The 72,089-nt window shown below is 40.0% G+C and overlaps 2 protein-coding genes across 2 annotated transcripts in view; one reads left to right on the top strand and one right to left on the bottom strand.

Annotated features, from left to right (window-relative positions):
* Positions 1-8,293: 8,293 nt before the first annotated feature.
* cs (citrate synthase) lies at positions 8,294-50,203 on the bottom strand. Its single transcript, XM_017487510.3, has 11 exons — positions 50,011-50,203; positions 42,169-42,216; positions 29,128-29,235; positions 24,603-24,668; positions 24,284-24,415; positions 21,272-21,460; positions 20,749-20,948; positions 12,013-12,142; positions 11,148-11,249; positions 10,457-10,666; positions 8,294-8,846 (listed from the first exon to the last, which is right to left on the bottom strand). The coding sequence occupies exons 1-11, from the start codon at positions 50,059-50,061 to the stop codon at positions 8,676-8,678; spliced, it is 1,407 nt and encodes a 468-aa protein (XP_017342999.1). The 5' UTR covers positions 50,062-50,203; the 3' UTR covers positions 8,294-8,675.
* A 12,794-nt stretch (positions 50,204-62,997) lies between these two features.
* The window catches only part of racgap1 (Rac GTPase activating protein 1), a 29,791-nt gene continuing 20,699 nt past the window's right edge, over positions 62,998-72,089 (top strand). Inside the window, exons 1-4 of the mRNA XM_017486575.2 lie at positions 62,998-63,213; positions 64,397-64,484; positions 64,948-65,150; positions 65,755-65,897. Coding sequence (XP_017342064.1) covers positions 64,400-64,484; positions 64,948-65,150; positions 65,755-65,897 — 431 coding nt within the window. The 5' untranslated portion in view covers positions 62,998-63,213; positions 64,397-64,399. The remainder of the gene's footprint in view (positions 63,214-64,396; positions 64,485-64,947; positions 65,151-65,754; positions 65,898-72,089) is intronic.

The following is a 72,089-nucleotide window of genomic DNA, read 5'->3' on the forward strand; positions in this document are numbered from 1 at the left end:
TAGTATCATGGTTTGGGACTGTTTTGCTACATATGGATTAGGATGACTCGCCATCACTGATGGAACAATGAATTCTGAATTATACCAGTGAATTCTGGTGTGCAGCAAGACAACGGCCTTAAGCACACAAGTCATTCTACCATAGAATAGTTAAAGAAGAAAAAAGTTTTAGAATGATCGTCAAAGTCCTGACCTTAATCCAACAGAAATGTTATGGAAGAGCCTGAAGCGAGCAGTTCATGTGAGGAAACCTCCCAGAGTTGAAGCTGTTCTGTACTGAGGAACGGCTAAAACTCCTCCGAGCCGATGTGCGGGACTGATCAACAGTTACTGCAAACGTTTATCTGCAGTTATTACTGCACAAGGAGCTCACACCACATACTGAAAACAAAGCTTCACATACTTTTACTTCTCACAGATATGTAATACTGGATCATTTCCCTCAATAAATAAATAACCAAGTGTAATATTTTTGTCTCATTTGTTTAACTGAGTTCTCTTTATCTGCTTTTAGGACTTGTGTGAAAATGTTATGATGTTTTAGGTCATACTTATGCAGAAACAGACAATTCTAAAGGGTTCACAAACTTTCAAGCACCACTGTACATAGAGAGATGTAATGTTTGTAAAGTGTTTTAGCTGTCATTTATGCAGATTCTCAAGCCACTGTGGGCATTTACTTTACCACTTTCTCTTTTTTGCACTGACAGAGACTGTCACTCTTATTTTTTGGCAAAAAAGATGGAGAAGTGTTTGAAGGGGAGAGAGACAGTCAGGTAGGCAGGATGGAAAAAAAAAAACATTTGGTAGGGGTGGGGTCACTAATGGTCCTTTTAAGTTGTTCCCAAATTTTTTTCCTTGGAGCGCCCTACTTGTACCTAAGAAAAGCAGAGCCCCCCTTTTACTTTGGACTTAACTGTGTGTATAATTAACTGTAGGCCAAAAGAACAATAAATCATAATTATTATCAGCGTAATAAGTGATTACCAGCACATATATAGCTCTGTCCTAGATCTCCCTCAGACCAATTAACTGAAATGGGGCAGTTTGTTGCATACACTTGGCACCTGAAAGTCAGTTGTGACGCATTCGACCCAAGTTTGAATCCACCTTTTATCAAACTCGCTCTTCTCCCTTTTCCATCACATATCAGATCAGAAAGGTATTTATTTTCAATAAAAATGAAGAAAATATTTGAAAAGTGGAAATAAAGTGCCTGACGACTGTTTAATGATAATGAGTTTATCGGTTAGGGGTAGGTGTAGGGAGGGCTTTATTGTCCCAATAAGGTGACATCCATTTAATAATTTTAATAAATATGGTCTTTTACACTGTTATTACTGCATCCTGTTACAACAATACAGATGCGGTGCGGGTGCAGGTGCGGTGAGGGTGCGGGTGCGGGTGCAGGTGCCGGTGCGGGTGCAGGTGCGGTGCAGGTGCCGGTGCGGGTGCGGTGCGGGTGCAGGTGCAGGTGCGGTGCCGGTGCGGTGCCGGTGCAGGTGGCGGTGCAGGTGGCGGTGCACCGATCGTTTCCGCACCATGTGTATTTTTGCTGTGCTGCAGGCGATGAATTAAAGTGATAGTGCATGATTCATGGTCAAAATGAACACGGATTGACACGAAAATGTAGTAATTTCACCATAAATGGATGTAATTAAAGTACACTACTGTTTTCACAGTCATCTTATTACTTTAAGCAAAGAAAACGAAAACACTTACCAGATGTGTATTGGTTTTTCATTAGATTCAGTGCAGTTCTCTGTAAATTGAAACAGAATGTTTGTGTAGACTTCTGAATTCACTCTGAAGCTACCATCATCAAATAACAAAAAAAAGATTAGTGAACCCGTTCTACAAACAGTCATTCTAGCCTAAGCCATGACAATTACCTCCTCATGAGCAGATCTTTCTTTCACCACACTCTGGTTTTTCTGTAGCTTTGTTGGGGGTTAATCTGGGTTCCAGGTTATTTTTTTTGGCTCATCTCTGTATTATTTTGTGAATTTCAAATTGGCCTACTGATTCCTGCATCTTGTGGTATGGCCTCTATATTTCTGCTCTCAAAATCTTTGAATGGTCCTACAAAACTAATCTGTCAACCGCTATTCCAGAAATTTGGAACCAGCTTGATGGAGAATATTGCTTTTCACTAGGGCTGCAACTAACGATTATTTTCATAATCGATTAGTTGGCAGATTATTTTTTTAGATTAATCGGATGGAGCGGGGCAAACTTTCAGTATGTTACAAACATAAACTTCAGACTAAAACTTCACACAACTGTTTGACCAAAACAGAAAAGAACACCCCCCCCCCCACACACACACACACACACATCCCAGAATATATATATATATTATTAATTTAGGACTGTAGTTTAATTCGGTGCTTTTTGTACATCCATAAAAATATTGCATAAATACTATAAAATATAATATCCGTATAATATCGGGTAACCGCCCCCTTTCTCTAATTGGCAGGATCAGTGTTGTCAAAATGAATATATTACCGAAGTTTCTTTTCTTGTTCCAGCAAGTGCCTCTTTCTTTGACAGAATCACTCTTCGATTCATTGGATAAGATAATTAGTACTTTTATTTGGGGTGGGAAGCCACCAAGGGTTCGTAAATCTTTATTGCAGAAATGTAGACTTAGTGGAGGACTTGCATTACCCAATTTTCAATTCTGTTACTGGGCTGCGCACATCCATAAACTCTGCTACTGGGTTAAATCTCCTGGATCTTCTTGGTGTAAATTGGAGCTATCTTCTTGTAGGGAATCCTCTTTACCTGCTTTACTTTATTCCTCTCTACCTACAAAACTCTCCCTATATACTGATAATCAAGTTGTCCTTAACACACTTAAGATTTGGTATCAATTTAGACAGCGCTTTAAATTTGTAGGTGCATCCTCTTTGGGTCCTTTAGACAACAACCACCTATTTCCTCCATCGTGTTTGGACTCATTTTCAGTGTGGTATGACAAGGGCATTAAACAAGTTAGAAATCTGTATCCCGATGGTGTGTTTGATAGCTTTGCCAATCTGTCATCTACTTATGACCTCCCTGTGACGCATCTCTTTCGATATTTTCAAATTCGGAATTTTGTTTCTAGATGTTTTCCTGATTTCCCCTCTGCGCCTCCTGAACAGGCTTGGGAAAGCTTGTTTTCAAACAATCCAGAGAGGAATTCCTCAGAGTGGAATGATTTCTAGGATTTATGATTTTATTCTGGCGCTAGGTAGTGAGTTGAGTAACAAAATTAAGAATGCGTGGGAAACTGAGTTAGGAGTACAGATGAGTGAAGAGTGTTGGGAAGGTGCTATAAGGAGGGTACAGTCTACCACTTCTTGTGCTCGTCTTGGACTTATACAGTTCAAAGTTTTAAATAGAGTCCATCTGTCCAAGTCGAGACTTTCTGTGATGTATCCGGACGTAGAGGACAAGTGTGATAAATGCCATGGCTCTTCCTGTCATCTTGGCCATATGTTTTTCTTCTGCCCTGATCTCCATGGTTTTTGGTCTGGTTTCTTTACCATCATGTCCACTATTCTCAGAATAGATTTAGACCATTAAAACCTTGCCCATTGATTGCTGTATTTGGGATTCCTGATGTCTCAGTTCCATTGAGCTCGATACAAAAGGATGTTATTTCTTTCACATCCCTTATAGCAAGACGTTCCCTACTGTTGCACTGGAAGTCTGCTAAATATCCATCTATCTCCCAGTGGCTAAAGGACGTGATGTTTTTCCTAAAACTCGAGAAAATAAGGTATATGATGAAGGGTTGCACGGACGAGTTTTTTTTTTTATATAACTGGCATCCCTTTATTGTATACTTTATGGAGTTACAGACACTTCCCACTTGAATTTTTGTGCCTGTTGTTGGGTCTCACAGTATCTATATAACCAGTGACAGTTATTGGGTAGCCATGATGAGCCGGGGGGGCAGAGGGCGGGTTTACTTTTAATTTTGTTTTCCTTTGTTAGTGTAAAAAGAAAAAAAACCTGTGAATGTTTACTGCTGTGTTGCTCAATTTGTTGTCTTTTTTCTTCTTAATGGAATATCTGTGAAAGGGAGGGGAGGAGAAAAGAGAAAAGGTGATGTTCAGCAGACGTTTGGTAGACGTGTTCAGCAGAAATGTTCAACAGAAATGCTCAATAAAAATTAAACTGGAAAAAAAAATCAAATATAATATCCGTATTATATATAAAATGTATTTTATAGTATTTATGCATTATTTTTTATGGATGCACAAAAAGCACAGAATTAAACTCCAGTCCTAAATGAATAATAAAACACTTTCACTGCACCGTGTGTCTCTGTGCCTCGCTGTCTTTAGACATATTTTATTTCTGATCATAGTGTTTTAATGAGACATTACAGATCTTACTCGCTACACTCTGTATCACTGCGTCTACACCGCGCGTGACCAGCAACGCGGCCTCGTTACTAACACGTCACTTCCGTTACAATAAACTACAGAATTTACACTGCAGGCGCGCAGATGCAACATATAATCACAATAAACTTAAATTAAACTAAACCTTTTAAGCAGCTTGCACCAGTTTCCCCTGACCCTTACACGCAGTGGAGTATTTTGGATATAAACACAAGTTTGTGCTCGTGCATCAGTTTGATTTCCAGAGTGTTTAAATGCCCCCCTGCCTTGGAGGACTTGGAGGTTACACACGTTCTTCCTCAGTCACGTGATGATTTCTCCTCCGTCTGATGGAGACTGGGGTCATGTTGGGAATAAAAGGTAACGCTGACAGAAAGTAAACTGAAGAAAGTCATTGTCGGTGGCTCTGGGTGTCTGCTAATGCTAGCGTGCGTATGACGTCATGTGCCGTCGTGGCTTATAGTTCCGATTAGTAAAAAAACACTAGTGTTCTATTTGAGATGATGTTACCTTTCTAAAATCCACACACTAGACGGGAGAATACACAGTGCACAGTGTAAGTGTACAGAACTTCATTTGGGACACAACTTTAGCATTTACTCTCCGAAGCGTGTTTTCTGAACAGAAGTAATATAATGAGTAAATCTCCCCCGTGCCCCGCAGACCAACTAATCTATAATGACATTCCTTACAACGATTTTCATCATCCATTATTATCCATTTTATCGATTAGTTGTTGCAGCTCTAGTTTTCATTATTGAAGTCCATGACTCAAAGAATTCAGGCCATCATAAAAGCCAGAGGAGAAGTACAAATCCTGATTTTTTTTTTATTCCATATTTTTTTCCTCAACATCAACTGATTCCATTTTTGCCAAATTGAACCAGAAGCCACACAGATATTGGAGAACCTCAGAAATACTCCATCATTCAGGCCTTAATGTAGAGCCAGGCAGAAACTACTCCTGAGTAATATCCATATTGACGGCACTTTAAAGTCCCCATGAAATCAAAAAGGAAGTATTGTGGCTTTTACTATGAATATGTTAGCCTTAAGTTTATCTTTAAGCTAGTGTGCTCCAAAACAATGATATACCATCTATACATACACATGCATACCTATATATATATATACATACACGATTCATTCAGAATTTACAGTCTCTACCATCAATATGTTTTTTTACAATACAGTACAATTTTGATTACTTTGATTACTTTTGATTGATCATTCTGCACTTCAGCTTGCTTAGCCCAGTTTGTGTTAAGTTAAACGCTATTTAAAAATGGTGAGGAGCCACTCGACGTGACCCGCCCTGACTTCTTGTTTCAGTGGAAATGACATCACACTGAGTGCTTCTCAATACTCAAATTGATGCTTCCTCGTTTCCTTGCTCCTCCGTCCTTCAGCCGTGACCCAGAAATCAATCGAAGTCAGCCATCTTGAAGGACATATCAATTCTCTCAGTGCACCCTGAGGAGACGAGGAATGGGGAGTGCAGAAGCTTCCAGAGGTGCTAAGATACACAGGTTTATACCATGCATAATTATTTCTTGTTGAAAATCCTGACACGCATATAAATTCCCCTCCTCCGTTACATCTGCCACAATCTCAAACAAAATGTCCTTTCAAGATGGGATGGAATTTTGTGTGAAATATACTTAAATAATAATATGCTTACAATGACATGGTAATTAATCGATCCTTGCATGTAATATCTGTATCCCATGTTTATATATTTCTGTAAAGCTGCTTTGAGACAATGTCTATTGTAAAAAGCGCTATACAAATAAAACTGAATTGAACTGAATGTTTGGATATGCAAAGCTACACACAAGATTTATTGCTGAATAACCCTGACATTTCACATAGTATCAGTGCATTTTGCTGTATTAAAATGCACCGATTTTATTAAAATGAAAATTAAGCAACCTCCACCAATATAACGGCAGGTCCCTGAAGTGCAGTGAGGTAATCCAGCTGAGCACAGTCATCATTAACTGACGTCGCTTTGGAGTGATGCTTGAGAGAGCGAGGATATTCCATTTGACATGCTTTGATTCCTCTCTCCTCACATCTCATCCTTGCATCGTTCCCTCGAATCTTAGATGCAAATCTAAGATGCAAAGAAAGGAAGCGAGGAAAGGAAACGAGGATGCACAAATAAAAAATGAGGCACGATGAGGCACTTTATGGGAACTTTAAGGACCGTGAGTGCATGAGGTCCTTGAGGAAAACCTGCTCCAGAGTGCCCACAAACTCAGACTGGCATAAAGGTTCACATTTCAGCATGAGAACGCCCCAAAACAATCAGCCAAGACAACACTGGAGTGGCTTGTCCTTGAGGAGACCAGCCAAAGCCCAGCCTTGAACCCCATAGAACATCTGTGGAGATACCGGATACCTGTGGAGATACCTGAAGATGGCAGTTCACAGACGCTCCCCATCCAACCTGATTGAACTTTCAGAGGTCTGTCAGAAAGAATGGGAGACACTACCCAAATCCAGATAAGCAAAGCTTGTAGACTTACCCAAGAAGACTCCATGGTGTAATTGCTGCCAATAGAACTTTTACCGAGTATTGAATAAAGGACCTGAATACTTCTCTAAACGAGAGATTTAAATATTGAATAAATTGTACAAAAAAAAAAAAAATTCTAAGAATATTTTTTCATTTGGTCATTATGGATTACTGCGTACAGACTGATGGCAAAAAAGTAGATTTACTTCTTTTTAAAATTAAATTAAATTAATTACATAACAAAAAAAAAACACAAAACTGAAGGGGTGAATACTTTCCCAACCTTCTGTGTGTATGAATATATATTTATACAGGAAATAATGCTCTGAAAACATTTTGATAAAAACATTTATTGCCCAACACCCCCGTCCCCACCTTTTTTTTTGTTTAACCAAGCAAATTTTCCATTCAACCAACATGTCCTCATTCTACATCTTAGTTACTTTGAGTCATGTCCTCGTCAATGTAGTAACCTAATAGGATACAGTGTTCAAGACAAAATCAAATACAACTATAGGAAAAAAGCATTGAAGACTTGTTCATAAAACCTCTGGATTTGTGAAAACCTATAAAGACAGGGAAAGTGACTGAATATAAGTCTTCCTGTAAGTATGTGGAGTGTTTACAGATCTGTCAGTTGACAGTGCAATAGAATTTAAACCATGATCACCTTCAAGCAAACATGAAGCAAACCAGTACCAGCCTGTGCCGTCCCAGAGAGCAAACTCAACCCAATGCACAGGAGAAGAGATGATGACTAACTATTTTTGTTTATAGGCTACAGCTTTTAATGCATGTATTTACATATATTTATATATATATGTATTTACAAAACATAAATAAAATCACAAATTATGCACTCACAGTAAATTATTTTTGTATAGAATTTAGAAATCCAATGAACTCAACACACAAGACAAGTGGTTTGCTAGACGTAAAAATGAAGGAGTCCAGACTAACAAATATTTCTTTTTATATTGAGAACTATTATTTTTGGGCCCAGCAAGGTGAACGCACTGGCTGCTCTGACTGCTGTTTCAGCATGCTCTTGGATAAATGAAACCTATTATCAAACTTTAAAGCTTTAAATCTGTACCATCACACTCAGCTTCTGACAGATCTGCCCAGCGTTCAGAGCTGAAGTGGTGAATGCTTGAATTTCTCTTAAATTTAGAAAACGGCATTTTGCAGTTTGGGTGTTATTATCAGGAGAAATGACTGATATTTAACCTGGAGGAAGGATATCTGGTCATACCATTTAGATGAATGAGGTTTTAGAAGGGTAATGTATGTGTTTCTTCCATTACCACACAGGCAAGGCATGAGAAATTATTTTAAAAGGGAAAATACTAAGGTTTTCTACAAAGGCTGTGGGGAAAAAAACTGTCTCTTTATTGGGGAAACTGTCTGTTTATTCCAATAAATGTTATATGTACACACAAATCAAGTGACTCACTAAACTGTAATTAACTAATTACTGTTAATCAGCACCTTTCCTTATTTTATGTACCATAACCTACTGGGGCAAAAATAAGTAATCAATCAGAATTGATGTAGGATATGTAAGAAGAGGAAAATCAATCACAAAGTACTTTGACATAATTTTGAAAATGTCTCAAGTTTTAACAATAACAGCATTGAGTAATAATGGCCCTTTTTAATTTAGGTGGCATTTCTCTTTAAACTCTTCAGTCTAAAGGCTTACTTCACAACTAAACCTTCTGCACCCATCTCCTCTCGGCCTGTTCTCTCTAGGCTGACGTGGCCCTTATTAGGGCCATGAGGCCATCCGTGCTCATGGACTTGGGACGCTCCAGAGGGAAGCCCAGCGCTCTGCTCCAAATCAGCTGAGCCAGCACACCTAGGGCCCGAGACACTCCAAACAGCACGGTGTAGTAGTTCATCTCAGTCATGCCGTAATACTACACACATGAACACAAATGTATTAGCAAACATGTCTGTTAATTAGCACAGATAAAATGCACAGTACATTATATCTTAATAAGAACAATCAATTAAAAATAGCAAGAAATAGTTTGTGATTATATTTGATACACCTTTCAAGAAAATGAAAAATAATATACCTCAGTATAACACATGTAATGTCTTGTAACTTACATACAATAACTACAAATATGAGTGGATTGTTCTCTAGAAGCAGTGCAAAACATAAATCTACATACTTGTTTAAAGCTGCAGTACGGAACTTTTTTTGGTTAAAAATGAACAAAAATATTTTTTTTTGGTGTTTCACTCCCAGTCCATAGCACTAGTTCATGTTTCTTGTTTTGTGTTGTGACCCTGTTTTCTGTGACACGACTCTGATTCCTGCTTTGCCCCGTTTATGCCTGTTTGCCGCTCGCCCGACCCTTCACCTGTTTTGACTACGTTTTTTGGATTATGATGTGGATGTAAACAATAAAGCCACACCCCCCAACAACAACCAATGACAAAACAGGTGGGAGACAGAACAGAAACAAAACAAACGCACGTGTCCACAGTAAACAGCGTCACGGTTGTCAACATCTGAAGAGCATGCGCTCGCTGAGCACTCGTGCACGTGTTCGCCCCGTCATCTCTCCGAGCGCGCTGCCGGAAGGGGAGGTCGTGACATTCGCGCGTCTCACTCTGGTTGCTAGGCTATCTGGTCGCGTCATCAAACACGTCATTGTTCGGTCAAATTTATTTGGCCTTTTCACTTTTTCAGCCGAACACCGAAAGTGCTTTTTTTTTGCTATTTTCGGCCGAATAATTTCAGTTGCGGAACATTCGGTGCATCCCTAAACATTAGTACACTTGTTTCCGCACGGTATGATGTTTCCCATGTTTTTTTGTTTTGCTATGGTCAGTGTGGTAAATTGCACTTATTTTCTGCGAGCTATGAGAGAGCGGGTTACGTCACTTAAGTGTTAAACTTTTCCGCTCACTGTGGTTGTAAAGAGTGGTTATTTGTTACGTATCCTTCCTGTCAGCTCAAACTGGTCAAGCCATTCTCCTCTGAGCTCTTCAACAACCAAGCATTTCCACCTGCAGAACTACTGCTCACTGCATGTTGTTTTGTTTTATTTACCATTCTGTGTACACTCTAGAGACTGTTGTGTATGAAATTCCCAGGAGATCAGCAGTTTCTGAAATACTCAAACCAGACCGGTCTGGCATGAACAACCCTCCCACGGTCAAACTCACTGAGATCACTTTCCCCACATTCTGATGTTTGAAGTGAACATTAACTGAAGCTCTTTTATGCGCATCATCATTACTGAAGACCTGTATCTGCATCATGATATGGAGTTTGCTGTTGTCACATGATTGGCTGATTAAATAATTGCATGAGTTCCTATTCCTACTGTATTTAATCTGCTTATATAAAATAGTTACATCAGCTCATTATGGTAATGTTAAATCAACTCTATGTTATTTTTAACTTGTAGATTACATACCACTTTTTAAATTACTGACTGAAGAAAAAACCCATTAAATTTCAATTGAAACATCTCACACCAGACTCCAGATAATGAGGTTAATGCCTCACCTGCAGTAGTACTCCACTGTGGGCATCAACATTGGGCCATGGGTTCTTGGCCTTACCCTGCTCCAGCAGCACGTTGGGCACAATCTTGTAGAGCTGAGCCACCAACTTGAACATGGGGTCATTGGGGAGGTGTTTCAGGGCAAACTCTCGCTGACATGTGTAGCGTGGGTCTGTCTTTCTCAGGACAGCATGCCCATAGCCAGGCACCACCTGGGATACATGAAAGAGAGGTTAGGCACAATAATGGGCTTCAGTCTATTATTAAAGTCTAAGAAGGGGGTTCAGTACCATTTTTTTTGTTTATTTAAAATAAAATCCACAAACTGAGTTTTACAAATATAAACTTCAGACTAAAACATTACACAACTGTTTGTGTCAGTGTTAATGTCAAATGCCTGTTGAAAGCTGATTGGCTGATGACGGCCATGTTTTTTAATTAAACAGGTCATCATCAAAAATACATGTACAGATTAGTCAGATGAGACCAAAAATTAGGGCATCACATTAAGTGGAAAAAGGAGGTGCCATAAATAAATGAATAATAAAATTATATATATATATATATATATATATATATATATATATATATATATATATATATATATATATATATATATATATATATTAAATGTATGAGTAAACCAAAATTTTCAAAATGTAAACTATTCACAACAGCTTTAGAAGTTCTCACCCTGCCAGATTTTAATGTATTCCAGATGTAATCTCTCATCTTTTCATCGGACACTTCACCACCAAGCTCCTTCTGGAGGGCTGTCAGCCACACAAGCACCTCCTGCAGGAAAAAGACAAAAAGCATCAAACGTATGCGGTTTCATATTCATGCAGATATAGCAGCATATTCTGGATTTTATTCAATGCTAATTAGAAAATGCTAATCCAAACATGTATTTACAATTGCATCTCCTGTGTGTGTGTGCACATAATTTAAGACATAATTCTAATTAAACTGTAAAACATATTTACAGCTACATTTTCATAAACAACAATGCCTGCCAAAACTAAACTTTAAAGGTGTGATATTTAATTTTTATTATCTAAACTGGTCTAATTGTTCCATGTTGAGAAAGCAATCCGTCCCTGTTTGTGACTGCATTCTTGCATACTCAGGCTAAAACATTTTCACTGTCAGTGAGACGTACGTCTGTCAAACACTATGACAAAATTTGATCAACCTTGTAAAAGGTGTATTTTGCATTGCCTGCCATTAATTGCCCCCTCTTGTGAAAACTGCTAAGCTATGTGTAGATCTAAAGAATATACATTTAAACATGTTTAGTGTGGGACCTGATACATTATGGATGTATTATTAATTATGTAATATTATTATTGTTATTATTTAAACAATGGACAATCATGGGTTTGCCCTACTGTTACCCTAGTGTCTGGAGATCACAAGTTCGAATCCCGGCGTTACCATAGTTACCCGTGGCTGGGAGTTCAGAAGAGCAAAAATGGCCAACAACAAAAAAACACTGGATGATCAAAGAACCATTTTGAACACTTCTGGAATAATAGTTTTTTACTCAGACTTGTACCTGGTTAGCGAGTCCATGCAGGGGTCCGGCCAAGCCATTCATGGCTGCACCAAAGGAAAGATAAGGGTCAGAGAGGGCACTGCCCACCAGGTGACTTGTGTGGGCACTGACATTACCACCTTCATGGTCACTAAATCAGGAGAGAAATATACACATGTAGTTTCCATTCTTATATAGTTATCCCAAATTTTCCATGATCACCAATGACAGACTGGTCTTTTAGGAGAGCTACAGGGTACAGTGGCTTCATGTTCATTCTTTCAACATTAAAAATGAAAAAATAATTATTAGGAGGCAACCACACTCACGTCCCGTAATTACCAACGTTTTTAAAATCGGATTTAAGGCTAAACGTCCAATGCACGCGGTGCAATTATCTCCCTCCACTATATTGGCTAGTGCCTCGCCATTTGAGGCGAATGTGTGTCTACAGTGCACGAGGTGAATGAGCCTGGCAGTTATGAAAGGATGGATTTCAAATAAATGATCTTATTTACATAGGAGTGAAATATTTTTATGAGGTATGACAGACCTGTGATAAGTATAGAAATGAAGTGATCAAAATGAGCTGCAACATGCAACTGAAGAAAGAAGGTGGTTGTGGTAGTTAATTAATTAAGGAAAGGATAATTCCTGGCTGAAACCAATCAATACAATCAAACAATACATTAAACAGACTGCATAATAAAGTTGAGAATTCATTAATTAGTTATTTAGATGCAATAAAAATGAATTAACTAAATAATTAATTAATTCACTAACTAACTAACATCAGATAGTCTGTCACAGCATGAGAATATTATCAAGTGCTTATGTCAACCAAATGAGAGACCTGGATTCATGCAAGGTGAGGGTATTCTGTACATTTTTACACTAGGCCTGCACATTTTTTGGACCTACATGTCTTATCTGTATTTCACACCCTGGTTTGTTCTGTTCTCACCAGACATATTCAAGCTAAAGGCAAAATAAATAGCCCCTGGCTGTCTCACTAACTGTGACACTCCAATACTAAATTCATTTTTGCTTGTAGTCCAGCCGGACTCAGTACCCAGGCTAGACGGGCCTTGGTCAGGGAAGTGACCAAGAACCCAATGGCAACGCAGAGATGGGAGAACCAGAAGGACAACCAGTTTAGAAATACCCCAACAATCAGGCCTTTATGGTACAGTTGCTATATGGAAACCATTCCTGAATAAAAGACATATAGAAGGCACTTACAGGACCCTAAGGGAATCAGGAAAAAGATTCTCTGGTCTGAAGAGGCAAACATTTAACACAATGGGCAGAACTCTGAACACTACATCTAGTGGACTGCTCATCAATGCTAATATACTAGTACTACCTCCACAATGGAGCATGATTGTGACAGCATTATGCTATGGAGTGCTTCTTAGTGGCAGGGACAGGGGGAATGGTCAGAATTGAGGGAAAAATAATTTGCAGCCAAATACAAAGATTCTTGAAAAAAACCTACTCGAGAGTGCCGACAACCACAGGCTGGTGGAAAGGTTCACACGTCAGCATCGGGCTGCACAGTTAATCGTTTTTAATCCAGAATCGCGATTTGAAAGGTACGATTTTCAAATCGCAAGAGCTGTGATTATTCTGGACTATAAAATATGGTAACAAGCATCCACGTAGTTAATGACTGTTTGCTTCCTGAGCATTTTACGTTTGACGCAGAGTTTAACCAATAGGGGGCATTAACACTGTACATGCTGAGTGAATGAGCAAAGAACATCATTTGGAAAGATGAGCGGGAGCAGTTCAACATAGTGTGTCCTTCTGAAGTCCTGCTGATGACTTGATAGCCAAGACAAAAAAATATCACAGGATATGTTTGGAATTATTTTGGATTTCGACATTCTGATGTACTTCAACGGCAAGCACTCTGTAAAACCTGCCAAATGTCCGAGGCAACACAATCAACCTGTATCACTACCTGCAGAAGTATCACTGACACATCTATGATGAACGCATGGCCAAAACACGGATTTGTCTCAATCACCATGACCGACATCCAAGCAAATTTCAACTGCTCAAGCATTAGAAAGTTCCACACCTTATAACAAATCTTTACGAAGGTACTGCGAAATAACAGACGCCATAACAAGCTACCTGGCTAAAGATATGGTGCCGATTAACACTGTCCCAAAAGATGGTTTTAAGAATCTTATCCTAATGCTCGATAAAAGATATTGCATTCCCTCTCGTATGTTCTTTACTCAAACCATTCAAAAACTGTACGATACGTGCAGGAAGAAGGTTGAACCTGAGCTGAAAGATGTGGAAAATTACGCGACAACAACTGACACATATGGTCCAGCAGCACGACTGAACCATATCACTGACTGTCTCACTGTTCATTACATACGTGAGGATTGTAAATGAAAGCGTTTTAACAAACGCCATACTTTCCCATTGTCCATATATGAGAAAGCATCGCTTCTGTATTGACAGATGTGCTAGCTGGCTGGGGTCTGAACCAAGAAGGCCAGTAGTGCATCACCACAGACAATGCAGCTAACATAATACGGGCAGAGGAAATGTATGATGTACCAAGCTTCAGTGTTTTGGTCAGACTCCATCTTGCTACTGCTGTTCATAAGTGTTCATATACAATATAAATTTTATAATCGGAAATTATTCATATAGAATACATAATCATGTACGTGTCAAAAAGACATTAAAATTGTAACCATAAAATATATTGGTAACACTTTATAGTAAAATTCAAACTGTTAACATGTTGAGTATTTTAATGAGTGTTAATGTTGAGTATTTAATGTATTTAAACTAACATTAACTTAAATAAATAAATGCTGCAGTTATTTGCTTGATTTGTCATGACAGATATTTGCATCATGACAGTTACATCTGAAAAAAAATGCTACAATGTTGAAGTGTTTTTAAAAACAGTAGCACTAGAAATTTTGTTGTTTTGTTTGTTTATTGTAGTGTTAGAAGATAAATTTGTGATTATGCTTGGTCTTTCTTTGATGCTGTGCAAACCACCACAACAAACCTGCAGCTCTTTTTACAAATAACAGTAAATCGCATTTTAAATCGCAAATTGCAATTTTTATCAGAAAAATCGTGCAGGCCTACTTCAACATGGGAATGACTCGAAGCATATATTCAAGACAATGCAAGAGTAGCTTCAGCAGAAGTGTCTGAATGTCGTTGAATGGCCCAGCCAAAGCCCAGATTTGAACCCCATAGAACATTTGTGGAGACAACTCAAGATGGCAGTTCACAGATGCTCCCCATCTGATTTAACTCTAGAGGTTCTGCTAGGACCAATGTGAGAAACTGAAACTGTTTGTAAAGTTTGTAGAGACTTACACAAGAACACTTGAAGCTGTACCTGCTGTCTGTTTTGGTGGGAGAGTGGTCGAGCATGGGTTTGTAAATGGAGGGCAGACTCGGGGGAAGTTGTAGTAGGGATGAGCATGCACCTGTGGGTAGTTCATTAAGTGCAGGGCAAAAGATGGTCCCCGAAATGGTCACCAGCACACCTGATTTTTTAAAAATTTGCAACTAGTTTTGATCCTGACAGTTACCAGTGATACTTCTGAAACTAGTCCAGTGCCATGCTAACTAACATGCATGATATAGCTTAACTAGCTAGCCAACGTTAGCTAGTGGTAGACAAGGATCTTTGACAATTGACAAGAAACTAAATGGCCATACAAAACCACACAGCTTTTTCTCACTCCCTGCCCGTCTAAACCCTACATCACATGCCATCAACACAAAGACTGACTTGATCAGGTGTTGTCATCCCAAACAGGTTTAGTCAGTATTCAGTCACTGCCAGATGATAACCGGGAAGCATAGCTAATAGCTAGAGTCTTATGGGCCTGTGTCTCCCTTGCCTGCAAGGCAGTTTAATTCAGCGTGGCTACAGGGGTTTGCCTAGTTACGTTAAGACAAGGGAAAAATGAAAAAGATTCAGTGAAAAAGATTCAGTGAAGAAGCATGGTGAGAGTAAAACATAACAACAAGGACTGTTATCGCTAGAAGTGCTCCTTGTGCCACCCCAATAGCGAAAGCTATGAAATGTGACAGAGAAATAAAGATCTAAGAATTTAAATAAAATTCAATGCAGCTGAATAAATACTGTTCACAACGTTAAACCTTCAAGTGGCATAGATGGGTCAGAAGTTTGATAATGACACAGCATGTGCAGAGTTTGTAGATTGCACTGCTGATGAATTGAAACTGTGTGCTGTAAGAGCTTTAAAGGCAAATTACATGTTATAACCAATTACAGAACAGACATCAAAGGAAAAGACATCACGTACTGTAGGCACGTATCTGATGAATGCCTGTGACTCATCTAATGTTGGCCGAGTTTGATCATCATGCTGAAGAAACCTTAAACACCATCATGCTGCTGCTTGAAAATGCTGACCCAACCACTCCAAACTGGTAGGTACACATAATGAGTGCTAATGGAGAAGAAGGTGCAAGCATTAACATGGGCAGAACTGGGGGCACTTTTCAAACATGAGATAGGTGAACATGTTCTGCCCTTCCTCTGTCTACCCCATCAGCTGGTGATCCTGAGAACCTAAAAGTCCCAAAAGCAAGCGGGAGCTGAAAGCAAAAGGTGCAGAGTTAGGCTGCACAGTACAAAACCCATCGGCTGTTAAAACTCAGCGCTGGCATTCCACACATCTCAGTTTTCCTTCAGTCAAATTATACAATAGGGCAGGGGCAATATATTGCTGTGCATCATCACATGGAGAGCCTTGCTCTCTAAAAACACTGACATAAAGGGAAGCTCATTGTGTAGCAACTGGAAAACCTATCGTTTGTTGCCTTCAGTCACTTTTTCCCCGACCTTATATCAGAGGTCTCAAAACTCAGCCTCAGTCTTTTGAAGAATTCTATGATTCTACAAGACGTTGCTGCAAGTGCTGTGTGAATTGTGTGGGGACAGGGTTTAAGGAAAAGACACTGAGGGTAGGGAAGCTGAAGGAATTCTTACTGGACATGGCTCGAGATTCTAAGAGTGAAGGTACAGAGCAGCAGTACAGAACCAAATCAAGTCAAAAGTGTGCAGTTCCATGAGTGTAGCAACACTGGAAGCCCTTCGCTTGAGCTGTTTGATCCAGAACCCAGTGTGAAGACCCTGTCCCTGTCTTCACACTGGGTTCTGGATCAAACAGCTCAAGCGAAGGGCTTCCAGTGTTGCTACACTCATGACTGGTTGACAGCAAGCAAAAGGAAGTGCAGGAAGCACAGACCAGACTATATTGGTTATAGTGGATGTGACATGACATGATAATGGTTGGTGACACTGACTCTAAGACTGAGGAATAATCAACAAACAACTACCAGTACATGGTTTACCAGCAGAACAGATCAGACAAGGACAGTAGTGGAGGCAGTGAAATGAAAAAAAAAATTTTTTAAGCCATAATTGTGAATTGTTTAGAATTTATAGATATTACACGACTGTAGTATTCATGTTTATGTTATTTATTCTAGTGTTATTATTATGTATAAGACCGTGTGGAAGACATCACAGACAATGGAAGGCAGAGCAGACAGCACAGACTGAGGAGAAAAAAGGCTCTTAGTGTCCAACATCATTTGTTGATTTCATGCTTGATATGTAAAGCAAATTTTGGCTCCTAAATATTTTTGGTTTAGGAGTGAAAGGCTGCTTAAGATTTTTGTTTGTCTGGAGTCCTGAAGTGTTCTGTGTTTTAGTGAACGGTGGCAAGGAGATAAAAGAAGGAAGTGGAACATAAGCCGGAGACCAAGAGCTGAACTTCGTGTTTGTCTCTGTGTGAGACCACAAGTTATAAAATGCTGAAAATCACTCACCAAAAAGGGGGAAAGAGCTCTTTTAAGTTGATCCATGACTGCCTGAAACTCAAATATCTTCAATGTATAACAAAAACAATAGAATTGGACTTGCTGTTCCAATACTTTTCATAGGGGACAGTATCCATTGACGAACTGCTCGATCAGTTAGGGGCCGCTCTCTTTTAGTCAACACTGGATTTGACTAAGAGATGTTGGCAGATTCCATTCACTGTAATATCCAATACTCCAAGAAAAGGCTCTTTACCACTCGGTTCAGAGCCCCAGACACATTTCAACGACTCATGGACAGAATCCTCTGCCCACACACTGCCCTTGCTGCGAGCCTATTTAGATGACATTATTTATAGTAATGAGTGCCAGCAGCAGCACCTTCAACATCATAAGGCTGTCCTGAGATCCTTCAGACTTAATTCCTTAAGTCTCAAGGGTTGTACTTAATTATTCAGATGTCACCAGCCTTCTGAATTATTTCAATAAAAAGGGAGCACCAGATACAACCAGTGGATGGAGCCGTGCCAATGGGCCTTTACTCAAGTAATAGCTGCACTTTGCGGCGGGCCGCTCTTACATTCTCCTGACTTCTCCCTTCCCTTTGTTTTACAGACAGACGTGTCGGACCGACGTGTTGACAGACGTGTTGTCCCTGGTGGTGGAGGGGGAAGAGTGTCCAGTGCTGTACATCAGCTGCAAGCTGTCAGTGACTGAGAACAAGTAGAGCCCAATCTGTTGGGATGAGACTACAACCTCTGTTCAGACCACTAACCACTCCAGACTCGTGTGTTTGTGTGCATGTCTGTGTGAGACCACGAGTTACAAAGGGCTGAAGAGCATGCACAAAAAGAAGGAAGGAAAAAGAGCCCTTTAAGATAACCCAAGCCTGCATCCAATGTGCTAATTTCCTTGCAACCCTTGAGTGTGTCACACTTCCAAGGAGCTTCTACAAAGTACTGAAGAAAGGATCTGAATACTTATATAAATGAAACCTTTCCAAAATGTCTAAAAATGCTTTTCACTTTGTCATGATGGGTTATTTTGCACAGATTGAAAAGGGGCAGTGGTGGCTTGGTGGTTAAGGCTCTGGGTTACTGATCGGAGGGTTGGGGGTTCAAGCCCCAGAACTGCCAAACTGTTGGGCCCTTGAGCAAGGCCCTTAACCCTCTCTACTCCAGGGGCGCTGTATCATGGCTGACCCTGCACTTGACCCCAGCTTCCTGACATGACACATCATTAATCCATTTAAACTAAATATATAAATACAAAAATTGTCAAAAAGCTAAGGGTACTGAATACTTTCTGAATCAACTGACACGACGCTATCCTGTATATTAAACATACGTATTGCTAACATTCAAATAGCTCTGCTACTCACTGCCCTACTTTGCATAATACACATGCTTCATGACAGGAGAAATAAGAGACTAATCATTCATTTGAGACTATGTTCATTTTTAACCCATCAAGATGATATACTCCCTCTCTCTCTCTCTCTCGCTGTCGAGTTACACATGATACTCCTGAGATACCAGTGATCCTGACCCCTTCTGTTCTCCAGACTTGCCTGGTCCATCCTGATGCCCTAATTCTGGTCGGAGTTCTCATCAATTGGAAGTCACATGCTGCTGCTGAGGATGTCCCACATGGTGCAGCCTAAAGATCACTGAGATTACTGAGGATGGTACCACTGTAAAACCATAAAGATGGCTTTGCACCTCAATTCATATGAACAGTTATGGTATGATGACTAGGACTGCAACTGCTATGATAGCTTTAGGGCTGCAATTACCACAAACAGTTCTGCACTCGAGTCTCCAACAGTGAACAGTGGAGAAGTTCAACAAAACACACTTCATGTAGAAACTGTAATGAATTTCCTGCTTACAGAAGTGCACTATTTGAGCATGTAGAATTAGCACATTTATAGAAGGGGTGTATTTATTTATAAGTGCACTATCCGGTGTCACCCAGATGGGGATGGGCTCTGTCTTGTGTCTGATTCCTCTCAAGGTTTCTTCCTCATATTGTCTGAGGGAGTTTTTCCATGCTACCGTCGCCTCTGGCTTGCTCATTAGTGATAAATTTATACATTTAAAATCAATACCCTGAATTTATATATTTCTGAAAGCTGCTGTGGGACAATGTCCGTTGTTAAAAGTGCTATACAAATAAAACTGAATTGAACTGCATTGCATATACCAACTACCAACATTTTGGCCAGCGATGGAGGGCAAAAATGTGACAGATCTGCTGAATATAAGTACAAGATTATACTGCAAACACATCTGACATGACCCTTGTGTGTCAGTCTCTAAAATTAGATGAAAACACCAAGATGAAAACGTTTTTAAGACAGCCTTTCGGTGCTGATTCAATTCGGGTTAAAGAGTGTGCAGAATTAAAAAATTCATCTAGCACTACAGAGACCTAATTCTCTGACAGCACAACTAAAAACTAACATCAGAATAAAAGCCCAGTACTTCAGACGCCCCTGTGAGTCACACCAGTGAACACTTAATCCAGTTTTTACATTTTATTATATTCTAATTCTGTACCAAAAATGTATAATATCAAATTTGAATTTTGAACATTAACCCCCAGTTAAAGATATGATTCGAGTCTGGCTAGAGTCTGGCTAGCGTCTTCATTTTCTGTCTATGTTTAACTGCAGGGTGACTCCATGTAGAAAGCAGAAGAATTATATGGCAGCTTGTGCTGCACTTTTACTGGAACGTGTCATATTGGTACGAAACGTCCATGCGGTTCCTTCGTGACAAAAACTTTTTACAGGACGTCTGGACGTCTGCTAGCCGTGCAAGTCCCAGCCCTGACATCTACCCTAGTTACATCTTTTAATCCTCCTGATGCACCAAACATATACAGATGAGTACCAACCTATGGATGGTGAGATAGAGTCTCATGAGCTCAGTGAACTGGGGATCATTGTAGCCCAACATGTTGGTGAAATTGTGAGACCAATCCAGGTTGGAATCGATGGCTCCAATGCTGCTGCCCTCACGGTACAGGTTGCGGTAGATCTTAGCCGCCACACAGGGAAGCTTGGAAATCAAGTCCATGGAGTCCTCATACACAAACTAAACCAGAAAAAAAAGTAATGAGAGACAGAGGGAATATTTAATTTAGGACACAACATATTAGCATAGTGAGACACACAATTGGATTGCACGTTACTATACTTTCCCCCAAATAAACTTGCCTCCCAGTACTTGCTCTTGTTGACTCCCTTGATTTGATTTTTAATTTCTACCCAATTTTAGCTTTGTCACATTAAAATGTAAATGTATTATCATTTATAGGGGTACATTCATAAATTTAACATTTATATCCTGAATTTATATATTGCTGTAAAGCTGTTTTGTGACAATGTCCATAAAATTGAATTGAATTGAATTATTACCTCCCAGTACTTGCTCTTATGGACTCCCTCGGAGTAGGCTCGGGCAAAGCTGCTTTCACTATTTAGAGCAGTGATAGCAGCACTAAACTGAGACATAGGGTGCAGGTTGGTTGGGAAGTTATCCAACATTGTGACCACATGAGAAGGCAGGGCTGCCCTCTTAGCCCACTCTTTCGACAACCAGTTCACCTGTGGAGACAATAAGGCAGGGTTAGGACTGCTGGAGGGTTGCTAAGCTACAGTAGCACAGACATGGTGATCTGTCCATCATTATTCTTTCAACAGAATGGTATTGTCTAAGACAGTGGTTTTCAAAGTGGGGGCCGCCAGGGGGCGCCCGTGGGCCTCAACAATTCTCACTCTCAGACAACCACACACACAATCAATTCCTAATATAATGTAATGTAAAGATGTAAGATGTAATTATTAATATAAAGGGGGATATATTCAGAAGTCTGCATTTTTAATGTGTTTTAAAGTCATCTTGCAAAAGGGGGCCTCTGTCAAATGTTACTGCCATTTGGGGGGGCCTTGCCCTGGAAAAGTTTGGGACCCCTGGTCTAAGATAATTCTCATTGTCTAAGATAAGCATTCATCCGTAAAAAAGAAAATGCAGTGCAGTATTATAACCCCTAAAATATGCCTTTTGCAGCCGAACCAAACCATAAAGAAAAATGCAGAGCAAGGAAAGATAATACTGTCTCTCCAGAAAAGCAATAGAATGGAAAATTATCCAAACCTCTGGTATTATTTCACCAAAACCCCCCCACCGCTTTCCTTTCAATTACATGAAATCAGAAATTCACTCAGAACACTCCTTAGTCATGTAGTGTGTTGGCTGTGTGATAATTACATGCTATATCAATGTGTAAATCCCTCTGATCTGCTTAAAGGTTTTGCTCGTGCATGACAATGTGTGTATATTTAGTTGATCTCTATTCTAGGACATTTATCCACGGGTACATGCCGAAGAGAAACTGGAGATGGTACTGGCATTTCCCAGCTATCTACGAGTCAAATAATGACGCATCTCACCTGCATTCATGTCATTCACACTACAATAGATTTCTAAACCAGCAGCGGAAAGGGCAGCAAAAACGGCATTGCACAGTTTCGAAGTATAAATGGGGCAACAGATTGCACACGTACTCATATAAACTTTATTTTTTAAATCTCATTTATTTATTTGACAAGCTACTTGTAGATATACCACATTAATTGATTTATGGTTTACTCTACTTCATTAGACCTTTTTAACACGGCTCACGTCATCCATATCAAGCAGCACCTCAAGCGGGCTACTGGACTTTTAAAGAGAAGTTGTTTTAGCATATATAAATGGTAAATGGTCTGCACTTATATATGGCACTGTGTCGTTGTTTCTTCATGCAAATGAGTGTGGCCATGCACAAGCACACCACGTTACACAGTGTGGGATACATCAGTGGCCTGTGCATACAGCTGGGCATACAAAGGTGTGATAACTACCAATTTTCTTGTGCGCATGTGAGGGTCTTATGTACAAATTTAAAACTTGTTCTATGCATGCAAAAAGGCCCAACAATGTCTTTACTGCTAAGGAGGATGAGGAGGGTCAACCTGCCCAATCAGCTACTCATTAAATTCTACAAGTCCATGGGGGAGTGTAGCTTTAGCTGATCGATATGGGTATTTGGAATCAATCTACTGTAATGGCTATAAAATTGGATGACTTAGATGGCAGAAAATGCATCTGCAACTTTAAAATGCCCAAGAAATGGCAAAGAAATCTGAAAGAAATCTGTTCTTTTGGTGCATTGGGTGATAAACACAACCCCAGGCAAAAAAAAATGCATCATCATCCTGAAAATGACTTCACCACCAAACCTATTTTCTATCGATGGAATGAGAAAAGTATCCAAAATTTCAACGTGTACACCTGTGCATTGACTGTTAAGGTGTCTCCTGGTCCTTTACCCGACGTGCAACCACATTTCATAAATGAGTGGGGAAATTTGACTGATTTCCTCAGGCATTCATCTTTATATGTTTCATTAGAACGGCACCAGACAAAAGTTCCAGCATCATCTCCTTGGCCAATGCAGATTCGTGATTCACTGAATATCACTTTCATCCAATCATCCACACTCCATGATTACTTCTCTTCAACCCACTGTAACCTTGTTTTCTTCTGTTTACCTGTTAATGCTGATATTCTTTTGGCTTTTCGATACATAAATCCTACTTCATTCAGCCGATCTCTTACAGTCCTGTCACAAACGTTGACTCCTGTTTCCATCCATTTGTTTTGTTGTGCATTTTGTATTTTCAAGGCATATTGCTTTGAGTTTTCCATCCTGACATTTATCTGTCTTCCATGATCTACCTGTATGTTTTCCTTTTAGAACCTTCCCATTTTGTTTATTCTTGCACTAAATTTTAGACACAGCTGACTGTTAACAACCGACATCTTTTGCCACACTCCGTGTTGGATTTCCTTCTCAAAGGATAATCCTTTCCATTCTTTCAAATGACAACTCTCATGTTGGAGTCATGTGTCCTTTCAAAAAGGTTAAGGTCTGTAAGCACTCTTTTGACTGTAGACCAATTTGCATTTTTAGACTTGTAGTGGTATTTGTTTTAGAAATGCAAATTACAAGGTGATTCCATAATTTGTTCCTCTACTTGATCTGGAAAAAATGCCATTAATTAAAATAATTCCATTTAAAATATTTGAGGTATGTTTCATGAAGCCAAAATGTTCAGCCATTAAACAAAAGTTGCTGTGTGTCATATCTGTGCATTGTATATTTGCTACGAAGCAAAAAACCCGGGTGAACATCCTCCAAGTGTGGTGATTCCATAATCTTTTGCCAGAGGTTGTATTATCATACTCTACTGTTAAAATTAGGTGTGGCTATGCAAAATTCATAATGGTTGGCAGATCTGCCAACCATTATATATTATATATATTATATATACACATTATATATATCTGCCAACCATTAGTAACCATTAATTAGCACTCCTCACCTGTTCCTCAGTGGGCACCTGGCCTGTGACCAGCAGCCAGAAGAGTCCCTCAGGCAGTGGTTCCTCACCTCCGGCAGCCTTTGGCAATAGCTGCTGACATTCTGGAATGCTGTAGCCACGAAAACGAATTCCCTGAAGACCATGAATGCACAAAAGTATACACGCAATAGGTGGTCATATTTTTCTGGATGATATTGAACTTGGCCTCAGCACGCAGAGTCAAATATGAATTATAGTTAAAGTGGTTTATTGATACAAACAAGTCAAAACATGTTTATAAAGGCTAAAATTTAAGTGGCCTACATAATGTACCACTTACCTCATCAGGGTCAAGCACAGAGGTCTCATATACTAAGCCCTTCATACCCCTCATCCCTCCATAAACCTGTAACACAAATTTGCATATTAAAATATTAGACATACCATACCCATGTCAGTAATACGTGGCATACAGAAAAACCTAGCCAAATTACCAATCACATGTGTTAGCACATAGAGAATAAAAAATCATGTTATATTTTTAAGACTAATTAATTAGAAACCATCCAGAAACTATGGGTGGATAAAACTATCCGAGCTGCAGTGAATGTGCGCACGGCCGTGTACATCAGAGGGCTCATGTCGGGGAATATGAGCGAGTACAAAGCGGCATGCTACACACGCACTGAAAGCCTCTAAACTCTGGTACAGGGAGCGGGCGGAGACTCGTTTCCAACTCAATGACTCCTGGAGCATGTGGCGGGGACTGAGGACAGCATTTCTGGCCACGTACTGAGATCCTGCGCTGATCAGCTAGCTGGTTTGTTCACTTACATCTTCAATGAATCCCTAGCTAAGAGTGTGGTCCCCACCGGCTTTAGAAAATCTGTTGTCATTCCTGTGCCTAAGAGCAAAAAGCCCTCTTGCCTAAATTGTGCTGTAATCTTAACAGCGCTTGTCATGAAGGTTTTTGAGAGGCTTATCAAAAACTTTCTGCTGGTATATCCCTGTCACCATACATGGTGCCATGGCTGATGTCAGGAGAAATGTACACATCACTCCAATACTGAAGTCCTCGCACTGGCTCCCGGTCAGATTTCGCACTGATTCCTAATGATCACATATAAGGCACTGCATGGTCTGGCCCCTCAGTATCTGTCTGCGCTTTTAACTTTATATACTCCCAAGCGTCATCTGTGCTCCTCTCGAGTTGGTCTACTGGCTGTCCCACAGACACAGTAGTGAACTGTAGGGGACAGGGTTTTCTCGTCCAATGCTCCTAGACTCTGGAATGCACTTCCTGCTCGTATTAGAGATCCACAGAATTTGAGCATTTTTAAATCTACCCTAAAAACTCATTTGTTTAGGTTAGCTTTTTCATAATGATTTTTTTTTGCATTCAAGTCTGTTTGTTTGTGTATGTTTTGTGTTTTATCTGTTTTTTTTCCTTGATATTTTCTTAGAGTAAAGTGACTTGAGAAGCTGCTTTAAAGGCGCTATAAAAAAATAAAGTTTATTATTATTAATATTACCATAGACCCACTCCAGTTTGCCTACCACCCCAATAGGTCTACTGAGGATGCAATCTTTCAAACCATCCACACAGACAACAACAAAAGGAACTATGTGACCTTATTGCTCCCCTCTGTGGCTGGGTCCTGGACTTCCTCACTGGCAGACCCCAGGTGGTGAGAGTGGGCCAGTTTACCTACAACACCATAACCCCGAGCACTGGGCCCAACAAGGTTGTGTCCTGAGACCCCTGCTCTACTCTCTTAACACATCTGACTGTGTCCTCTCATAGCTTCACCTCAATCAAGTTTATTGACGACACAGTGGTTATGGGCCTCATCTCCAACAACAATGAGGCTGCCGACCTTGATGAGGTGGAGAAACTTGTAGCTTGGTGCCAGGCTAACAGTCTCTCACTGAACGTCAGTAAAACCAGGGAGTTGGTTGTGGAATTCAGTAAGAGGCAACAGCAGAACTACACTCCACACTCCAGCAGGACCCCCGTGGAGAGAGTGAGCAGCTTCAGGTACTTTGGAGTACACATCTCTGAGGACCTGAACTGGACGCGTCACACTCAGCTCAGGTGAACAAAGCCAGACAACGGTTGTAGAATCTGAGATTGCTGAGGAAATTCAGGGTCTCCCCAACGATCCTGAAAACTTTCTATACTGGGGTTACAGAAAGATTATCGACTCAATGCATCTCAGTGTGGCACGGACACTGCTCAATCCAGGACAGCAAAGCCCTGAAGAGAGTGGTGCGCCTCTCCGGATCTGCTCTCCCCACTCTGCACGACATCTACACCAGGCGAAGTAGTACAAGAGCTGCTCAAATCATCATGGACTCCACCCACCCCGGAAACGGTCTGTTCAGTCTGTTGTGTTCAGGCAAGCGCTTCCGTAGTCTGATGGCTAAAATTGAGAGGTTCAGGAGGAGCTTCTTCCCTCAGGCCATCAGACTCCTCAACACGCACATGTCCTAAGGCATCTGTATGGTGGACTCCATAAAGATTCTCGTCACTCTGCACTCTGGATTGTTTATACACATTTCTAAGATATTTTGGGACCTTATACCTTCTTCCAGATGGAAGCATTACAAATTCTGAGTTAAGTGGGAGTGTAGAATCAAATACAACCCTTGTTTCTCTTCTGTGTACTGCCAGCAAATACAGTTGATCAAGCTGTGTGTGCTGGCATCCTATTATTTTTCCTGTAGTACTCACTATCCTCTGTAACTTATTTTTATTCCTCACTCCTACGTCACCACACCAGGCTGTAATAGTAAACATTCAAATACTCTCAACATGACTTTCGTATACCATTTCCAAAACAGATTGACTAACATAAAAACTCTGAAGTTTACGCATAAGAAATAACCTTTCACTTGCATCCAAATAAGTTCCCAAATATTTCAGCCTTTCCACAATCTCAACAACCTGATCATTTAACTTTAGTTTCCCTAACACATGCTGTTCACCAGAATTAACATTGAAAATCATCTCTTTTGTTTTCCTTACATTTATGTGCAAGGCACTCAGTTTACCCCAGTCTTCAAGAAGGAACACATCCATTTTTCAAGTGATCAAAAATATTGGATTATTGTAAATAAGCATATTTCATATTGCACACTATGGTGCGGACTTTAGAAGGCCACACACACACACACACACACACACACACCCCCCTAACTGCAGTCTTGCAAAGCTGTTGTAAAGCGCTTACAAAAATCTATACTTAAACACTCTGTCCTTTAATTTGGACGTGTCTTCACGTGTCACACACACAGGCTGCAAAATGCAGTAATGCAGAAGCTTTGAAAATCCCTTACCAGATACCATAATATTGCTTTTGTCTTTTACACATACATAACATTGCCTTCTCAGATCTCCAGGGTTTGATGTTGAGTTCAGGTTACCATAAACACCCTTGCAACGGCAATGAACTAGCAACAACCTATCAACCACCAGGAATAGCGGACAACCATCCAAGGAACCACCGAACAAACACCTGGAATTACCTGGAGTACCATAGCAATCACACAGCTACGACTTAAGCACTTGAGATACTACAGAAACCACATATTAAAGAATTAACAACCACTTTGAATAGCATAGCAACTACTTTACAACACTCTAGGAACCACAGAACAATCAAATGGAATATGCCTCAGATACCATAGCAACAACCTACAGCAGCAATCACCTAGAAATATACTAGCAACCAATTAGGATACTACAAACCACATAGTAACACCCTAGCAACTACCAGTGATGCCATGGCAATGACTTAGCAATCATCTAGTAACACCACAGGAAGTACAACTACATTTTTTCTCATTTATAATAATAATAAAATATTAGAATTAGAGATGCACCGATACTAAATATCTCAGCGATACTGACAACCGATTATTCAGAGTGATATCGGCCGATACCGATAGTTCTGCCGTTTATGCCTTCCTTTAAATTAATAATGATCAATTTAAAAGAATTCTGAAACAAATTCAAATAAAAGCTTTATTCTCTCCATTTCTACAGGTTGTTTGACAGTAACTGGTCTCATCAACAGAACACACATTACTCTAATTAACATGAACACATGAACTAAAGTCTGAAGATTAAAGTAAGATTATTAACTTATTGAATGTTATTAATTCATATTAACATTGACTGAACTGTAAAAATCCTCCTGTTAGTCTCACATTCACTCTCCACAAACACAAGCATTTCTACTTCATCACTGACATCAAACTGCTCTTATATAATATCCACTTTTTATATATTAACATTAACTGGATATGAAATATATTACTTTTCTAGTAGTGTACTAGTAGTCACACAGGAATCTCTCTAGAGGGTCATGTGACATTACCATGTGACATTACCCAGTGCTTGTGTGGTGCCTTTACACTGTTGATTCATTCATCTTCACTAACCATTTTAACTTTGTGACCAATCAGCTTAACTTATGGGTAATAAAACCAACTAGGTTCATTAGAAAATGTCACAGGTAGGTACAAAAAAACTAAAAATAAATGCAGGATTGTTTAAGAGTGTCAAGTGCGATTTCACCATCAGAAACACAACATATACACTGTCATATTCCAGTCATGTGTTCATATTCAAAAAGTAGCCAAATCTCCCAAAATATAGCTCAAGGGCCTAATACAGCTCTCTGACAGTCCTGACATTCAAACTTCCACCCTTCCAAAGCCACTAAAGTCAACTGCATTTTCAATAACATAAAATACGGCAAGCATCATAAACTCAGGTTTCGGTTATGGTGAATCTAATGCAATTCCATTCTGTCACCAGTACGCTTAATTGACATTTATGCAAAAAAGACTTCTCTTACCATATCCACAGTGATTTGGCCAATGTTGGTTTTGCCATACTGCTGCTTGAAGTTCTTGATTCTAGTCTGTTCTTTGGGAATGAGATCTGCCAGGACATCTTTTAAATTCTGCAAGAGTCAAGAGATCAGAATATCAGAACATAGTCTAAAAATAAGTGCAGTTAGAAAATTCAAAAGCCAAGACACGCAAAACAGATTTAACAGCTAAAGAATGAGTATAATTTAATCTTGTGAGCAAAAAAAGCAGCATTCGCAGAATTAGCATTTAGTCCTTTATTTTTAAATGAATTGCCCATTAACGAGGTCAATAATGCTTTTACTAGCCACACACTAAGCTCACTATAAAATTTTTAGAAATTGCATAAACTGTGCATGCATATACTGTGTTGAACAGTAGAGAAGCAAGTTCAAAACAAATTTAACCATAAACCATAAAATGAAATCTACAGGTACAGTGCCCTCCACTAATATTGGCACCCTTGGTAAATATGAGCAAAGAAATCTATGAAAACTTGTTATTATTGTTGAAGTATTTTTGTGAAATAAAAAAAAACAAACATATTTTAAAACCCCCCCACAAAATCCTCTGCTCTCATGGATATCAAACAACTGCAAACAAAACAGGTTTATCAAAAAATATCTTTGTAAAATATAGGTGTGCAACAATTATTGGCACCCTTTTATTCAATATTTTGTGCTACCTCCCTCTGTTAAGAGTCGTGTATAATGCAGTTGATGAGGCTGGAGTACAAGGCAAGGGAGCAGAGACCATTCCTCCATAGAGAATCTTCCCAAATCCTTCCAATCTCAAGGTCCACGCTAGACAACTCTCCTTCAGTTCATCCCACAGGTTTTCTAAGTCAGGGGACTGGGATGGTCAGGGCAGGACCTTGATTTTGTGGTCAGTAAACCATTTTTGTGTTGATTTTGATGTATGTTTTGGATCATTGTCCTGCTGGGAGATCCAACCACGGCCTGTTTTAAGCTTTCTGTCAGAGGCAGTCAGGTTTTCATTTAATATCGGTTTATATTTGATTGAGTCCATGATGCCATGTATCCTAACAAAATGTCCAGGTCCTCTGGCAGAAAAACAGCCACAATGCAGTGTTATTGAGTCATACTGAGTTAGGGCTTTGACTAGCACAGGTGTGCTTTTGGAGGTAGCAAGGTGTAGGGAAGAATGCACTTCGTCTGGCCTCATACAAATGTAGTTGTTCAGGATGAAAAACTGGAGGGTACACTGGATTTTACTGATTTGTTTTAAGCTGGGTTGTATACTGAAGAGCCAGTTTCAAGCATCTGTAACTCAGCAAGTGTGCTTTGGCTTCAATATATAGGCTCTGAACAGGAGAGGTCCTAAATTCTCCCAAGGCAAGTCACAGTACCATGTACACATTGTCCAGCAATTGTATGTATGATAGGCTGTATAGGCAAAGTATTAAATGTACAGTCTGCACCCCATTTTGTTTTTGTCAGCACCTCTATAATATCTAAAACCTTAAGGCATCTGTTCTTTAGGCATTTCACATGTGAGTTAAAAGACTGTCTGTTGTTTAAAAGAAGTCCTAAAAACCTTGTTACTGCCTTAATGTGGTCTCCATGTTTGCAGAGCTCTGCCTCATGGTGTAGAGATTGCATTAGGCAGAAGTGTGTACAGAGTTTCTGTTTTCAAAAATGTTAACCCATTACTGACTGACCACACATTTTATTTATGAATAGTTGCTGCTCGGTGGTATTCACATATTTCCCCTTGTAGCAAATACAGAAATAGCCAACAATAAAAACTGCACAATATATTAGACCCAATCACATTTACAATAGTGTTTTAATACTAAAAAGGGTAACAGAACGAATGGTTCCCTGAGGTACTCCCAGTTCTTGTGTGTGAGAGATTGAGAAGGTGGAGCCTACTGACTTTAAAACGCCTACTGGATAAAAAAATTGGAGATAAAAATGAGCCGATGCCCACTAAAACCCCATTTGGTTTTAAAATGAAATACTTCCATGTTGTGTCATATGCTTTCTCTAGATAAAAAAAAACAACTACAGTATGTTCTTTTTTAAACAAGGCATAATTCAATTCAATTCAATTCAATTTTATTTGTATAGCGCTTTTTACAATAGACATTGTCTCAAAGCAGCTTTACAGAAATATCAACATGGTATACAGATATTAAAGGTGCGAATTTATCCCAACTGAGCAAACCACTGAGTGGCGACGGTGGCGAGGAAAAACTCCCTAAGATGTTTTAAGAGGAAGAAACCTTGAGAGGAACCCGACTCAGAAGGGAACCCATCCTCATCTGGAAAATCATAAGAATCCAGTCTAACAAGGTGATCTAGTGCACTCCCACCCTGTCTAAAGCCACACAGGTTTCTACTTACTTGATCGTCAGTTCCTAATCTCCAGACAAAACAACCATTAACCACCCTCTCCATGGTTTTAAAAAGAGAATTAGCCAGGAATGATTGATGATTGTTGGGGCCATTATAGTCCTTGCTTGGTTGAGGCAAGTTTTTAAGAAGCACAGACAGAACACTATGTGGGAGGTGTTTTATAAACTGATAGCGACTCTTGTCCGGCCCAACAGCAGTATCACGGGACTTCTTAACAGAGTTCAGGAGTTTTCGAGTTCAGCAAGTTGTGCGTTTTCTTGCAGTACACATGTTGCTTGGAATTCAAGGAGGCAGTTTTGTGTTCAGGAGCTCTCTTTGAATGTCTCTGCAAGCTTGTTTGTTATTTCATGTTTTGTGGTAAGTAGAGTGCCTTGATATTTGATATGCTGTATTTGTGGTCTGTGTAGGACCTCAGCACACGAGCAGAATAAGAAACCAAGTTAATTACAGCTTGTGACTGACTGCTGGGTTCTCAGTGTGAAATATGGATGAACCCTCACAGATTAGTAAACTTCTCTTAAACTCACTGATCTAGGCCACTGGCTGAGACCTGGTAGCTGGCCTACAGGATGAAAGCACTATAACTTTGGAAGTGGGGGGCGACTCACCCAGACAGGTCCCAAGGACAATCAACACAGGTGACACAGGTGAGGCCCTTTGTTCTCTCACCCTGTCCTTATCATACTGACTGCATCATGACACCTCATATATTCTAGAGGACCAAGGACTGCAAGAATAATACATTAACAACTGAAATGACCAGTTTTCTAACATGTGTTATCCTGTAATTATCATGTTTATAATCACAGTTACCATGAGACATTTGATTGTGTAACATGCATGAGTATGATTGATTATGAATACAGGTGTGTGATTGATAATTAGTAGTGTGTTAACAGCAACCAATATATGTCTTGTTTGGTATGTGTGTATGTTCCTGAAAGATGAGAGTAAGGAAAATCAAGTAGAATGTTATGTATAGGTACTAACAGTTGGGACTAAAAGTTTGATCCACACTCTGTAAAAGGAAGAAAACAGAAGGAATGAAATTATGTGACCACAAAGACAATGGACTGAGTTAAGCCATGAGTGGAGAATGTAGCTACACCCCGCCCTAACTTCATGCTGATTGGAGCAAAACCCTTCGGACTCTGCACAGCTAGGACAAGGTAAAACCCTTGGACAGCATGGACACAATGAGTTCTCTTCAATCAATACTTTTAGAGAGTTTTGCCCAGACATCATCTTTGGGGAGTACTCATCAACTAACAACGGCTACAAGAGTTCTCTCTTCAACCAACATCTGCAGAAGCTCTCCAATCAACATCTTCAGGAGTTCTCTCAACAAACATCTTCAGTGAGTTCTCTTCAAATAACATCTGTAGTTACAGTGTTACAAATTACAGTTCTGTAATCAACGTCTGCATGACCCTGTTCCTGTAAAGCTTCCTGACTCCAGTCATGACAGTACCAGAAGAACCGCCGCCAAGCTCATCAAGCAACCCGCCTACGAGACTTTACTCCATTCAGCATTCTGATTGGTCTTCCTAGACACCGCTCAAATGCAACCATCACCGGAATCCCTCATCTAGAGTAACTTAAACGCAAGTACAGTACCTGAAGTACTGTCGAAGCTGGTGTATTTAATAGAGCCCTTCTAAACTAAGCAAAAATTACATTGTTGATGGTTCATTTAGGTCAAAGATCTAAGAACTGCAAAGAGTGTTAAAATCAGGGAGGCATTCATGCTGTCAAAGCTATGTGCGTGTGTGTGTGTTAGATTAGTTTCTGTGTATTAGAGTAGTTTAAGTCTCGTCTGAGCAAGTGTCTCGTCTATATTTATGATTTATTGTCTTAAGTTGTCCGATCTTGTTACTGTGCTCATAATTAATGCTTAACATCAGTATATTACCACTGGCCACGGGAGTAATACACCAGCCAGACTTAAGATACATTAAGTTCAACTTATTGTTGGACCAACAGTTGATCAGATGTTGAAATATTAATTTTGCACATCTCCCCCTTTGAGGTCAATCTAAAAAGAAAAGGCTAATTTCCTTATATCCGCTTTCTTTGCCCTTCATCTAATGCATCATACCCCAAACCTTTTTTTGTTGGTGTAGTGTTATGCTGGATACAATTTGCATCCAACTTTGTTTCTTCGCTGCATTGGTAGCTCTTCAGGCCTGTGCTCCACAGATATTGAACTTGGTTAGAGTCTCTGTTATTGGGTGTTGGTTAAAGAGCCTTTCTGCTTTTTTGCAGGCCTCAATAGTATTTTTACACACCTTCGATTTGGTTTTCCAATTACCTTATGGATCTGTCCCCATAGTGGTTTGTGGCAGTTAAAATCACCCATTAGGGCATATCAGGGATTTCAACTGACCTATGAGGTCTTCTACGTCTTGTAATGTCACAGAGCCTTCAGGTGGTACACTGATAGAGCACTGTGTGATGGGTTTATGGAGTGTTAACTGCACTGTAAAAACAGCAGCTAATCACTGCAATTCTGTGAAGATGGCTCCAAGACCACAACAGTTCTGCTGAATAATATTACTCTGCATCGGGTAGGTGGTACACGTACACGCAATTTATTCCTGCCTTTAGGTGAGAGGCTTTGTATGCAAGAGACAATAGTCTCTGCCATTTCAAGATCTTTTGGGTGTTCAGTTGTGTTCAAGCAGATTTCTTGGCTTCCATTTGATTGTTGTAGGGTTGATTTAATTTCACTCTTACTATTAGATAGATTAGCTCTCTTGAGCTTTCAGTCTGGCTGACCTGGATAGGGTTGAGTCAAGATGAATTCTTAATGAGTTCTTATTATATTGTTTATTTTTTTGTGGGGGCATGATTGAGGTTTGTCTTTGTTCATCCTGGTCAAGTCTATATGGCTTTCGACTGTTCATGTGGACTTCTCCATGATCTCTCTAGTTAAAAGGAAGGAAGGTCCTCACCCAATTTGCATGCTTCAGGGTAGTTAACATTTCATTCTCTGGATCTCTTTTTCTTTGACCCAGACAGGGCAGTCTTAAGAGGAGGCACTGTGTTCAACCGCACAGTTGCAAAACATTGTTGGTTTTTGGTAGCATATAGCTTTAATTTTACAGCTTGCTGAATCATGACCAGACTTCTGGCAGAAATATCTTACACATTCATTTTACAGACGCTTTTATCCAAAGTGACAAATGAGGACATATAAGCAAAGCGATATATCAAGCGGAGGACAATACAAGTAGTGCTACCATACGAGGTCTTTAATTGAGTTCTAGAAAAGCAAAGTGTGCAGAGTAGAGGTGTAAGTGACAGAGCAGGTGTTTTTTTTTGTTTGTTTTCTTTAGGATAATGTGGGGTTGGCATTTTAGGGGTTAGTTAGCTGTTCATGGAAGAGGTGGGTCTAAGTGGGTTCCATATAATATATATATATATATATATATAAAAATAAATAAATAGGTACTCTTTGGTAGCCTCTTACACATTTTTCTAGTGGTTGTGGCCGATCAGAAATTATGATCTACGTGCTGGATTTAATCTTTTTTTGTGGTTATTTGTTTGATGCCTGTCACCCTGTTGTGTCAGTTCTGAGGCCATTTCAGCCTCATCCATTTCCTCTAATTCTAGTGTGAATTACTCCTTTACTGCTGTTCAGAGATGGATGAGGAAAGGCCATAAGAGTACCAGCAAATTCAGTGGCATGTAAACGAGTCTCTGATGGGCTGCTCTGTTCAGTGTGGGATAGATAGGAGCCTGCAGACAGGAGCAGCACATTCATTCACTTCTAACTTTGAGTGATCATTTCACATATAGCCATAATCACAGCACAGCAGTTGTGTAACTTACGTATAGTGATTTTGTCAGAGGATGTTGTGGTTATAAATCATGATTTTAGTAGTACAGAGCAGCAGCTTGAAATTGGCTTGGAAGTGATTGCTGGTTAACATGTAGTCTCCATGGACCGCGTTTCAGTCCCTATTTCATAATTGTTCCATTGTTTGACAACAGAAACAGAAACAATGAGAAAAGCTTTATTGGCAATTTGGCGGTATTAAAATGCATTATGTGAGCACAGAAAGTAGGAGAGAAGAAAACAGATATAAAGGGTGTAACGCTATTAAACATAATTTTTTGGCTGTGTGACATCACTCTCCACCCCATGTAGCTCAAATCGCTCCAAATCGGCACCGCTCACTTGTGCACTGTTTGTGCCGTTAACACAGACACTAACTATTTCCCTTCCTTAGACACAGTGACATCACTCTCCCCGCATTTCGTCTAAATTGCACAAAACCGGTGCCGTTTGTTTGTGCGCAATTTGTGCCATTAAAATAAACATTGTATCTATTTGCCTTCCTTAGAAATAACAAATATAATTGGGGCAGTGATGCCACTCTCCACCCCATGCCGCCCAAATTGCTCCGAACCGGTTCCGTATGTTTGTGCCATTAAAAACCCCTGTAACTGTGATCCATAGCCAGAGTGGCTCGTCAGCACTTTTTAATGCATAACTAACAGATGCGCTGTTTTAAATACAAATGTAGCATAAATAGTTACTTTAGTTATCAGTCACGCATACGTAACGCTTTTTCTGCACGTGTGTGATGTACAGAGAGGAACCGGGCAAGTGGTAGGTCTACCAGCCCAATTTATGAGTGCCCATGAGCCAGTGCTGGGAGATCTTCTCTGTAGTCAGATCGTCCTATCTTCATCTTGGTGAGATCACCGATACATGATATTATTGTGCACAGGGACGGGGCAACAGTTATAATTTGCTAATTTATTTGCTGATTTGTTTACTCATTTATCTACTTATTTATTGATTTGTTTATTTACTCATTTATTTAATTAGATTATCATGGGAAACAACGCACGGAAAATGAGAATGGCTGTGTGTCATTTGGCAAGCAAAGATGGAGTTGGTAGTAAAGACAAACGTCACGTCGCCTATTTGGCAGTATTTCGGTTTTAAACCAGACGCCAAAGGCATCCCAAGTTCCCAGGTAATATTTCCCATGTTCGAGGAGGGAATGAGGAAGCTGGAGGCAGGCTTGAAACAACTCAAAAGGCGCTTTATTCTTTTACTTTCACTTTTAAGCAGTTCGACTTCACACACACACACGCACGCACGCACGCATGCGTACACACGGCTCGGTGCTGGTCAGCTTTCTCTCTCTCTCTCCCGTGTCTCCGGGGATCTCTCTCCTGAAAGCACAGCGAGACACAACAAATCACGTTCCCCAATTTCACACAGGTGAGAATCATGACGCGTTACCTGTTGGTTCCACCTGCCTCCCCTCCTTTCAGAGCAGACACTTCACCACACCCCCGCTGCCACAAATACAGTAATGGGAAAACGAGCCAAGTATCGTCTTGACATATTATCAAAGGCATCAGCTACCGCAATATCGCTGATTATCGCCGATCCCCGATATCATCGTCTATCAGCACAACCCTAGTGCCAACGAGAAATAATATTAAAATCTGTAAGATAAACTAGGGGGCATAGGTAGATTCAAATAACTTTCACAGTCCTTGAGTTGAATCAAGCTAAAATATGCTGTACTGCACTGCTGTATTAAACTGTGAGTGGATTTCTACTTTTAACTAGTTTACTTAAACATGGAGGCCATCAGCCAATCATATTGTAGCATTCACTTCTGAGTCTTAGCATTCTACAGTCGCAAAATATTATACATACACACACACACACACACACACACACACACACACATATATATATCTACAGTGAGGGAAAAAAGTATTTGATCCCCTGCTGATTTTGTACGTTTGCCCACTGACAAAGAAATGATCAGTCTATAATTTTAATGGTAGATTTATCTGAACAGTGAGAGACAGAATAACAACAAAAAAATCCAGAAAAACGCATGTCAAAAATGTTATAAATTGATTTGCATTTTAATGAGGGAAATAAGTATTTGACCCCCTCTCAATCAGAAAGATTTCTGGCTGCCAGGTGTCTTTTATACAGGTAACGAGCTGAGATTAGGAGCACACTCTTAAAGGGAGTGCTCCTAATATCAGTTTGTTACCTGTATAAAAGAAACCTGTCCACAGAAGCAATCAATCAATCAGATTCCAAACTCTCCACCATGGCCAAGACCAAAGAGCTCTCCAAGGATGTCAGGGACAAGATTGTAGACCTACACAAGTCTGGAATGGGCTACAAGACCATTGCCAGCTTGGTGAGAAGGGGACAACAGTTGGTGCGATTATTCGCAAATGGAAGAAGCACAAAAGAACTGTCAATCTCAGTCGGCCTGGGGCTCCATGCAAGATCTCACCTCGTGGAGTTGCATTGATCATGAGAACAGTGAGGAATCAGCCCAGAACTACATGGGAGGATCTTGTCAATGATCTCAAGGCAGCTGGGACCATAGTCACCAAGAAAACAATTGGTAACACACTACGCCGTGAAGGACTGAAATCCTGCAGCACACACAAGGTCCCCCTGCTCAAGAAAACACATATACATGCCCGTCTGAAGTTTGCCAATGAACATCTGAATGATTCAGAGGACAACTGGGTGAAAGTGTTGTGGTCAGATGAGACCAAAATGGAGCTCTTTGGCATCAACTCAACTCGCCGTGTTTGGAGGAGGATGAATGCTGCCTATGATCCCTGGAACACCATCCTCACCGTCAAACATGGAGGTGGAAACATTATGCTTTGGGGGTGTTTTTCTGCTAAGGGGACAGGACAACTTCACCGCATCAAAGGGACGATGGACGGGGCCATGTACCGTCAAATCTTGGGTGAGAACCTCCTTCCCTCAGCCAGGGCATTGAAAATGGGTCATGGATGGGTATTCCAGCATGACAGTGACCCAAAACACACGGCCAAGGCAGCAAAGGAGTGGCTCAAGAAGAAGCACATTAAGGTGCTGGAGTGGCCTAGCCAGTCTCCAGACCTTAATCCCATAGAAAATCTGTGGAGGGAGCTGAAGGTTCGAGTTGCCAAACGTCAGTCTCAAAACCTTAATGACTTGGAGAAGATCTGCAAAGAGGAGTGGGACAAAATCCCTCCTGAGATGTGTGCAAACCTGGTGGCCAACTACAAGAAACGTCTGACCTCTGTGATTGCCAACAAGGGTTTTGCCACCAAGCACTAAGTCATGTTTTGCAGAGGGGTCAAATACTTATTTCCCTCATTAAAATGCAAATCAATTTATAAAATTTCTGACATACGTTTTTCTGGATTTTAGAGTTCATTTATATCCTGAGACACTGATTTGTGGTTGAGTGCGAGAACACGGTCATACTGTTACCGGTTCGGTTTCACCGTATGTCTACAGTACATGAAACCAACATTAGCCAGGAAGCTGTAGGGAGTGTGAGCCTGTACTCAGTTGTGTATGTTACAGAGACAGGATCTTGTTTTTTAACAGGTACGTCAGGTTTTTTATTTTGAAATATGCGCTTTGGGTGGCTGTAATCATCCCTGAAGAGACGGCTTCAGTAAATGAATAAACTACTGGCTACTACTGCAGCTTGAGTCTGTGGCTTTGAGTCTGTGGCTTTGAGTCTATGGCTTTGAGTCTGTGGCTTTGAGTCTGTGGCTTTGAGTCTGTGGCTTTGAGTCTGTGGCTTTGAGTCTGGCATTTGGTGAACTGGTAATTTGGGGAGACACTCATTTATGTTGCGGCCTACGTAGATAGGTTGTAACAGTTCTATGGCAAATTTAGAGTACCCTCTAGTGTCACCAATAAGGCAAATTTGGACACATGTTTATAATAACTACTTCGCAACACAATGTCATAGAAACGCAATTCTGCTTTCCTGTGATGCTTTAGGTCAGGATCAGTGGTGTATTTGGGGCCATTGAGGATGGTTTTCCTACTCACAGATACTGCTCTGTGTGCCCAGATCACATACATGCGTCTGGATTTTATGTGCCAAACAACCCAGTTTTTATATTTATATATATATATATATATATATATATATATATATATATATATATATATATATATATATATATATATATATATATATATATATATATATATACACACATATATACATACACACACACACACACACACACACATTTCCCCCCCTCACATTTGACTGTTCGTGCAGCAGTGCTTTCACTTTTGCTTTGAATTAGCAGCAATTCGGGGGCAGCAATGCTTGAATGTTGGGTTCATTATGATTCTTAATGAAAAACAACTACAAAACAGTACAATGACTCGTATATTAAGCAGAACTTTGAAACCAAAGCTTTCAGTTTCGTCTTGTCAGTCAGCTCGCCTCACTCTCACTCGTGCTAAATGAAATCTGACTCCTGCTGATCTGTGACTCTGACTTATTCGGCTCACGTTGAATTGAGCAGACGCGTTCGGCTTTTAATTGTAGCGTTCGTTCTCTAACTGAACTAAATTACTATAAAAAGGCAAAACGACGGTGGGGCGGAGCCGCGGTGGGCAAGTGATATAATCGCTGTGCGGCCCAAACACCAGTAACACAGTCTATCGCAGCAAGCCTAATATATAGGCTACATTGTCAACATGCAGCACCCAGTTTTTCCAATTTCAAACACTGACAGAGGTGAAAAAGACGACAAAATACAGCAAAAATGCCAATGATACCTTGTCGGACCAAACAAACACACAGACTTATATTCTGTCATTTTTCGACCATTGTTTGGGGTGGGAGGGCTGAGATATATATACTTATAATAAAAAAATATTTTTTAAGAACTACACCACTGAAGTATTCTGAATAAACTTTGTAGATAACCTTATACTAACCAGTCTCTCTAAATATTCTTATTCCTCTTGATTTCCTTAAAGATGCTGATTTATTTATTATTTTTTTAAAAATGAGACATTTTTTAGAAGCAACTTGGGAGTGCTACTAAAACCAGGAAGCGTGGCGATATCTCAGCACCAGCTTGACCTTTTGCCTTTAAATTTTGAATATCTCCATCGGAGCAAGTAGTAATGGTCCCAATGGCTTCTGGGCTTCCTCCATTGTTAAGGCGTGGGGACAAAGTTACTGGCCCCTTAATTGCTGCTTGAAGATATATTTTCATCTGGACTTTGAGTACTCCAAACATTTTTCATGAATTTCCACAACCTGGTTATTAAGTTCACATGAACCTAAGGTGTCAAATTTTCTACTTAAAATGTAACCGGTTTTTTTCTACTCCCTGAAATTTCAGAGACAATCACAAAACCTTCACTTTTAAAAACTGGAGTAAACATTTTGAATAACTCATCAACTGCACATTAGGGATGCACCGAAATGAAAATTCTTGGCCGAAGCCGAAACCGAATATAAAGAAAAACTTGGCCGAAAGCCGAACACATTTTTTCACGTTTTTTCCATTTATTTTGCCATTTTTTTCACCACTGCATAAATTAAATAGTCAAAATGTGCTTTTTACTATTTTGTCTTGCTTTTCCAAGAAAAAAATCAATTACAAAAACTACAATTTCAAAATCTTTATTTAACACTGAACATTTTTTTCATTCCAGCAGGCATCGGCTACCAACAAGGCACAATATAATTTTAAATAAATAAATGAGTAAAATAAAAATATTTTGATATAGCCGATGTTAGGTCTGTAACTGACTGCTGAAAGAATGGAACACTCTGTAGACTACAACTAAAAGTGTATTAAAAAGTGCATTGACAAGAGTGCAGAAACTGGTTCTATTGGGTTCTATACGTCTGATTATATTGGGGACATTCACCGCTCGTGTCCCTGTACACCTCGCCGAGTATTATAGTAGATATAGTAGAGTCAGATACGTTGTTAATGTTATGTTCCTTGATGGATTTAGTTAGTTTAAACTATAGATTAGTTCATTTAGTCCCCACTGGTGTTTCACTCCCAGTCCATAGCACTAGTTCATGTTTCTTGTTTTGTGTTGTGACCCTGTTTTCTGTGACGCGACTCTGATTCCTGCTTTGCCTCGTTTATGCCTGTTTGCCGCTCGCCCGACCCTTCGCCTGTCTTGACTTCGTTTTTTGGATTATGATGTGGATTTGTCTGCCTGCCCTTAAATAAATACGTCTTTACCTGCTTCCGTACTCTACTCCCTTACGTCTCATGACGTGACACAATACTCCGCGAGGTGTACAGGTGTGCGAGCGGTATACATCCCGAATATAATCAGTGCTAAGCGCTGGCAGCTGAAAACAATAAAGCCACACCCCCCAACAACAACCAATGACAAAACAGGTGGGAGACAGAACAGAAACAAAACAAACGCACGTGTCCACAGTAAACAGCGTCACGGTTGTCAACATCTGAAGAGCATGCGCTCGCTGAGCACTCGTGCACGTAGCTCGTGCACGTGTTCGCCCCGTCATCTCTCCGAGCGCGCTGCCGGAAGGGGAGGTCGTGACATTCACGCGTCTCACTCTGGTTGCTAGGCTATCTGGTCGCGTCATCAAACACGTCATTGTTCGGTAAAATTTATTCGGCCTTTTCACTTTTTCAGCCGAACACCGAAAGTGCTTTTTTTGCTATTTTCGGCCGAATAATTTCGGGTGCAGAACATTCGGTGCATCCCTACTGCACATACTTCTTTTTCAAGCATAATCCATTCAGATGGAGTTTGTGGTGGACCTAATCATATTCTATACACAATGTAGTGTGGTATAAGGCCAAGTTACTTACCGTGGATGCAGCAACATTTCTGGCACTCACAACAACTCCTGCTGCATTCTGGAGAAGAACAAAAAGCAGAAAACAGTAAGTTCATGAATTATATAGGTGGATCATGCTAAATAAACATGACAGTTTGAACCTAGAGTAATAAAATAATAATAATAATAAAAAAGGTATCAGCATCTGCTCATAAAAGTAACAATGTAAGACAACAGCATGGACAGGGATGCCTACACTGCCAACAAGTCTAGTCCTTTTCTTACAAATATTATGCCTCAAATACTCTTAAAATAGACAGAAGAGATAGCCAAAATCATAGAGAGCCAGAAAATGAGCTGTAAGTCCCTGAATATTAATCCCTAAGTAACACCACTGTAAGACAGACAGGGAGGAAGCTAAAACTCTCACACGTTTGACTCTGCTTGATCATGACCATGTTTTGATCAATTCTAAAATCTAATTAGTTCATCTGCTGCTTGTAATGACATGTCCATACAAGACCTACAAACATTCATCATATGGACAACCTGAGAAACGCCGCCAGGTTCCAAACACTAGCAAAAAAGGTCCCAAAAACACATGTTTATTTATTTCATTACACGTGAAAATTTGTTTCATTACTTTTTAAAAAATCAGAATACTAATAAAATAAACATTACAAAAGTACTTTCAGCTTTCCTTTCACACTCGGTTAAACACTTTATATAGCCTGAGCTTGGAAATCTTACAAAAGATGCACACAGTTGCTTTTACTTTATTTGTTCATTTTAAATGTTCCTGTTCAACCCAGGCTACTTAAAACCCATGGGGTTTTTTGTATAGGCCAGGCATGTATACCGAATGCCATTTTAGTCTAAATGAAATATACCTATGATTTAAATAATAAAATGAGCCAAATGTAGCAATATATACATGAGTCAAAAATTTCACTGCATATATTATTACTCAGATTTTCATTTCAAAATGAGACTTGTTTAATAATGCCAGATTTATTTCATTCTATTTGGAGTCTCTCAGCCAATACAAACAGGGCTAAACCTACTCACTGAGGGGCTGATCCTTCACAGTCAAATCCTTTTCCTGGAGCAGGCAGGACATTTCTAGGGTGAGACTACCTGATAGCAAAGTTATGTCCTGCTTTGTCCCAATATTGTTATTATGCCATCAAAGAGATCTCCTGACATAACGCATTGCTCGAACCAGAGTTTCTGTTAGCCGGCAAATCTCAGTTTATGACCAAAAAAAATTCTAAATGTCCTATAAATCAAAAATTGTCTGATAATCTCCAGTGAAAAAATGAACACCAAGCAGACATGCATTAAACAAAGTAATCCATCTGTGCAAATCCTTTCTTCCCCTGTAATGTGTGCTTGATAGTTTTGTTGTTATTATATCACTATCATAACAAGGAGGCAGGAGACAGGCTGATAAAACTCAAAAGGCCTTTTTATTCCCTCTATTTTTACTTTCCCTTTTCAGGGGACTCCTTCAATCTCTCTCTCTCTCTCTCTCTCTCTCTCTCTCTGAAAGCACAGACAGATACACAGGTAAACTCAGGCTAATCCAACACAGGTGAGAATAATGTGTTACCTGCCAATTTAACTCGCCTCCTGTCTGTCTACAGCTGACACTCAACCACGCCCCCACTGCCACAATCACACGTACCACGGATGGTTCAAAATGTTACAGTGCAAAAATAAACACAGAACTGAGGTGACTGGATTTTTTCCAGTGTGTCCAGTAAACGTTATCATTCCCAGACATGTTGGCTGGCACCAAAATTTCTTAGTGGAAACTCAAACCCCCTGCCAATTCCTTCACAGATTCCTTCCACTCCCCCACACTGCAGTCACCAGAAAGGACAAGTTTTCTTTGGTAATCACATATGAATCTTTTTTTAAAGAACAAACACTTATTTTTGTTACATTTATGGCATTTGGCAGATGCCCTTATCCAGGGCGACTTACATTCATCTCATTTATACAACTGAGCAGTTGAGGGGTAAGGGCCTTGCTCAAGGGCCCAGCAGTGGCAGCTTGGCAGTGCTGGGATTTCAACTCATGACCTTCTGATCAGACGTCCAACATCTACGCCTACCAAAAACAGATGGCTGGGTCACCTCCATGACAGCAGGACAGTTCTGTATTACGCAAAGCAAGCAAATTAAGTAAATAAAACAGCCACAGATGTTTAATGAGATTAAGGTCTGGGCTCTGACTAGGTCATTCAAAAACATTGATTATCCTTTGGTTAAGCCATTCCTTTGTTGATTTAAGGGTCTTTTACACCAAGTGCGATCAAGCGATGCAAATGTATGACACTCTTGAATCAAAACAATAGATCCCTATGGAGCTATTCACACCGGGTGCGAACAATCACACGCGACAACACAAGATTTAAATAAATAAATGAATAATTCAACCAGAGTGTCGATTTCCCCCGTCGCTTCGCAATGAAATGGGCTGTCCAGTTAGATTCGAGCTTTAGATCATGTGCCCGGAGCCGCTGCCGTTGCACAAAAGGGCAAGATTGATGGCGTTACAGCACAGAAAGCCGTTTTGAAAACCAGTGTAAACACCGAAGAGAAGTATTCCAGAAGAGAATGGATGTTGAGTTCTTGTTACCACTGGTGTCCCAGAACAGAACTTTCTGATAAAATCAGTGAAATCCAGTTCCAAATCCATTTTCGTTCTTTTTCTGTGCTCAACAGTTTGTGTGCCTTGTGGTGCTACACGCCAACCTTTAAGTGGTTCTTCTTCAGGGGTCAAAGACGATAGGCCACTCAGCTGAGCAATGGGTTGCGCCACCTAGTGTGCAGGTATAAAATGCTCTGTCAGCATCATCTATCACGCAGACGTTAATTAGCTGAAGGCAAAAGCAATCATTTCACGTTCAGCGTGAAAGCACCATTAGTCTGCGATTCGCTTCGCTCTATCGCGTCACGCTCAGTGTGAAAGGGCCTTTATATGTATGATCTGGGTCACAGTCATGCTATATCTTCAGCCTACTAGCAGACACCTGGAGGTTTTGCACTAAAATCAACTGGTATTTGTAGCTCTTCATGATTCTCTCCATCTTGATAAAAGCCCCAGTTCTGGATGAAAAAAGCAGCCCTAAAGCATGATGCTGCCACCACCGTGCTGCACCATGGGGATGGGGTTCATTTGGTGCTGTTTTTGGTACCAAACATACATTTAGTAATTACGGAAATTATTATACCTTCTGGAATTGGTCTCATCAGACCAGAACACATTTTGCTACGTGGTTTTGGGTGATTTATTAGCCTACTGGGAACACATGGCTGGGTCACCTCCAGGCCAGCAGAAGAGTTCCACATCGCACAACGTGAGCAAATTCAGGAAATAAAAAGAACCAACTTTATTAATTACACTATCTTTTAATTAACAGATGCCAACCAGGCTCTATTTTGAATAAACCAAAGAGAAAAGAAAAACTGGAGCTATTTGTAGGCAAGAAAGAAAGACACAGACAGACCAAAGACTCTCAAACATCAACTCTCCACTCCCATATTGAAGTACATCCTAGACAATTTGGCCCGACCTTTGCAGCGAACTATAATTCAATTCATTTCAACTTTGATATAAGGAGTCCACACAGTCCTGTTAAAATGGCGGTTTTAGTGATGTAAAAAATTCAACCAAGATACATCACGTCAGAACAATGTTTTCCCTCAATGTGAAATTACACCAGATCAAAATTTAAAGTGAAAAACAATTCAACATTTTAGGGAAAAATAGGAAGACGAATGTCTTAATATTATCGCAAATTAGAAATAGTTGGTGAGAAAATGTGCAAGATAATGTTCATTTAGCAATAATAAATAGGAAATATATTTTCTTAATTTCCCCAGTACGAAAGCAGAACCGACAGCGTCAGAGCTTATCGATACTACAGTCTTTCAGAACTTAACACCGGGGCGTTTAATACCGGGTTTCGGTAACCATCCCGAAGGTGGGGTTTTGTGTTACACACCTATGTAGGTTAGTACAGGTAAAGTCCTGAATCACTAACGACTCGACTCAGCTGTTCAGAACCACTTCCTTCTTTTGGGAGTCAATAACGTGCACGTTGATTTCTGAAACTTTTCAGACGTTGTACATTCACAAACAGCTCTATAACACACTACATGAAAGGGAATATTTGAAAAAACATAATAGGTGCACTTTAACAGTTTGTTGTGGTGCTATGCGCTGACATTTAAGTGATTCTTCTTCTCCGTGGTCAAAGACAATAGGCCGATCATCTGAACAGTGAGTTGCGCCACCTAGTGTGTAGGCGTAAAATGCATTCTCGCTCAGCGGCACCCGTGGTACAGGTGTGAAGTAGCTGAAGGCGTTCAATCAGTTCACGTTCGGTGTATAATTCGCTTCGCTTTATCGCGTCACGCTCAGTGTGAAAGGACCTTTACACGGTGTTCGGCTGCACACCCACGGTTTTTTGCTTTTTTATAGTAAAGAAAATCACCTAGTTCAGTTAGAGAACATGGCGGAAGGCAGTGACTATGCTCGGGAGAATTTCTAACCTTCCAAGAGGTTTTGGGACTGTAAGTCATTCTCTTCAAATGCTATTAAAGTTAGAAACATGTATTCCAAGGTCGTATGTAACTTTAGAGACGGTCCCTTGATTTGTGAATATCAAATGTCCAACGTCAAGCCAATTTTATACCAGTCCTTCCCCCCTCGCTTTTAAATCGCCTATGAAGGCCCGTACGCATTTCACTTTTTGCTTTCGAGATAGCAGCAATTGCTATAATGGTGGGTTCATTATTATTCTCAATGAAAAACACACCAGTACGATGATAAACTCGCTTATATTAAACCAAACCTTCCTCCACAATCGTCAGTCAGCTCACTTTCATCACGTGATAAACGAAATCCGACTCCTGCTGATCTGTGCTGCGACTCCGACTCGTTCGGCTCATGCTGAATTGAGCAGACGAGTCCGGTGTTTAATTGTAGCGTCCATTTTTACGCTGAAAAAGACAAGGCTACACGCTGCGCCTGCGTCAGACTCATGCTGGGCGAGTTTTCCAATCACGATAATCGTGCACGGTTTTAATGATAATTAAAAGCGACACGGTAATACTAACCATCAGGAAATTTTATGGTGAAACCGGTAAACGTTTCATCCACACTGTGTAACATCCAAACACACATCTCTGCTAGTCAGACAATCAGTGGGAAATCAAACCGGCTGATACACTCGACATGCACGTAATGGGGGTGTAAACACATACCCATGAACCCACTCTTGGCATCTCAACACACATAGCATCATACCAACCCATTTAGCTATTATAAAGCCAAAATGACTATTTTCAATAAATAAGACGTAGGCAATTTGCTGCTAGTGTACACTTCATCACGTGTAAACTACAGACTGCCTCTTTTTTTTGACCTCTCAAGCATTGGTACACAGCTAAGCACAAGAGGAGCGCCTAAGCTCCCAATGACCTCTGAGTGACTAATCAGTCAGCTCAACCTTCTTTTGTTTACAGTGAACCAGTGTCTTCTTCCAAATTAAGAAACATTCCTACAGGGGTCAAAATACTGCTATGTATCTTCAGGACATAAACCACTACAATGTGCACAACACAGCTGCAGCCTGCGGAACAAAAAGGCATCAAAGTTGCTGAGAAGTGAGGAAAGGCTGGTATTTCCATCTCCTCTGTCCGGCAGAGAGAAGTCCTGTTATGTTTCAACATCAGCAGTCTGAAAAGATGATGTGATGAATACAGTGTGTTTAAGAGGAGAGACAGAGAATTAACCAAAGGACACAATCACCCAAGCTGTACCATGGCTCAGGTCCGTTCTAAGCACTAAAGCCAATTACTACAGACATAAAACATCAATCTATCCAATCAGGCATAATACAGCAAACATATCACTTCTCCACTAGCACAGGACGAGCCAGGAGGGTCTGAGTAGGATTTACAGAAGAGAAGACATGGGTCTATCCCTGAAGAGTCGCGTTACAGATGGGAGTTAGAGATGGGAGTTAGAGATGGGCGGTACAGATGATGGGTGGTACAGACGGGTGTTAGAGATGGGCGTTACAGATGATGGGCGTTATAGATGGGTGGTACAGATGGGCAGTACAGGTGATGGGAGTTACAGATGGGCGGTACAGATGATGGGGGTTTACAGATAGGAGGTACAGATGATGGGGGTTATAGATGATGGGCGTTATAGATGGGGGTTACAGATTATGGGGGTTACAGATGATGGGCGTTATAGATGGGGGTTACAGATGATGGGGGTTACAGACGGTCGGTACAGATGATGGGGGTTACAGATGATGGGGGTTACAGATGGGCGGTACAGATGATGGGCGGTACAGATGATGGGCGGTACAGATGATGGGGGTTACAGATGGGTGGTACAGACAGGCGGTACAGATGATGGGGGTTACAGATGATGGGCGTTATAGATGGGTGGTACAGATGGGCGGTACAGATGATGGGGGTTACAGATGGGCGGTACAGATGATGGGGGTTACAGATGGGTGGTACAGATGATGGGGGTTACAGATGGGTGGTACAGATGATGGGGGTTACAGATGATGGGCGTTATAGATGGGGGTTATAGATGATGGGGGTTACAGACGGGCGGTACAGATGATGGGGGTTACAGATGGGTGGTACAGACGATGGGTGGTACAGATGATGGGTGGTACAGATGATGGGCGTTATAGATGATGGGCGTTATAGATGATGGGCGGTACAGATGGGCCGTACAGATTTTGGGGGTTACAGATGGGCGGTACAGACGATGGGCGGTACAGACGATGGGCGGTACAGACGATGGGCGGTACAGACGATGGGCGGTACAGACGATGGGCGATGGGCGGTACAGGCGATGGGCGGTACAGGCGATGGGCGGTGGGCGGTACAGGCGATGGGCGGTACAGGCGATGGGCGGTACAGGCGATGGGCGGTACAGGCGATGGGCGATGGGTGGTACAGATTTTGGGCGGTACAGGCGATGGGCGGTGGGCGGTACAGGCGGTGGGCGGTACAGGCGGTGGGCGGTACAGGCGATGGGCGGTACAGGCGATGGGCGATGGGTGGTACAGATTTTGGGCGGTACAGACGATGGGCGGTACAGACGGGTGGTACAGCATGGCACCGAGATGGTCTGTAAGGGAAAACCTGCACTGCAATGAGCTGGCAGCTCGCCGGAGATAAAGTGCTTCAGTGAAATACAGAAGGTCACGCCAGATGGCCATGTGCGAATAACTGACAGGACAAAAACTCGAAACAAGGGAACATTTGAAGGAAAATAATAGAGACAACAGCTTTATACGTTTAGCTAGGATACGACCCCTCACTCGCGCTCTCGGCACGTCATAGCACTTAGCCGGCTAGTTCTGCTAGCTAGCGAAGCACAGACACGGCTAAAGAAACTGAGACCGAAGCGAAGCGGCACGTTGCCAACTGTTAACGAATCGGTATATACACTACACCCGTGGACTCGGCTGTGAAACCACGATTTCAAACACCATTAATGTTACTTATTTTACGGCTAGACGACGTTTCAGAGACAAGGCAGAGACAGCTAGCTAACTGTAGCTCCACTCCACACACACACACACACACACACACACACTGAACTTTAAACGCTTCACGGTAGATAATTCTATTAAACAGCACAGCTAGAGGCCTAATCTTATCTAAAACTGTAGTGTGATTGCAATCAACAAACCCAGTGATACTGCAGAGTCCCAACCCACTATTAAAATTCCTAACACAGAACTCTCAGCTAAACTGCGCTAGCTGTGTCGGCCTATTGGGTAGAAATCGGATAGTTTTCAGAAGTGAATCATTCTTACCTTTGAACAAAGAAGTCTATGAGACAACCTACTAATAGTCAGAAGAGACATAATGCCTGTATTTGTAAAAGTGTTCCTATATATAAATATAATGCAGTGGTATTGCTGAGTCCGCTGCCGGTGCGCCGCGGAACGGGTTGAAGGTGCCCCTACACTGGATAGAGTGAAGGTTGAGAAAGGTACTCGGGCTCTAAAGCTGTGGCGAGTTCAATCCCAAATGGCTCCAAGTTGAGGCAGTAGTGCACTAACTAGTGCGCGGAAGCCGCCATTTCACACCGTGTGTAGTGCGCTGAAGCAGGAAGCGGTGAGCCGTCTGGTATTGATCCGCGTTTAGGATTGGGTGGGGCTTGGGTTACAGGAAAATGCGAAAAGCACCAGCATTCGCCAGCTCGATCTATAACTGCGTTTCATTGGCTGCTGACGGCTGCATTCTTTTATATGATTGGTTAAATTCTGTGAAGCCTATTTTGGCCTTTAAATAGGTGTTCTGGGATTTGCCTGAAAAAAGTGATTAAATTAGGTTATTAATTATGTTATAGAGCGTTATTTCTCCACAAAATCAAACATGTATTTTTACATGGGTAAGCGCATACGATTGAATTCCGGTTTATCCAGTTGGACTGGTTTGGTTTGGATTGGTTTGGTTTGGTCACTACCTCAGTAAAGTGACGTGTAGCGTGCGAGCAACAGAGGAGTTCCCCGTTTCACTATAGCAGTAATAAGTAGAAAACAGGATCGAATTATAAACCTATTTTAATTATAAAATTATTTTATAAAAATATTATAAAATATATAAATTATATATATATATAATTCTCACTGAAATGACGGTATTCGGCAGTGTCAAGCAGGTTATGTATCGTTCCGAGTACATTATAACTGTTTGTTACTTGCAATAAATTCATAGCAAACAGGAGACCTGACACTGGAATAAAGTTGGTGTGACGTTGGACGTTCGATATTCGCGGATATGCGGAAATCAAGGGACCGTCTCTATTGAAGTTAGAAACGTGTATAACAATGTAGTATGTGACTTACTACATTGTTATACACGTTTCTAACTTCAATAGCATTTGAAGGGAATGACTTACAGTCACATAACCAACTGTAAAGTGTTCATCCTGGGTGTCAGCTATGAGACACACCTTTTATATATATATATATATATATATATATATATATATATATATATATATATATATATATAATGTTTTTCACACACACACACACACACACACACACACACACACAAACACACACACACACACACACACACACACATATATATATATATATATATATATATATATATATATATATATATATATATATATATATATATATATATATAATTTCATTAGTAGGACGTCTATTTTTTTGAAGAAAACCATTCAATCCAGTATGGGTCATTTTGACCCCCTTTATGCATTCCTGGAGGTTTTTTTGGTTTATGCATTGTAGGGTTAAATATCAAAAATCTAAAAGGTGTTTCTCATACCTGACACCTAGATGAACACTTTACAGTTGGATGTGTGACTGTACATCATTCCCTTCAAATGCTACTGAACTTTAGATTATGGTGTATATTTTGTGTATGGGCCCATTCTGTAGTGAAATTCATGGCAATATTTATTTAATAGCTTATTTTGATAAATATCAAAAATCTGAAAGGTGTGTCTCATACCTGACACCCAGAGGAACACTATACAGTATATATACTATGTGACTGTAAGTCATTCATAAGTTATTAAGTGCTATTGAAGTTAGAAACGTGTTTAACAATGTAGTATGTGACTTTAGAGACGGTCCTTTAATTTGCAACGTCACACCAACTTTATTCCAGTAGACCAGAGAATTTTAGGGAAGTCCTTATTTGTGTGTGTTTAATAACGTTCGCTGTAGGACAGTTCCAGGACATTATAAACGTTCAGAGCAGGTATAAATTCAGTTATGAAAGGAAACATATTCAGAGGACCTCAAAGGCCTATTCACACCGGGACGATTTATGCAGCGGGTTAAATGGTCCGTTTTTCGCCACTTTATGTGTGTGTGTGTGTGTGTGTGTTCGCCACGTTTTTTGTGTTCAACTCAGGTGTTAAACGCGGGCCACGTGCTGAATGAAAGTGCAAATTCACTCCCCGACAGTAGATGGCGCTTATTGAAAGCAGAAATACCCCCCGGTACACTAGGTGGCGCTGTACAGCTTTCCGTTTCTGACACCCGCTTATCAATGAGAAGAAGAGAGCCGTTCACACACTTTTGCGAACTGGTTAACAGATTAATACATAATATCTACAAGCACCAGCACTCACTACAGCAACTGATATATAATATTTTTGATTTATGTTCTATCGAAATGTAAGGCATTTGGTGATTTTGCAACAAATACTTCTTTAAAGCTAAATCCTTAAAGTTCTGATTTTAAACAGTTTACTCTTTTTTTAAAAAATAAGTAATGATGGAGTTAATTCAAAGTCACAGTAATAGTATTCACATACTTATGGGAAGACAGATTTTTTGGGAGGGGGTGGGTATAAGGCAACTCTTCTTGTGCCCAAAAATGTTAATGTTCCTGCAAATTGATGAAGTGTTTAATATGAATAGTCTTTTTTTGTGGTCAATATGAAAATACAACCACTTAATAATGGGAATCGTAGCTATTTGAATAACAGGTCAAGAATATTTATATGGATATATATGTCTGGTGCAAAATAAATACAGTGGATTATCATTCAGCCGATTATCATTTGCATGTTTCCAGGGGAGAGACAAAGAATAAGCGCCATCTACTGTCAGGGAGTGAACTTGCACTTTCATTCAGCACATCGCCTACGTTTAACGCCTGGGTGTGACCACAAAAAATGTGGCTAAAACGGCCCATTTAACACACTGCGAAAAACGTCCCAGTGTGAACAGACCTTTAGGACAGGACGTTAGCGAACATTTGAACGTCCGGATTTGGTTCCCTACCAGACAGTCATTTGTCGCTAGATCTGATCAACAGTCAAATGCTGATTTCCAGCACTGTGAAGTTCTTTTAGCTTATTCCGAGGTATCAGATAAAGCAATGTCCGATACCTCGGAATAAGCTAAAAGAACTTCATTATCTGGTTGGCTGATTGGCTGGTCTTAGTCAGTCTCCCAGCCTGGTCATAGCTGGTTCAGTAGGCTGCTTTTAGAGGTGTTTTGACCACTTTTTTTAAAAACTGGTCAGGGTAGTCAATGTTGGTCAGACTGGTCTTAGCTGACCAGACTCAACTGCTGATGTTGGCTGTGTAAGATCTAAACCACTGGTTCTCAACCATGTATATAAATTGGAAAAACTCCACATTCTCTCTCCCTCTGTATTTTCTTTTAAGCTTATCTTAGCTGCCTTTTATGTCACTGTCAGTGCAGACCAGTGTTCCCTACTTAGCCACTTTTCAGACCCCTTTAGTGGCTTTTTTTGCAACAGCGACAAATCTAGCGACTTTTTGAACAAACCTTAGCGACTTTCCAAATATCAGCAGTACTGTCCTGCAAGCACGAGGTCCTGCTTTTCCGCTGCACGCTCACCTCTGAGTCTGCTCTGTTCAGTGAGGGGCTGAGAGCCGGAGATTTAACAGCGTCATGGATAATCAGACGCACCCTTCATCCCAGTTTACATCATTCACATGCGAATGTTTTTAGAACGCAAGACGAATAGAATGCAACATGTTTTACATTTAAAATAATCCATGTGATTACAGCCTAGTTCTCTTGTTCAAAGTAGTTATAGTGTTCAGAAACATTTTTGATCATTCATGTTCCATACCTGTCCATTATATAGTTTTATAAAAGTCATAAAAGTTATAAAAAGTAATAAAAAAAATACAAAAGCAAAAAAAAATCTATCTATCTATCAAAAACATTATAGATTAGGTATATAGATAGATAAGATAGATAGATTTGATAAGAATAGTCATTATAATCATTATACCTGGCCCTCTCCAATATGTTGGGGGGGGGGGGGGGGGGGTGTTGGAATGCCACATGATGGGGAGGCTTGGGGGGTTTCAGTTACAAAAATTAGAGAATTTCTGATCTAGACTAGTTAATGTAATTGTTGTTGGGTTTATTTAATGCTAAAGAATCACTGATTGATCTGATTGACAGTCTGTTTGATTAAGTGATCACATGACGTATTCTATTTATCCTGTCACTGGGTGTTGCGAAGTATACTTTAAATAATCTTCATGAGCACAAGCAACCATTCAAACAATTTGTTCTTTATTTGTTCTTGCAGCCCCTTCAAAAAGAACAAAAAACATGCAACCCTGATGTTTGCTCTAAAAACTATGTACGAAATAATTAATTAGCATAATTAAAACTATTTCAACAATTGTAATTGTATTTAAATTGTAACAATGAACAATGACAATAGACAGACTTACAGACACATGTTTCCTTTCTTTTTTATGTTCACGTTGTATCAACATGTATTTTGGGGATATGTCATACCCCACTAGCTTCCCCCTCTTCTCTCTCACTCTTCTCGCTCTCACTCTTCTCTCTCTCTCTCTTCTCTCTCTCTCTCTCTCTCTCCCTCTCTCTTCTCTCTCTCTCTCTCTCTCTCTCTCTCTCTCTCTCACTCTTTTCAGGTTCCTTGGGTTTGAGCCAGTTACTGAAGCAGACTTGAAAATAAAAAGACAAATAATTTATATTATTAATGTGTCTCTTTTGTTAGTTAAACTAGTTAGAAAGGCAAACCATAGTGTCAGATGTAGTCTTTTTTTTTGTATATTTGTCCTTTTTTAAATAAACATATTTATTGTTCATATAAATATCTAGATATTTTATTGATCAATAAGTGATTAGGTGAGTATAAATGGATGAATATGAATATGAGTAAGGATTTCTGAACATAAAAGATTTTACAAACATTAAACTAATGTAAATCTCTTTAACTAAATTGGTTATGTTTACATACATGCATGAATGCATAGAAAAATTCCATTACCTCTCAAAACGTGCAGTTTGGAGGGTGTCAAGGGAGATGTTCATAATTTTTATTTGTAGGACACTCCTTTCCTGACACACTTCTGCTTTTTAAAGTGGTTGTTCCCACAATGTCTCAGCCTTTCTCTTTAACAACCAGCGAATGTTTGGAAGCTGAATTAATTTTTTTCCACACCTCTTCTCTGAGCCAGATGTTGTCTCCTATGTGGATCTTCAAGACAGAAAAAGTTAAATGAGGACTTGCCTTAGGCACATCTTAAATTAAGGGGGATTTAAATGTTAATAATTTTAGTGTTTTTTTCTGATTCTCGTTGATTGTATGAAAATAAAACAGCTCAGACATTTTTTCAAAATATATTCTTTTGTGTTCCACAAATTAGCTAAAATGTAAAAGGATATGACGATCTCCGTCGACCAGGGGTGGGGGAAGTAGTTATGGGCCCACTGGACCTGTGGGCTCCTAGAATTACCACATTTCACACTTTCAACTGCAACTGCAGTTGAAAGTTCAAAAGGTTCTACCATCTAAATGTCCTAGTTCTTGTCGGTCTATGGTCACAACCCATTTTTTCTGGGTGTTTTTTACTGGAATATTTTTTGGCATAAAATGTTTTTAATGTTTCATCACCTTAATAGCACATTCAACAACCTGTATGTCTGTCTCTCACAGCTAGTGTTAGGTGCAACATGGTTTCAAATCAATTAGTTAATGTGATCTAATTACTTTTTTGCCAAAAATAGTCACCCCGAGTGTGAACACTTTCTGAATGCACTGTAAACGATCTGAAACAATACTTCTTTTTGAGAAAGCACTTTGTAGCATTTCATTTATTTAATTCAATTCAATTAAGTTTTATTTGTATAGCGCTTTTTACAATAGACATTGTCTCAAAGCAGCTTTACAGAAACATATAAACACGGGATACAGATATTAAAAGTGCAAATTTATCCCAATTGAGTGAGCCGGTGGCGACGGTGGCGAGGAAAAACTCCCAAAGATGTTTTAAGAGGAAGAAACCTTGAGAGGAACCCGACTCAGAAGGGAACCCATCCTCATCTGGGTAACAACAGATAGTGTGAAAAAGTTCATGATGGATTTATATGAAGTCTGTATGGTGTTAGGAGCAGCCGTAGTCCCAGCAGTCTGGAATTAAAGAGGATTTGAACTCCATCCAGAGGCAGAAAGGATCTGGATCTCTAGTATCTCCATAAATTCGTGTGGGGCTCGGCGAAAGGAGAGAGGGAGAAAAAGATTATTAGGACTGTGAATTAGTATAATAGAAAGTCTAGTCAGGATAGGCTTGAGTAAACAAATACGTTTTAAGCCTAGACTTAAACACTGAGACTGTGTCTGAGTCCCGAACACTAATAGGAAGACTGTTCCATAACTGTGGGGCTCTATAAGAGAAAGCTCTTCCCCCTGCTGTAGCCTTCACTATTCGAGGTACCGTCAAATAGCCTGCATCTTTTGATCTAAGTAGGCGTGGCGGATCATAGAAAACCAAAAGGTCGCTTAGATATTGTGGCGCGAGACCATTTAGTGCTTTATAGGCTAATAAAAGTATTTTATAGTTAATGCGAGATTTCACTGGGAGCCAATGCGGTGTTGATAAGACCGGGGTGATGTGGTCGTATCTTCTAGTTCTAGTTAGGACTCTAGCAGCTGCATTCTGAACTAACTGAAGTTTGTTTATGCTCCTACTGGAACATCCAGACAGTATGGCATTACAGTAATCTAATCTAGAGGTGACGAAAGCATGAACTAGTATTTCCGCATCATGTAGTGACAATATGTTTCTTATTTTAGAAATATTTCTGAGATGAAAGAAGGCTATCCTAGTAATATTATCTACATGAGCATCAAATGATAGGCTGGAGTCAATAATCACTCCAAGGTCTTTAACTGCTGCACATGATGAAACAGAAAGTCCATCCAGAGTTACTGTGAGATCAGAAAGATTACTTCTAGCTACATGTGGTCCTAGTACAAGTTCTTCTGTCTTATCAGAATTAAGTAAGAGGAAGTTAATAATCATCCAACGTCTAATGTCCTTTACACAATCCTCAACTTTACTAAGCTTCTGTCTGTCCTCTGGCTTCGCTGAAACATACAGCTGTGTATCATCAGCATAACAGTGGAAGCTAATTCCATGTTTACGAATAATTTGACCCAGAGGTAGAATATATGAAGTAAAAAGCAGTGGGCCTAAAACAGAACCTTGTGGAACACCAAATTTAACCTCGGTATGCGTGGAGAAGTCTCCATTTACATCTACAAACTGATAACGATCGGTCAGATAAGACCTGAGCCAGGAGAGGACTGTTCCCTTAATACCAACAACATTTTCTAATCTATCAAGGAGAATAGTGTGATCTATAGTATCAAAAGCTGCACTAAGGTCGAGTAACACAAGCAGCGAGACACAACCCTGATCGTAGGTCAGTAGAAGGTCATTTATTACTTTAACTAACGCTGTCTCTGTGCTATGATGAGGTCTAAATCCTGACTGATACATTTCATGAATGTTATTCCTATCTAAGTACGAGCATAACTGCTTTGCTACAACCTTTTCTAAAATCTTAGAGATGAAGGGGAGATTTGATATTCGTCTATAGCTGGACAGTTGAGAGGGGTCAAGGTCAGGTTTTTTAATCAGGGGTTTAATAACTGCTAATTTAAGTGATTTAGGTACATAGCCAGTGCTTAGGGAAGAATTGATTATATTTAAAAGTGGTTCAATTACTCCTGGACAAATCTGTTTAGAAACATGTAGGTGCAGGATTTAGTATACAAGTTGATGAATTTGCTGAAGAGATTAATGAAGCTAATTAACTCTCTAAGGGGAGTAAAACATAACAGATTAATGAAGCTAGTTCGGTCTCTCTAAGGGGAGTAAAACATTCTAAACATTGATCTGATATTGCTATATTATCATCTACAGGGTTAGTTTTAAAACTGCCTGGTTTTAATTTAATAGCCTGAATTTCACAGCTAATATTTTCAACTTTACCAATGAAAAAATCCATGAAATCTTCACTGCTGTGTAGTGATTGAGTGCTTCTTTTTGTAGTCATTTTATTCCTAGTTAATTTTGTAGAGAACAAAACACAGAGAAGACATTTAAGTTTTCTATATATACAGTTTGTATTCAGTGTGTATTTGTATTTATATCAGTTTCTAAAATACTACTAATATTCTAAAAATTATTGCTAAACTTTCATTATTTAGAATCTCTTATTATAGACTTATGTTTATAAACATGGAAAACCTTTATTATTCAGAAACCTTTTCTTTTTTCAGAAGCCTGAACTGTCTTTAAGGTTTTCTGTAAAGCATGATTATTGTCAATGCAAATGTAACCAAGACTTTTTACAACATGGTAATAATTCCAGCCTCCTGCAAAGGTTCAATTCTGCTACATTATGTTTGAATGTTAGGGACTGATGACCTCAGTCACTATTCACTGTCACTGTATGGAAAAACGATGGTGACTGAGGCTGTCAGCTCCTAACATTCTGTCTAGCATTATCTTTTATGTTCCACTGAAGAAATGAAGTCATACACATTTGGAACAATATAAGAAATTATGAACTAAGACTTTTCTTGACACATGTACAATCCATTACATCCATTATAAAGGTCTTCCTAATGTCTTATAATACACAAAGCATTATATATTCTCATTAATACTTGTAACCACAGTTATAATGGATTATATTGCCACATGTTATTCAAGGTAATAAAGAGCATGATGCATTATAACACATGACAAGACATGACATAAGACATCAAATTGGGTGATGATAATGTTTTAATGAGCATTATAAGTTATTATGAATGTATAAAAATTAGAGATGCACCGATACTAAATATCTCAGCGATACTGATAACCGATTATTCAGAGTGATATCGGCCGATACCGATAGTTCTGCCGTTTATGCCTTCTTCTAAATTAATAATAATTAATCCCACAATTCTGAAACAAATACAAATAAAAGCTTTATTCTCTCCATTTCTACAGGTTGTTTGACAGTAACTGGTCTCATCAACAGAACACACATTACTCTAATTAACATGAACACATGAACTAAAGTCTGAAGATTAAAGTAAGATTATTAACTTATTGAATGTTATTAATTCATATTAACATTGACTGAACTGTAAAAATCCTCCTGTTAGTCTCACATTCACTCTCCACAAACACAAGCATTTCTACTTCATCACTGACATCAAAATGGAAATTTATAATATCAACTTTTTATATATTAACATTAACTGGACATGAAATATACTACTCTACAAATATATTTTTCTGTTCAATATATAGCAATATATACAAATTTTTTGTCATTCATCTTCATTTAAATCCTTCAAAGGTGTTCTCACCCTTTAATTCAGTCTGGCAACAAAAGAAATAAAAAATTGACTTGACAGAGAAACTCCTGCTTCACTGCTGCAGCGTCCGGTGTAAAAATTTTTATCAGTACAGACATTAGACTGCAGTTTTGTCGTCATTCCACACAAGAGACATCATCTTTACACACAGCACCAAATCCATGTGTTTTCCCGCCCTCTTTTGATTGACAGGGTATAATCGCCCTGATCATTGGATGTATTTAAACAGCCGATACATCAGTGCATCTATAATTAAAAAGCATTAAGAATAATTCAGAATGCATTATTTAGGCATTAAGAAACTAACTCTAATGTGTATGTATCTTATTAGGCTGTCAATAGAACAGAACAGAATGAATCATTGAAGAGTTCAAAAGAACCGATTCATGAATATGAATCTTACCACATCATAACGCTTCAACGAGCTGTTGGGATCCTATAGACCCTTTTCACAATGACGTCAGAAAACGTCTGCCTTTCTGTACTTCCATTTTACCTTACGGTGCCATAGTTCCATAGGTGCTGCAACTAGTATTACACTTTTGACAACAAAACAGTTTTCTTGCTAATAAAATGAAACATTCTGGACAGAGAGGATCTTATATTAAATTCACCAGTGTATATATGCATCATATCTTACAAGTTGAAGGAGATGCAGTGTGCGCTCGGCCATCTACCTGCGGCAAAAGCACAAGCGCCAGTTAGCTTAGCTTAGCTTAGCTTATGGCCTTAGCACTTTTTTTTAAAGCAAAATAATTACAATAATAATGAAACACACTCATTTTTTGTTGCAATAGAGCAAAATGCTGGTGTAGCTCCTATCTCTGTCTCCATCAGGGTGTCATTCATTATATGTTTTTAATCAATTAGTAATCAAGAGTAAGGACTTAAAGACTTCCTAATTGCAGAAGAGAAAGCTAACAACTACCGTTATCCTAACTCCTCTGCTAACGTAAGCTGGGCCGGACAATACCAAAATGATTACCTTCATAATCAAACAGGTGCTGCTCAATGAAGAATTTGCATCCTTTATCAAGTTTAGAATGTGTCATAAGTGAGAATTTGTCTGCAAGTCGCTGTACATCATCTAGACTTATTTCTGGCAGATGTAGAAGGGACTGGGTGAACTCCATAGTTCTACTATGCTGTGGAAGTAACCATACACTGCTTTGAGTCAGAACGGAAGTTACATCATGTGAAGGGTCTACTGAGTTTGATAATGAGTTTCAATTTATTTTAGAGTCAGACTATAAACTGGAGCGATTCAGGCGGACTGCAAAGTGAGTTGGATTCAGAAGAATTCATTACAAAATGATGCGAAAGCGTGTGAACCGTATGTTAATAGACGATGAGCGAGAAAACAAAAGTCTCAATAAATGGCTCATTTTCACACACTGAAACCCCTAAGAAGTTGACTGTACTCGACTGATTGCGTAAACTCGTTTCCTCAGTTTAATTGAGTAATGGTTAAATGCTTGACAATCTTGACACTTCTGTTCTCATGTTCTCAACTTTCTTCAAACACTCTTTTAACTGGATGTTTCATGTTATGTCCCTTCACATTGACTCAATATGCCCTAGTTAATTTCAGTGTATGAACAGATAATGGCATTTCTCCCATCTTCACCTGTAATGCAGGAATTGGAGATGTTCTAAATGCACCAATACACATTCTTAGAGACTGCACCTGCACTGCTTCAATTTCTTTAATGAATGTTGCTGATGCTGAACTATACACTATGCTTCCATAGTCTTAATGCAGACCTGATCAATGCACAATATATTCTGTTTAAAGATTTTCGACTTGCACCCCATTCAACTCCTGCTAAACATCTTAATATATTTAATTTTTTTTTTTTACATTTTTTTTTTACATGTATCTATAAGTTTCTTCACGTGTATCTTAAATGTTAACCTTCAATCAATCTAGACACCTAAATATCTAATAACCGGAACCTGTTCTAGTATTTGCCCATAAAGTTTCACATTTATTTCTAGAACATGACTTCTTTTTGTAAAACAAACCACTTGAGTTCTTGCCACTGAAAGTTTTAGTCTGAAACTATTAGACCAATTTTCAACTTCATTTACTGCTGTGTGTATGACTTTTGTTACATGTTTGATGTTATGACCCCTCTTCCATATTGCCCCATTATCTACATATAGTGATCTTCCTATATCCTTCTTTATTTGCTTAAAAACATTGTTTATAATTATATTGAATAATATCAAACTGCATTCACTACCTTGTGGTGTACCATTATCTATTCTATATATTTTTGAATAAGATGTTCCTACTCTTACTTATACCGTTCTATCAAATAAGAAATCCAATATCCAATTATACATTCTGTCTTCGATACCCATAGTTTTCAACTTAATTAAAAGCCCATCTTTCCACAGCATGTCATATACTTTTTTGATATTAAAAAACACTCTTACTACAATTTCTTTATTAACCTGTGCCTTTCGGATATCATCTTCCAAGCATGTAGAGGCATCTATTGTGCTATGCCCTTGACGAAAACCAATCTGATATGGTATGATTCTTTTCCATCACATAATTTGTTCTGTACACAATCATTCATTCCATTATTTTACATACATTACATGCCAGTGCTATAGACCTATAATTTGCAGCATTTGATCTACCTTTGCCTGGTTTCTCACTTGGTACAATTACACCATGCTTCCATGATGTAGGGAGTTTTGCTGTCTTCCAGATCTATTATACAGATACAGTATAATATTCAAAGATGTATCAGATATTTTTTCATTTTTAATCATCTTATAACATATATTGTCTTTACCAGGAGATGTTTGATTGGCTCCTCCTATAGCTCTTATCAAACAGAAATGATTAGTTCACCTCTTGTGACTTCAGGTTCGAGTTGTTCGTTCTTTCGGTGACCGCCGCATAGTCAATGCACCATGCAGTACCGAAAACAGAAATGATTAGTTCACCCCTCGTGTCTTTGGGTTTGAGTCGTCTGTTCATCACATCACAGCCCCACTGCAGGCAGCCTATGGATGAACGAATGACTCGAACCCGAAGACTAAAGAGGTGAACTATTCATTTATGTTTCTGCAGAACAGACGTGACATGTGACGTGGATCGGCAGGTGAGGTGAACAAACAGCCTGTATAGTCTGAAGACCCAGCTAAACTATTAATGAATCATTTCTGTTTCTCCTAATTCGGCCTTGGCTGCATTAGCCTATAGTTTATCTTTTATTCCCAAAGATGTGTTGGGGAATTTGTAACATTTTAATGATATTTTCCTGAAATTAATGGAATTAATCGAAAAAAGATTCGTTCATTTTGCTGAACGAGATTCAAAGATCCGAGTCACTAAAATGATCCGAACTTCCCATCACTACCAGTCACTGTCCAGTGTTGCCAAACCGCCACCCGCACCAGTCTCGTACAGTCATCAGTTGCATACTGCAAAATCTCACCGGAAGCAGTGCGCCATCCGGGCATTTCTCGCCTACGCTGAATTCGGACACACTACTACTCTGGAACTACTACACTAGTACTGCTGTTCGCTTACTGTGCAGTAGTGTAGGACGCAATTTCGGACGCACCCTCTATACTCGCGAGAGTCTGCCTTTAAGTGTCACGTCATTCAGCGCGGCTCGATCCTCATTGGCTAGCGGGTAAATTTGAAACGCAACCACTTCGAATGCTAAACTACTAGCAATACATTCAACGGAAGACAGTCAGATGGAGCGTTAAGGACGGACACATAATAGACGTGTTTAATTAAATAATTAAAAAAAAATCACCAAGAAAAATCTCCAGAACATTTCACGCGGCTCGACGGTTGTGTAAGTTATTGCATTTTCATCATTTTACGCTACGGGACTTGGTTAAGGATTAGATGAGTAAACAGACCGGCTCTTTCTGCTCGTTAAAACAGCTTTCCCAGTGTGTTTATACAAACCTGATCTGTCATGGGTACTTACTCAAATACTGAAGCGGAGACTCAATAAATTATTCACATTGAATTATTTTATGTAGGTTTTATGAGCTCGGTTAAATAGATAACAAAATGGCTAAGGCGGTGGGCTAGCGAGCTGTATGGATTATTTCTAAATGGACTTATTTTTCATGCACTTGTCTGAACAGTTCTACATTTGTCTGATATTTTCTACATTTCTAGCTCCGACAGTTCAGCAGACTTTAGTCCTGTTCTCTCAGTCCTCCCTTTAGTCCTGTTCTTTTAGTCCTGTTCTCTCAGTCCTCCCTTTAGTCCTGTTCTCTCAGTCCTCCCTTTAGTCCTGTTCTTTTAGTCCTGTTCTCTCAGTCCTCCCTTTAGTCCTGTTCTTTTAGTCCTGTTCTCTCAGTCCTCCCTTTAGTCCTGTTCTTTTAGTCCTGTTCTCTCAGTCCTCCCTTTAGTCCTGTTCTTTTAGTCCTGTTCTCTCAGTCCTCCCTTTAGTCCTGTTCTCTCAGTCCTCCCTTTAGTCCTGTTCTTTTAGTCCTGTTCTCTCAGTCCTCCCTTTAGTCCTGTTCTTTTAGTCCTGTTCTCTCAGTCCTCCCTTTAGTCCTGTTCTTTTAGTCCTGTTCTCTCAGTCCTCCCTTTAGTCCTGTTCTTTTAGTCCTGTTCTCTCAGTCCTCCCTTTAGTCCTGTTCTTTTAGTCCTGTTCTCTCAGTCCTCCCTTTAGTCCTGTTCTCTCAGTCCTCCCTTTAGTCCTGTTCTCTCAGTCCTCCCTTTAGTCCTGTTCTTTTAGTCCTGTTCTCTCAGTCCTCCCTTTAGTCCTGTTCTCTCAGTCCTCCCTTTAGTCCTGTTCTCTCAGTCCTGTTCTTTTAGTCCTGTTCTCTCAGTCCTCCCTTTAGTCCTGTTCTTTTAGTCCTGTTCTCTCAGTCCTCCAGAGCAACTGTATTTTCCATTTTATACTTTTCAAATCATACATTTCTCGGTCAGTAACACTAACACTGTTTTAACATCTGCTGTTAACGACACCGTTCACGCACCATGGTCCGTTTATTGTTTTCTTTTGTCCTCTGTAGAACATGGAGCCCGTAGTAATGAACCTTCATCATCTGTTTGAGAATCTTCGAGCCCACGTCGACGTCCTCAATGAGAGTGTTGAGCCCAGTGAGTAAACCCGGTCATCCATTATTTACACTTTAATACATCTGAACACAGACCTCCTTACACCAGGGTACTCGAGCGTTTTGCACTCAGGAACCCTTTAACTGTGTGTACATTACACACACCACCTCAGAACACCATCCAACTCTTCAAATATTACACTTGTTAGTTAAATGTGTGCAGTATGTTGCCTATTTATTGCAGCCGTGGAGCGTTTTATTCCAGTGAACATGGAGCTGGTTTGAAATGCTATGGTTTTATCAGTATATGTTTTTAGCAGTGAGGTGTGAATTAAACCCATTTACCCAGTGACCAAGCAAGCAGGGAAATAACTATAGAAACTCAGTGACTATATAGCTATACTTCACTGACCCTACTTTGAAAATAATTCAGAACAATAGTAAGTTGGATCTTCACATTCTGGATCTTCAGATCCAACTTACACTACTTTTGCACATTTTTCCAGAGTTCATTCAGATGGCAGTGAATTTTGAGGACTGTCGTCGCAAATGGCTGAGAGTGGAGCAGGAGTTGGCCTCCTGTAAGGAGGTGCTTGCCAAAGCAGAGACTGAGAGAGGTGCGCTGGAGGTCAAGCTCAAACATGCTCGCAACCAAGTGGACGTCGAAATCCGTAGACGACAGAAAGCAGAATCCGACTGTGAGAAACTGGTATGGGCTAGTAGACACACACATTACTAACTTGTTGTTTATATTAAATACCAGTGCTATTAAAAATAGTTATTAACTTGTTTGGAATATTTAAAAAAAATTATTTAATGGTAAATGGCGTACTTATATAGCGCTTTTATCCAAAGCGCTTTACACTGTGTCTCATTCACACACACACACTCACACACCAATGGTAGCAGGAGCTGCCATGCAAGGCGCTAGCTTACCATTGGGAGCAACGTGGGGTTCAGTGTCTTGCCCAAGGACACTTCGACATGTGGAGTCACCCGGGCTGGGAATCAAACCGCCAACCCTATGATTAGTGGACAACCTGCTCTACCACCTGATCCACAGCCGCCCCCTATTTAAAAATACGTCTGGCATGAAAGGGTTAAAACTGAGCTCCTGCTGGACTGATGCTCAGAGATGATTGAGAAGCCTTTATGTGTCTCACATACATGGCAGCACAGTGAAATGATCTTCTCTCAGCTTGTTAGGAAGTTGGGCTCAAGCTGTAGGGCCAGCCATGATATGGCACCGCTGGACCAGAGAGGGTCCTTGGTCCTTGACCTATGGTAATGCCAGTTCTCTCCTTTGTGTGTAGGATCGTCAGATTCAACTCATTCGAGATCTGTTGGTCACAGAGGGTTCCAGTAACAGTATCCAGTTAAACGATGAGCAGCGGTCAGCGCTGGCTTTCCTCAACGCACGCTCACAAGCACCTGCCAACCTCAACAGCAGCCGAAGGTGAGGAGAGCCAAAGTATAATGTATACTGTGTATAGAATATGTGTTTTCTTGTTTATTTGCATCGGAGCAGTGTAACTGAGCATGCAGACTCCTCACTGACAGTTGTAGCAGTTGGATTTATCTATTGTTATCCTCAGTTATTTGATGAGCAGTCCTTAAAGGAAGAATCCACATTGAACAGCTATCAGTGTTTCTAATATTCAGTGGCTTCCAACATTATTTAATAGTGAAACTGTGAGTTGATTTTTTTGATTTAAATTTTAGTTGACATGTTGGTTGGATTTTCATTTGGGTTAAATGTTCCCTACATAGCCATGAGTTCAAATTTTCATAAAGACTAAAGGGCGCACGGTGGCTTAGTGGTTCGCACGTTCGCCTCACACCTCCAGGGTTGTGGGTGCGATTCCTGGCCCTGTGTGTGGAGTTTGCATGTGCTCCTCGGGCTGCGGGGGTTTCCTTCGGGCACTCCGTTTCCTCCCCCAGGCCAAAGACATGCATGGTAGGCTGACTGGCATGTCCAAAGTGTCTGTAGTGTATTGATGTGTATGTGATTGTGCCTTGCGATGGATTGGCGCCCTGTCCAGGGTGTACCCTGCCTTGTGCCCCATGCTCCCTGGGACAGACTCCATGCTCCAGGTTCCCTGTGACCCTGTAGGAAAAGCAGTATAGAAAAAGGGTGGATGGAGTGTGTCAGTTCTCACACCTCTATATTTATACTGTAGTTTGCTATGGCTTTTACTAAAACAGGAGAACCTGCCTAAATAGTCTGTTTTTCCATTTTTTTTGTCCTGCATTATTTTTGTTTAGATTAGTCAGTGCAACGTGGGCATTAATTAAATAAAGGACTTTCATTTTGTGACTGCTGGTAGCGTTGGAGGCTTCACTGTCTATGCACCACTCGTGCTCTTTTGAGGGATTGGGGGGCCACTGCCCCAAAGTGAAAAACGTTCCAGCCCTTCTCTCCACAGCATTCTACTAGTCCACATCCAGTCGCTGGGTAACAAACTAAATAATGTGTATGCGAGAATTTAAATTCCCTACAGCATCAGTTACTGTAATATACTGGCTTTCACTGAGACTTGGCTCTACGCGACAGTTCTTGGCTCTGCTGCAACACCACCAGGATTTAAAGTGTGCCAATTTTCTTTGTTTTGTTTATTTGTAAACACAACTGATTGTAAGGCCAGTCAGACTTGTTCTGAGGGCCAGATTTGGCCCGCAGGCCACCATTGGATAGGCCTGCTGTAGACTATTGCTATTCAGCACAAAGCAGGGCTCAAAACGGTGACCATTTTGGTCGTATATGCTCCCGAAATTTAATCTGTGCGACCTTAAAGTATATTTGGGCGCATTTATGCGAGTGCAAATAATTGTTGTGGTGTGACCTGTTTTCATTTCTTTACAAAACGTTTGCTAATTACTGCGTGGAATGTGCCTGCTGTGAGCTGATACAGTGACCGGTCCACCGTTCTATCAAACATTACATAACCAGTTAAACTTTATCTTTATATTCTTAAAAGGAGCCCCGACTATGAAGACTTGTTGGTTTTAACATGCAATAATTGCCCTCTCCTACTTAAATACATTGTTAGAAACACCTGAAATATGTTAATTACTTTAAAAATCCTTATTTTAACCTACGGAGGCCGCCATTACGGGACATGTGCTGTGCACTGAGCCGAGGACGTAAAATGGCTGCACTTGAGCACTCTAAGGAATTATCCACTAGCCCCTGCAGCAGGAAAAGAACGCCCCACTGTGCTGCTTTTGGCTGTAATGTTCTAGTTCCAGTGCGCTGTGATACAGGGGATATCTGTAAATATAATCAAACCCGTAAGAATCTTGTTAGTGTGTTTTCTGTATATCCTCATAACGTAAAACTCCTGTAAAATTAGTCTAAAACGACTAGCCAAGGTGTACCCAAAGTAAAATTAAAGCTGTTCTTGAACCATTTGGAGTACATACATGGATACATGCATGCATGGCCTCTTTTGAAAGGTGGACTAAATATTTTGACGTAATTGGACTAAATATTTTGACGTAATTGGATTGTTTGGACCTTTGCCAGTGTAACACGGATGTTTTTGTCAGGATGTTATGGATCAGTGGATTACTATGAGGCTTCATATGAGGCGAGTTGCCTCTGTTTCGTAAGTGTTTGTTTGTATCAGTGGTCTGGCAGAGATGTTGATTGTAGCTGCTGTTGTGATTGTGTCTCTGTATCTGTGAGACGATCCTACAAGCAGGTCAACTCCAGAAAACCACCTGACCCCATTCACGGCAGTGTCCCAAAATTATGAGCTGACCAGTTAGCAGAAGTATTCAGACACATTCAGCAGGTCACTTGGTCTGTCAGTGATTCCTGCTTGCTTTAAGACCACCATTGTCCTGCGCCCCTTCTCCTGTTTGGATATTTACCACCCTGTGGTTTTATCCTCCACTTTTCCAAAGTGCTTTGAGTGGATGGCCAAGTCCTTCATTTGCTTCTCCTTGCCTGCCTGCAATTTACATACCATGCCAACAAGTCCACTCAAACACCCTGCCACTGCCCTTAACCACCTGGAGGGGAAGAACTATGTGGGCATGCTGCTTGTTGGCAACAGTTCAGCATTCAATACCATAATTTCCACCAAGCTAAAAGACCTGGGTCTGGCTCACAGTCTTCTCTCTCAGCCTAAGCACAGGAGCTCCCCAAGGCTGCATGCTCAGCCCTCTGCATTACTCCCTGTTTACACATTACTGTGTAGCACAGCTCGAATAGCATCCTTAAATTTGCGCATGACGCCACCATTTTAGGCCTTATCTTAGATGTTGATGAGATGGCCTGTGGAGAGGAGATCAGAGTCCTAACTGCTTGGTGATCAGACAACAACCTCTCCCTCAATATCACCAAAACAAAGATGATGATGATTGTGGCCTGCAGGAATAGACAAGTGGGTGAGCACGCCACATCCACATCAATGGAACGGGTGGAAAGGGTTGGCAACTTTAAACAAGGATCGTACAAGATGCTTGAAGTGCTTGAATTTGGCTTTTTGGAAAACCTTATTTTTTATGTAGTCGTGCTTAAAAAGTGTTTGTATTATAAAAAGTCAATGAATACGAAATCGCTAAAAACTTAAGTGTTTATTTTCAATAGAACACGAATACAACAAATGTATCCTTTCACTCAAAATATGATGCCCCTCCCCCTCCGCCCACTATTCATTCACTGATTGTGACTGAGACAGCTCCGGTCCACTTTTCAGACCCCTTTAGCGATGTTTTTGTGTTTTTTACTTTCAGAAAAGCACCTAGTGACATTTATTGACTTCTTGGCCAAACCTTGCCAACTTGTTCTTACAGAGGAACGGGCTAAAATTCCTCCAAGCCGATGTGCAGGACTGATCAACAGTTACTAGAAATGTCTAGTTGCAGTTATTGCTGCACAAGGGGGTCAGATACTGAAAGCAAAGGTCACATACTTTTGCCACTCACAGATGTGATATTGGATCATTTTCCTCAATAAATAAATGAGCAAGTATATTTCTCATTTATTGAATGGGGTTGTCTTTATGTACTTGTAGGATTTGTGTGAAAATCTGATGGTTATAGGTCTTATTTATGCAGAAATAGAGAAAATCTTTGTGTTCACAAACTTTTAAGCACCATTATATATGCTTGACCCGTACCACAACGATGTGCCAAAGATTACAGTGTTTGATTTATTATCGGACAACACATCACACTTCTTTTAATGGTTCATAGTTAGATTCACTCTTAGGGAATGGCTGACAGACGAGCTATTTCCCACATAAATTACCCAACTCCAGTTCCAAAAAAGTTGGGACAGTATGGAAAATGCTAATAGAAACAGAGTAGTGGTTTGTAAATGTATTTTGACTTGTATTTAAACAAAAATGTATAAAGACAAGGCATTTGATGTTTTGTCTAATCAGCTGCATAGTTTTTTGAAGATAAATGTTCATGTTGAAATTAAAGGATGCAACAAGTTCCAAAAAGTTGGGACATGGACAATTAGGACTAATAGTGATGTGAGAAGTTGGAATAAGAAGGTGATGTGAACCAGGTGAAGCAATCGTCTAATCATAGTATATAAGGAGCCTTCAAAAAAGGCCCAGTCCTTCAAGAGCAAGGACGGGTCGAGTATCACCAATCTGCCAACAGATGCGTCAGCGAATAATCCAACACTTTGAGAACGTTCTCCAAAGACAAATCGGTAGGATTTTGGGTGTTTCACCTTCTACAGTGCACAATATAATTAAAAGATTCATGGAATCCGGTCAAATTTCTGTAGGGATCTCCGATCCCTCTGACGTCACTGTCTTAAAAACTGGCATGAGTCTGTAATGGAGATCCTGACATGGGCTCGGGAATACTTTGGTAAACCTTTTGTCAGTTGACACCCTTCGCAGCTGTATCCACAGATGCAAATTAAGGTTTTACTATGCAAAGCAGAAGCCGTACATCAACACTGTCCAAAAGCTATGGGCTTGGTCTCATCTGGATGTACAGTAGCACAGTGGAATCGTGTTTTGTGGTCCGATGAGTTAACATTTCAAATAGTTTTTGGACAAAACTGCCGTCGTGTTCTCCAGGCCAAAGAGGAAAAGGACCATCCAAACTGTTATCAGAGTCTGGTCCATAAGCCAGCATCTGTCATAGTTTGGGGGTGTGTCAGTGCCCATGGCATGGGAAACTTGCACATCTGTGAGGGTTAATTGAGCTGCACTCAACTCCAATATTTATCAATTCTTTGGGTGCAAGTCAAATAAAAGTTGGTAGGAATGAACCAAATGACCTGTTTCCAATTGAGAATGTCTGGCACATTATGAAGTGTAAAATAAGATAATGAAGGCCGTGTACAGTTGCTCAGGTGAAGAACTGTATAATGGATGAATGGAGGAAAATTCCACTTGCTAAACTTAACCAATCGATGTCTTCACTGCCCAAACGCTTAAGTGTTATTAAAAGAAAAGGTGATGTTACACAGCGGTGAACAGTCAACTGTCCCAACTTTTTTGGAGTGTGTTAGTCATCAGATTTTAAATGAGTGTATGTTTTCAAAAAGAAATTAAATTCGAAGTTAAACATCAAATAACATGTTTTCAGTATAGTACAGGGTGAAATGAATTTTCATATGACTTTTTGTTTTGTGTTTTGCATTTTCTATACTGTCCCAACTTTTTCAGAATTGGGGTTGTATAAATAAATGTTAAATAAATGTCTCCTAGAAAGTAACATCAACGTTTATACCTTTTACTTTAACCGCCCACCCCCGTTTATTACTACTTTTACATTATGTGGAGTGTCTGCTATACAACTCCCTGTATTGCCTGTTACTATAGAAACAGTAATGTTTTTATATCAAGCCCGTCGTTCATGTCACAGCCGGAACTACTGTCTGAGCTGTGCCTTTATACAAAAATAATTACAACTTCTGACCAATCAGATTCCAGCAGACACCCGTGGTGTGTGTCCAGTTACTTTTGAGCCTGTGAAAATTGGGGGGACTGTGTTTATAACTTTTATTATTATTAAATAGGTTGTAATTCCTAAATGGTTAATGCAGTATTTTTGTTGAAGTTGAAAGTCTGAAATTCAATCACATCTGGATTGCTTTATTGCAAGTCTATTGTGATTGAGTAAAGAGGCAAAATTACATGGTCACTGTCCAAAAACTTATGGACCTGACTGTCTCCTTTTCAATTGTGTTAATTTGTTCTTGTTGTTTATCTACGCATGTATTTGTACTTTTTTATTTGGTTGTTATTAATAACTTTGCTTCAGCCATGAATTTATCACGAGCATTAGTGAGGGGCGTCCTCTCGTTCCAATTCATCTCCAAGGTTGAGGTTGAGGTCAGGGCTCTGTGGGGGTTCTTCTGATCTCACACTAACATTTTTAACTGAATTTTTTTTTTTGTCAAATATAGTAAAGCGAAATCTGAATTTGTTCAGAAAATTCAGTCTTCAAATGAGACCTCAGCCATTTGTTTGTGGTCCTAGCTCAGATAACACATGTGGTCATGTGACATGCATGAGAACATACTGATCAGAGTTCATATGCCATTTTACCCATGCACATATCACTGTCCTCATCAGGCAGTGTCGATAGCACAGCAAAACAATAGAGAGTTGCTGCAGCGGAGAGTATTTTCATTGGAAGGATGGAGAAATGGGTTATTTAC

The sequence above is a fragment of the Ictalurus punctatus genome, chromosome 15 (genome assembly GCF_001660625.3).
Source record: "Ictalurus punctatus breed USDA103 chromosome 15, Coco_2.0, whole genome shotgun sequence".
NCBI lineage: Eukaryota > Metazoa > Chordata > Actinopteri > Siluriformes > Ictaluridae > Ictalurus > Ictalurus punctatus.

What these genes read in the sequence shown, in the direction of transcription:
- cs (XM_017487510.3), bottom strand. Translation starts at nt 50,061, where the DNA reads ATGTCTCTTCTGACTATTAGTAGGTTGTCTCATAGACTTCTTTGTTCA. An exon ending in CTCTATCTCACCATCCATAG is followed by an intron (nt 12,143 to 20,748) that starts GTTGGTACTCAT and finishes CTCCTGATTTAG; the next exon opens with TGACCATGAAGGTGGTAATG. An exon ending in ACAGTGGAGTACTACTGCAG is followed by an intron (nt 8,847 to 10,456) that starts GTGAGGCATTAA and finishes TCATGTGTGTAG; the next exon opens with TATTACGGCATGACTGAGAT.